This window comes from Momordica charantia, assembly GCF_013281855.1.
Source record: "Momordica charantia cultivar OHB3-1 chromosome 3 unlocalized genomic scaffold, Mcharantia_2.0 BLBB01000003.1, whole genome shotgun sequence".
Classification (NCBI taxonomy): domain Eukaryota; kingdom Viridiplantae; phylum Streptophyta; class Magnoliopsida; order Cucurbitales; family Cucurbitaceae; genus Momordica; species Momordica charantia.
In genome coordinates this window covers 14,447,233-14,519,321 of record NW_028275161.1, presented here as the reverse complement: position 1 = coordinate 14,519,321, position 72,089 = coordinate 14,447,233, and the positions used below count along the sequence as shown (strand labels likewise).

The 72,089-nt window shown below is 34.6% G+C and overlaps 6 protein-coding genes, 1 long non-coding RNA gene and 1 pseudogene across 9 annotated transcripts; 4 read left to right on the top strand and 4 right to left on the bottom strand.

Moving 5' to 3' along the window:
* The first annotated feature begins 2,244 nt into the window (after positions 1–2,244).
* Positions 2,245–4,146, top strand: LOC111020471 (protein NUCLEAR FUSION DEFECTIVE 4-like). Its single transcript, XM_088122230.1, has 2 exons — positions 2,245–2,787; positions 2,878–4,146. The coding sequence occupies exons 1-2, from the start codon at positions 2,245–2,247 to the stop codon at positions 3,976–3,978; spliced, it is 1,644 nt and encodes a 547-aa protein (XP_087978356.1). The 3' UTR covers positions 3,979–4,146.
* Positions 4,147–9,282: 5,136 nt separating this feature from the next.
* On the top strand, positions 9,283–16,867 carry LOC111020494 (uncharacterized). Of its 3 annotated transcripts, none has more exons than XR_015789912.1 (3): positions 9,283–9,796; positions 14,110–14,236; positions 14,424–16,705. It is a non-coding gene; the product is annotated as an uncharacterized LOC111020494 (long non-coding RNA). The 3 variants fall into 3 exon arrangements; XR_015789911.1 differs by adding an exon at positions 16,712–16,867 and having other exon boundaries at positions 9,286–9,796; positions 14,110–15,972; XR_002602678.2 differs by having other exon boundaries at positions 9,291–9,467; positions 9,599–9,796; positions 14,110–16,705.
* Positions 16,868–26,378: 9,511 nt separating this feature from the next.
* LOC111020470 (protein NUCLEAR FUSION DEFECTIVE 4-like) lies at positions 26,379–28,124 on the bottom strand. The gene has a single exon (XM_022297154.2). It carries the CDS (start codon positions 28,122–28,124, stop codon positions 26,379–26,381), a length of 1,746 nt encoding a protein of 581 aa, XP_022152846.2.
* Positions 28,125–33,847: 5,723 nt separating this feature from the next.
* LOC111020469 (protein NUCLEAR FUSION DEFECTIVE 4-like) lies at positions 33,848–38,954 on the bottom strand. The gene is made up of 4 exons (XM_022297153.1): positions 37,227–38,954; positions 34,426–35,197; positions 34,265–34,371; positions 33,848–34,216 (listed from the first exon to the last, which is right to left on the bottom strand). The coding sequence occupies exons 1-4, from the start codon at positions 38,952–38,954 to the stop codon at positions 33,848–33,850; spliced, it is 2,976 nt and encodes a 991-aa protein (XP_022152845.1).
* A 4,115-nt stretch (positions 38,955–43,069) lies between these two features.
* LOC148212444 (uncharacterized) lies at positions 43,070–43,456 on the top strand. Its single transcript, XM_088122229.1, has one exon. The coding sequence runs from the start codon at positions 43,070–43,072 to the stop codon at positions 43,454–43,456; it is 387 nt and encodes a 128-aa protein (XP_087978355.1).
* A 28-nt stretch (positions 43,457–43,484) lies between these two features.
* LOC148212443 (uncharacterized) lies at positions 43,485–45,202 on the top strand. Its single transcript, XM_088122228.1, has 5 exons — positions 43,485–43,666; positions 43,717–43,950; positions 44,090–44,579; positions 44,699–44,762; positions 44,940–45,202. The coding sequence occupies exons 1-5, from the start codon at positions 43,485–43,487 to the stop codon at positions 45,200–45,202; spliced, it is 1,233 nt and encodes a 410-aa protein (XP_087978354.1).
* A 5,159-nt stretch (positions 45,203–50,361) lies between these two features.
* On the bottom strand, positions 50,362–53,189 carry LOC111020467 (tetrahydroberberine oxidase-like). Its single transcript, XM_022297152.2, has 2 exons — positions 52,208–53,189; positions 50,362–51,282 (listed from the first exon to the last, which is right to left on the bottom strand). Exons 1-2 carry the CDS (start codon positions 53,082–53,084, stop codon positions 50,495–50,497), a joined length of 1,665 nt encoding a protein of 554 aa, XP_022152844.1. The 5' UTR covers positions 53,085–53,189; the 3' UTR covers positions 50,362–50,494.
* A 9,837-nt stretch (positions 53,190–63,026) lies between these two features.
* Positions 63,027–65,042, bottom strand: LOC111020466 (tetrahydroberberine oxidase pseudogene; annotated as a pseudogene).
* Positions 65,043–72,089: the final 7,047 nt, after the last annotated feature.

Genomic DNA, 72,089 nt, shown 5'->3' with positions numbered 1-72,089 from the left:
AGAAATGAGGGAACACGGATAGCTGGACGCCATACATAATTGTAGTGTGAGGCGGACGCCACCTATACGGCAGGCACGCCTCACAACTGCAGGCAACGGGTTCTGAGCTGTAGGAGGAGGTGCCGCCCAGCGATTGTCGGAAGCAGGCTCCCTGTACAGCATGGCGCGTCTCTGCCACCCCTAACTGTCATCCTTACTAGTCAACTGCCTGAAAAGGAAGGACCCTCATCCTCAAGGAGGGGGTAAAAGATCTGTCACTCACATATTTGATGTCTTTTTTTATTCTCATTCTGATTACTAACTTGATTGTCGGAGTATCTTAGGTGGGACACGAACCAACGTCGAGTCCTTTTGGTTTCAGGTTCTCTTGTTCTGTGGTTAGATTGCTCGTTCGAGGGACACGTGGCCTATAACCAAAATTCTCCGTCAACAAATATGAATTTAAACGAATATGAAAAGTTTTATCATTTATTTCTAAAATTTATCTTTAGTCATAATTAACTACAAAATTTTAATCAAGTGTGGATTTTAAAAAGCTCTATAACTCTCCCATTATCTCATTATAAAAAGGAGTTCTTCAACCATTTTCAAATTGACAATATGAGTTTCCAATTTATTTTATTTTTTCTTTTTTTTGGTCTACCTCATTTCCTTCATCTTTCAATTCAACATGTTGTGTGATATATTGAGGGAGCATGCATGAGTCAATCTATATTATGAATTATAAATTTGAGATGTTACAGTTCAATTTTGAAGCTAGGTGTTTATCTTCTAATTATCAAGTAAGAGGTAAATATATTATATATATATATAATATATATATACATATATATTATATATATTCTCTTTTTTTTTTCTCATTTTGAAAGTATCGACCTATACTATCGCGAAAGAGATGTTCTGAATCAATTTTTTTAAGCAATTTAGAATTATAAAGAAATGATCCATTTTGTCATTTATATGAATAAATTATTCTAATTAGTAAGAACTCAATGGGAACTACCCCTCTTTTTTTCTAATTGGAGGGGGATCCCTAACCACGGTTTCATTAGATATGTTACAACTGGAATCCCTCTTTTTCACAATCCAGTTCCTCCACCACGGTGAACCCCAAGTACTCTCTTTCGGATCCAGGAAACAGCTCTCACAGATCTTTTTCCTTTTGGATGATACAGATTATATATATATATATATATCTTGAAGAAGCTTTCGATACATTTTAATTTTCTTTTTTGTTTATTATTGTTTTTTTAATTATTAGTGTATTGCTTTTTTTCCTTTTTATTTTTGTTATTATAAAATTAATAAAATTAAAAATACTCCGTGCATTTGAACGTGATAACATACTAGTATAATATGTGAATTATGTAAGTAGATATGTAAAAGAAAAGAATATGATTTTGTTTCCTCTTTCTTTTTTATTTGTTCATACCGTATCTCCTCACATTCAATTAATACTTTATACATATATAAAAAGTAAAAATGTTCACCTACGATCCTATGATTGCCTTGAGTTGCCCCTATAATAGACTTAATAGATGTGATTAAACATTTTCACTACTAGAAATTGTCTATTAGCCAGTGATATATGCTTATCAATGTCTATCAGTGATATACGAGAGTAAAAACGATTGGGTAGAGTCAAAAACTTACAAGTGCGAGTATCACATCAACCGTTCTTTGTACTAAAGAAAAAAAAAACCTATTCATAATTTAAAAAAGGGTAATTAAGTTGGAAACAGAAAACAAATAAAGAATAAGAAGTTAAAAACAGAAAACAAATACGTATTAGGAAGACTTTGTATTTGATTAACGGAATCCATGAGAGTATTTAAACAAAAAAAAAAACAAAACAAAAATAAAACAAATCAATCAAATGAAAAAAAAAGTTAGAAAGAAAGCAAACCGAATCCATGAGAGTATTTCAAGAAAAAAAGAAAACAAAACAAAACAAATGAAAAAACAAGTTATAAAGATGAGGTTTTATCGGGTTTGAGGATTAGAAAGTAACTAAAAGGTAGGTAGCTGTTGTGGATGAAGTTTTGAAGAGTGTGGGTTTGTGGTAACACGTAGGACCATTTTCCATCATGAAATTTTACCGATGCCGCGTTGGGAAGGATGTTCAGTACATGAACTGTAGAACTGAAAGGCTTTTATAAGATAGCCAAATTGAAGAGCAATCTCATTCATTCATTCTTGTCCTCGCCCTGAATCCTAATAATTAACAATCAATTAATAGGGAGCATGGGCAAGATGTGTGCAGCAGAAGGTTGGCGATTCGCGAAACAAGTTGCCGATGGGCGATGGTTTTCGGTGTTCGCTTCGTTCGTGATCATGATCGGCGCCGGCTCACCCTACCTATTCGGAACATACTCCAAAGTCATAAAGACCCAATTCGATTACAGCCAAACCCAAGTTAACACCTTGGGATTCTCCAAAGATCTCGGCTCCAACCTCGGAGTCTTCGCCGGACTTCTCGCCGAGGTGGCTCCGCCGTGGGTTCTGTTCGTCGTCGGCTCCTCCCTCAACTTCTTCAGCTTCATCATGATTTGGCTCTCCGTCACTCACCGGATCGCCAAGCCCGAGTTCTGGCAGATGTTCCTCTACGTCGGCTTGGCTGCCAACGCACAAAACTTCGCCAACACTGCGGTTATGGTCATCAGCGTTAAAAACTTCCCGGACCGACGAGGGATTATTATTGGCCTTCTCAAGGGCTTCGTCGGCCTCGGAGGGGCCGTCTTGACTCAGATCTATCTAGCCATTTATGGCCACGAAGATCCATCTGATGTGCTTCTTCTGCTCTCATGGTTTCCGTCCGTTATATCCATTGTTCTTTTGTTTTCAATTAGAACAATCAGAGCTCGCTAACATCCGGAGGAGCTTAAAGTGTTTTACCACCTGCTGTACGCATCCATAATTCTAGCCATCTCTATCCTTATTATTACCTTGACCCAAAAACACATTGTTTTCTCCCATGCTGCCTATTTGGGAAGCGTCGCCGTGGTTGTGGCCTTACTGTGTCTGCCCCTTCTGATTGCCATTAAAGAAGAATTCTTGCTTTTCAAGCTCAACAACCAAGCCGTGGATCCATCTGTCACCCTTTCCATTCCAGAGGAGAAGCAATCTCTACCGTACTCCAATATCTTACTATCCACAGTACTTGAAAAAGATTCCCCTTCTAAGCCAGAAAGAGGGGAAGATTTCACCATCTTGCAAGCTCTCCTCAGCAAAGACATGGCTCTTGTTTTCTTGGCAACTGTTTCTGCATGTGGGTCCTCCATTGTCGCCATCGACAATCTTGGACAAATCGCAGAATCACTTGCCTATCCTGCTCAATCCATAAGCGTCTTCGTTTCTTGGATTTCCATATTCAATTTCTTCGGTCGGGTCTTCTCTGGCTTCATCTCCGAAACGCTAATGACCAAATACAAATTACCTCGTCCTCTCATGTTCGCCCTTGCCCATCTCCTCACCTGCATTGGCATACTCTTCATCGCCTTTCCATATCATGGTTCGGTCTACGTGGCTTCATTGATCATTGGGTCTGGATTTGGAGCCCAAGTTCCTTTGTTATTCGCTATTATCTCTGATCTATTTGGCCTCAAGCACTACTCAACGCTGCTCAATTGTGGGCAACTGGCGGTGCCGCTTGGATCTTATATACTAAATGTACTTCTAGTAGGTAGGATGTATGATATGGAAGCCAATCGAGCTGGTAATACAAAGCACGGCAAGGGCCTAACTTGCAATGGACCTCATTGCTTTGGCGGCTCGTTCACAATTTTGGCAGCAATAACATTGTTTGGAGCAATGAGTTCACTTGCACTGGCTTGTAGGACTCGAAACTTTTACAAAGGCGACATATATAAGAGATATAGAGATGACATGTGGATTACCGAATCCGACATGGAATTATATTCTTCAACCAACAAGAAGAAAATTGAACATAAGGAAACTACTTATGATGGAAGCAGTTGAAAGGAACTTCTCAACAAAAACATGCTTACTTTAGGAGCTTTTTAGGTTTCAATAACTTTTGTTTTTTTTTTCTTTTTCATAATATTCATTTTTTTATGAATAGGACTATTTGAAAACTCACAATACCAATCATAAGTTTTATTACCGCCTACCCAACAAGAATTATAAGTTTTTCCAACGTTATTTTTTCTGACGCATGAATAGCGTCGGAGAAAGATCTTTTTCCCGACAAAATGTAAATAATCAGGACTTTTGCCAACGATTTCTTAAAAGTTTTGGTAAAGGTATACCTCTCCTGGCATTATTTACCAAACGTTGGACAATGTAGATGTTCTCTCGACTATTTTAAGACACCGTGGGGATATATTGTTTTTTTTTTTTAAATAGTATAACTCCTTGACTATTTTTAAAGAGAGTCGGGACGAGTTAATATTCTCGATATTTTTAAATAAAAGTCGGGACAAGTTTACTTTACCCGACCATTTTAGTAAAAATTCAGGTAGTCGAGAGAAGTTAATATAACCTACTATTTTGAATAATAGTTGTTAAAGTAAAAAGTTTAATTTGATGACTCATAGAATATGATAACCTTATGTTATATATATCTTTCTTCTTGTTGATGCCTATGACTTGTGTATTAATCTTCAAGAAGCACATGACTTTACTTAGGATTATAGGTTGAGGAAGTGAACTACTTCCTTCCTAGCATTACCCTTATCTATACCATAGATTTATTTAAAAGTATTTTTTTTCCTTACCTATTTGTAGTTTACTTAGTAAGTTCCTCTTATTCATTTACGTAACTCGACAGTGTTTTCTTGGTTACGTCTTGCACGAACTTAAACAACTGAAGAACTATCATTAAAAGAAATAAGGTTTTTCCCGCTGCTTCAATAGTGCAACCATAATCCTTTATCAACTAAAGCCACCTTATTTGTCGTAGATTTGAACTCTTTTTGATAAAAGATAAACTTGAAACTCTTGCGATCTCTTTAAGTACTAAAGTACTTCTCTCCAAATAAGTAATACTGCAAAACTTTCAATACTATTACTACCACATCTAACTATAGATCATGAACTGGATATACACTACTCATGCTTCCTCAACTATCTTGACACATAAACTATCATTTTTCCATTCTGCATCAAAACACGCCCAAAACCTTGATAAGAAGCATCACGATAGACATCATACTCTACTCTAGGTGTTAAAAATGATAGTGTAAGGGCCTAAAATAATCTCTTCTTTAACTCCTGGAAGCTCTATTCACACTTTCCTATCCATATAGACTTTGAGTTCTTCTTGGTTAGATTAGTTAGAGAAAGTGCTATCTTCGAAAATCCTTCAACAAATTGGTGATAATATCCTTCTAGACCATAGGAATTACGAATCTTTATAACTTTAGTTGGCTGTCCTCCTCATCTCACTACTGCCTTGATTTTCTGTGGGTCAAAATATATACCTTTTGCATAAACTACCTGGCCCAAAAACATCACATCATCAACCCATGACTCACACTTGTTAAATTTGACATATATTTCCCTGTCACGTAATGTATGTAGCACGATTCTAAGATGCTCTACATGCTCGCCCTAGTTGCCAAAAAATACTAATATGTCATCAATTAAAACAATTACAAAGTGGTCCAACTACGGATGAGTAGTAGATGCATTATAATTGGTTTAGTGAACGTGTGATCATATGCATTACATTATAGGAAGTCATGCATCAAGGTGGCATAATGCACATCTATTAAGAATTTGAAACTTAAGATACTACTAGTGGGCAAAACATAAGGGAACAAGAAGAAGTTAGTAAGACTAGTCACCAGAATGGAGACAATGAGGTTGAGATAGATGTTGAGTAAGAGTAGTTTTATGGCTATAATGGCTCACTTATATTTTATAGAATTATGGAGACAATTGCAAGAGTTAGTTGAGAAAAGGTTATATCATACCTAGTGTGTCACCGTGGGGTGCACTAGTGTTATTTGTGAAAAGGAAAGATGGTACGTGTATCGATTATGGACAGTTGAGTTAATAATTCAATGATACAGAATATATAACCATTGTCTCATGTAGATGCTTTGTTTGGTCAACTTAAAGGTTCCTCAATATTCTAAAAAAAAATGATTTCATGTGACGTTCGAGTAGGTAGGAGGGGTACATGGATTAACAGGTATCACATCCAAATGAGAGGGATCTTGAGATCATGGAATCATGGTTAAGAAATGCCTAAAAGAATTGATAGTTACTATACCTATACTAATAAGTTACACTTTCCTTTTCAAAGGCTCAACCATAAGAACTGTAAAGCTAAGCGTGCTTAGTTTAGAGCAATCTTGGGTTGGGTGACCTCCTAAATAATTTTCTTAGGAAGCATGTGAGTGAGGGCAAAGCATGCTGAAAAGACTCGTGTTAGCTTAGATAAAGATAGTAGCGTAGCCAGGTCGTAGGGATGCAGGGCAATGTTGGGGCAATTAGGGCCAAATCCACCTTTCCCAGTATGATGTGGTTCAGGGATGAACCAAGCCAAAGCTGATGGGCATTTGATGTTGTGTGCTCACAACTGAGGTGAATACCAGTACAAGTGTACACTATATTTGTCAATTGTAGTACGAACTAGGTCGAATCCACAAAGACTTGGCACAATATTTTAAGATTATGCTTAAGAATACCAAACGTGCAAGAAAATAAAACAATAGTGATTTGTGCTGAAAATTGTAAAAGATATATCAATAACGAAGCGATAATAATATGAAAATATTTCAACTTCATCTCCACAGGGACTAGTTTTCTTTTAAAATAAAATTGCAAACTGTTTGAATGAGCAATCGAGTTTGGGATAAAAATTGGTGAAATTGTTGGAACACGATTTAAAAACACACAAAAATTATACTTTAACAAGCCAACCCTTCTACTACTGTTTAGTTCTTAAAAGATGAATTAAATCTACCAATTGTGCCTGCTATTCCACTCATTTTATGCAAACTGGTTCAACTCATATTCCATATCGCGTTTGGCTTGTTTAGAAACTTAGGCTAGCGTTTACATATATCTATGAAACCCTATAATCCTAAATAAATCAAACTTCAAGTTACATTTAACGGGTAAAAGAGACAATGTCTAGGATATTTTTTTAGTTCTTATTTCTAAGTAACTTCCCGTTTTACCTTGATGAAATTCGTTTGACTCTAACCTTTTCAGAATTAAATTCAAACTAATGTGATTTAAACAAGTGGCCAACAAGAAAATCAACTGGATACATCGACGATTTTATCATACCGTCGGGCGACGACCAGCCCCACTGCCACTCCAATCCCCCTTTCATTTTTTCTCTCCATCGCGATTTTTAAAGTAAATAGTTCCAAATTTTCAGTTGTATATATCTTTTTGTTTATGCATATGACTTGTGTATTAATCTTTAAGGAGGACAAGACTTTACTTAGGATTATATGTTTAGGAAGTGAACTACTTCCTTTACAGCATTATCCTTTGAACCACTTCCTTTATAACCTTATCCTTATCTATACCATAGATTTATTTAGAAGTCTTTTTTTATTTTCCTTATCTAATTGTAGTTTACTTGGTTAGTTTCTCTTATTTATGTACCTTACTAGATAGTGTTTTTTGGTTAGGTCTTTCATGAACTTAAAAGAAATCAAAGAACTATCACTACAAGAAATAAGACTTTTCTCGACGCTTCAAAATGTCAGAAAAAAGCTTAAAAACGTCGGGAGTAACTTTTTTCGAAGAAATAAATGCGTCGGAAAAAATGTCGGGCAAAGTCCATCGGGAAAGGTCACTCTAAATGTTTTTTTCAAAAAAGGTTGGGAAATGTTTAGTTTTCTCAACTTTTCCCAACCTATTGAACAAGTGTATGGTAGTGACCTTTCCTAAAAAATTTGAGAAAAGTCACTTTGTCCAACCTTTTTTCAAAAAATATCGAGTAAGTTTTCATCTATTTTTTTCGATAAATCCATGTTAATTTGAATCCTATCCTTGTCAGAGACTTAATTTAGGGCATTTTAATTCACGTTAAATTTATATATCTAAATATCAAATAATATGATATTTTTATTAAACAAAATAACCTTCTTACAATATGCTTACAAAAGTTACAAAAGAAATCTAGTTAAAGCTTCATGTCCTCTACTTAATAAATTACAAAAGAAATCTAGTTAAAGCTTCATGTCCTCTACTTAATTAAATTTATTGTAACGCACTAGGCCAAAATTTGGACCAGGATTTGGAATATGAATTTAGCCCTAATTGTCCCAGCATTATTCCACTGCATTCCTTACGACCTAGCTATGCTACCTTCTTTATCTTAGCTACTTAGAAGAGCGAAGACTATCCTAACAGACCAACACAAGTTGTCCTTTCAGAATGCTTTGTCCTTGCTCACAATGCTTCATAAAAAGAACCTCTTAGGAAGTTACCCGATCCAAGATTGCTCCAAGCTAAGCACACTTAACTTTGGAGTTCTTATGGTTGAGACACTAAAAGAAGTGCACCTTATTAGTATGGGTAGTAACTATCAATTCTTTTAAGTCTTTCTTAATCATGCTTTCATGATCTTTCTTAATCATGCTTCTATGATCTAAGGATCCCTCTCATTTGGACATACTACCAGTTCATCCAATAACCACTCCACTCTACTCGAACGTTTGATAGCTCTATAAAAGAGAGTTATTATGGCTATTGTTTGGGTAGTTTTGTGGTAATTATTGCGGTTGTGTGTCTAATTTAGCTCTCGGAAATCATGAATGGATATAGAAACTAAATCTTGAGCTTAATTCCCTTGTATTTGATGCTTTGACATAAGTTATGGCTGATTTCTTCTATTATTGGCTCTTTTGTGCAGAGTTGAAATCTGAAGACTAAGTCATGAGAAAAGCGCAGAGCCCAGCAACAATTAATGAAGCATTGTTAAGTCGAAAGCTTGAGAAGCTGAAGTAATCTAATGCTGAAGTATGGATTCGAGGAACATCAGAAGAAGAAGAGAGCTCTGAAGGCTACTTAGTTTGACCGCAAAAAGGAAGTTCCTTTCTTTTTTGCTCTGAAAAAAATGACCCCACAGTTGTTGTTACTTTTTAGTTTCTTTGATTTAATTTTAATTTTTGAAATTTTAATTTTGGTCTTAGCATGTTTTTCCGTTTCTTTATTTTAGTTCAATGTGTTAATTTCCCCTTGCAAATTAATGAAGAAAAAAAAAAGGAGAGGTTTAGTTAATCTTGTGTTCCCACATCTGCGTATGCATTCATCTTTATAATTAATCTCAATGCTAGAGCATGCATAACAGAGTCTTTTATGTCTGAGCTAGAGCATTTAAATGTGTGAGGACTTAGCTTTTTTTGACCTCTGTATTAGGCTTGACTGCCCTACCCCCACCTTCTTTCTCGTAGTACTACCCACAAACAACTCTAACCTTAGGGAGGATTTTCAGTGGTTACCTATTCAAAGTCACCTTTATCTTTGTATATCTAGTATGGACCTCTTGTAGTTCCCCTTAGAAACATACCGCAAGATCTCTTCATCCTTATTAATTCAATTCAGTTGCAGTATTGTGTTTTCGCTATTTCTTCTTTAATTTTTGCGCTCTTTTGCAATGGACCAGTTGACGAACACTGAAGGTGAATCTACCGGCAACGATGAATTGCAATCCAATCTAGTGGTAAATCCGAGCAACAAGATCTCTACCTTGAAGTTAACTGATGATAATTTTCTTTTGTGGAAATTTCAAATTCTCACTGCCCTAGAAGGTCATGGTTTGGAATCACATTTGGAAGATGGTCCGCCTTCTAAATTCCTTCAGGTTAGTGACCAATCTTCTACTGCTCTGAAATTAAATCCGGTTTTTACTAAGTGGAAGCGTCAGGATAAATTGATATCCTCGTGGTTACTTGGTTCTATGATCGAGATATTACTTCAACAATCACTACATTGTACATCGGCTAGGGAGATACGAAATTGTCTTGTACAAATTTTCACATCTAGAAATTTAGCACAAGTGATGAAGATTAAATCAAAATTACAAACTCTACAAAAGGGAAATTCTACACTGAAACACTATTTTTCTCAAGTTAAAAAGTGTATTGATGATGTAGCAGCCGTCAGTAAACCAGTTTCTATGAAGGATCATATTGTTTATCTATTATCTGGTTTAGGATCTGAGTTTGAGTCAATGATTTCTGTTATTCTTGCGAAATCTAGTCCTCAAATAGTACAAGATGTCATGGCTCTATTATTTACACAAGAAAATAGAATATTCTGATGGCAGTATTCCTTCAACCAATCTTACACATGCTACTGCTATGGGCAAAGAGAATGATGCTCCCAGAAATGATGCTCAATTTGCGAATAGCCATGGGGCAACTAATTGATTTCAAGGTCGGAACAATATAGGCGGCTGGTAGTGGAACAATAGAGGTCGAATTCAGTGCCAACTGTGTGGCAAATTTGGCCATACTACTTCGAAGTGTTACTCTCGTTTTGATCTAGAGTTCAAGGACCTCCTTCCTCTGGTTCCAGTTTTTATTCTCCTCAGTACCAAACGGCCAATTTCTCCTCAAATGGTTCTCCTCAAATGTATGCACTGCTTTACTGCTCCAGATTTGAATCATGATACCAACTGATATCCTGATTCGGGTGCGTGCCTTTCAGATAACGGAGAATCCGTTTAACAGTCTGCCAATGAGTGATTGATGGAGTATGCATAAACTGACATACTCGATTCACAGCATAAGAGATTTCCGGTCTCGTGACAGTGACATACTGTAAAGAGCCAACAACACTTCGATACAAGGATGGATCAGAAAATAATTCACCACCTCTGGAGGATAGAACTGAGCTGCTGACCATTGGGGTTGCTATGGGATTAGCATTAGCCATGTTTGATCTCTGAAGAACATCAGAGATGTATTTTGATTGGGATAAAAACATTCCACCAGATTTGGTATATGACACCTCAATTCCAAGGAAGTAGCTAAGAACACCGAGATCTTTAAGAGCAAAAGCAGTATGTAGAGAGGATATCAGCTTGGAAATAGCAGTAGCAGAGGAACCCGTGATGATAATATCATCCACATATATTAAAACATAGCAACAATCAGCAGATGTAGGTCGCATGAAAAGAGCGTGTCAGCTTTGGAATTAGTAAAACCAACAGAGAATAAAAAATCCTTCAACCTATCAGACCAAGCTCTTGGAGCTTGTTTAAGACCATAAAGTGTTTTCTTCAATTTACACACTAAGGGAGCAGTGGTGGATTGAGAAACACAAAAGTCGCATGGTTGTTCCATAAGTACTTCTTTAGTTAATAGTCCATGGAGGAAAGCATTGTTGATATCCAGCTGACGAATAACCCAATTATTAGCCAAAGCTAAGGTCAAAAGAACTCTAATAGTCACCGGTTTGATCACAGGGCTAAATGTTTCAGAATAATCAATGTCAGCAACTTGATGGAAACCTTTGGCTACTAAACGAGCCTTATAGCGAGAAATGGATCCATCCGAGTTCCTTTTGATCTTGAAGACCCATTTACAGCCTATAACCTTCTTGTCTTTGGGCATAGAAATAAGATCCCATGTTTTATTTGTTATAAGAGCATCATATTCTTGTTGCATAGCTTTTCTCCAATGAGCACAACGCAAAGAATCTTTAACAGTTGATGGTTCAGAATCAAGAAATTCAGACAGATAGGTTTTAGGTTTCCATATACCATTTTTGGATCGTGTGACCATTGCATGAGTATTAGAAGGTGCAGTAGAATTCGTAGAATGAGGAACAATAGCATTAGATGTAGTATTAGTAGAATAGGGATTAGGAAGAATGGGAGAGACAGCAACTGGAGGTGTATTAGACATAGAGGAAGCAGTAGGAGAAACTGATATATTTGGAGCTGCAGATTCAATAGAAGATGGAATATGAGAAGTTGTAGAAGATAAAGGGGGATCATTATGATGTAAATGAGAAGACGGTATAGAATAGGGTGATTCTAAAGGGGGAATAGGAATGACAAGTAAAGTAGAAAAGTCATGAGAATAGCGAGAGGAAGTGGTCAATTGTGAAGTTGTGGCATAGGGAAATGTAAGTTCATTAAAGAGAACATGTCGGGAAATAATAATCGACCAGAAGAATCAAGACATTTATATCCTTTGTGCAGATTACTATAACCAAGGAATAAGCAAGGAGAAGAACGAAGACTCAATTTATGATTATTGTAAGGTCTAAGATAAGGAAAGCACAAACATCCAAAAACATTCAGAAAAGGATAATGAGGTTTAGTTTGGAAAAGACTTTCCATTGGACATTTTCCACGAAGGACATTTGTAGGAAGTCTATTAATAAGATAGACCGAAGTAGAGAAAGCATCATCCTAGAAAGTCATAGGTAAAGAAGCATGAGAAAGTAGGGTTAGACCGGTATCAACAATGTGACGGTGCTTTCTTTCAACAAGTCCATTTTGTTTAGAGGTGTGAGGGCAAGTGAGGTGATGAATAATTCCATTAGCCTTAAGAAAAGAGGTAAAGGGTCGAAACTCACCTCCCCAATCAGTTTGAAGCATTTTAATAGAACAATTAAGAAGTTTTTCAACTTGTGTTTTAAAGGATATGAAAGTTTGTAGAGCTTCAGACTTGGAATGAAGAAAAAATATCCAAGTATATCGGGAAAAGGCATCAATAAAGCTCATATAGTATCGAAAGCCATTACAAGAGGTAGTGGCAGTAGGGCCCCATAAACAAACAATGCAATAAAAATAAAGAAGACCACTAAAGGTTACATGAGAAGAAGGGTGACTACACACCACAATCAGAATCCACTATCTTAAGTATAGAGAAATGATTCAGCTTGAATGTTCGAAAGCCTAGGGAACATTAACAAATTTTAGCCCACTGAACACCTTTTCCAGCTTCGTCGCCGCCCACCTTTTGCTCTGTCATCCTTTCCCGTGGACCATGCCTGATAACTCTTCAAAACTGTCACCCAAAAGGCCTCATACCAATGGAGATAATTGTCCTCTCTTATATACCCATGATCATTCCCTTCCCTAGCCAATGTGGGACTTTGTTTACAATCACCTTACAAACCCAACAAAGAACTCGTTCTATTCCACAATGATGTATGATCACAAGTTTCTCTCGACAAAAGAACAAAATTATAAAGGAGAACAAAACTGAAATTTTATAAGCTGAGATTTCAAAAGTACAAAAAATTAAAATTACGCTAGAAACTTGCTTCCAAACGAGAACAAAAGTTGAAAATAAAAGCTAAAGCAAAAGTAACTTAAAAGAACTAATGAACCATAAATTGTGCTAGAATAGAACTCTAAGGAAGCTTGCAAATGATCAAGGAAAAGAGTGAAGCTTGATGTAAATGAAGAAGTGAAAGCTGGTTTTTATAGGAGTCCAAGGTTCGTTAGGACACGGTTGAGAAATTCATGCTCCACCATTGACTTTTAACTTGTTTGACTACTATTTTACAACCAAATATTCAACCTTCCTTGCATGGATGACACGTGGCACATAGATGTAGCTTTCTACACAAAAACTTGGGTTTTTGTTACTTTTTTCCACTCTAAATCATGTTAAACTTTAGTTTATACATAAATAGGTAATGATTAAACATAATGCATGAATATATCATCAATTGGGCACTTAAAAAAATTTAAACATTATAACTTTAATCTATTTTTCCCCTGTAAACAAGTGATAGAACATTTTGTAATAATAATTTAGGATAAAGGAAAATTATAATAGAATTAAAATGAAAATTCTAATATATTTATGTCAATCCAAACATAGCTATAACACCCTCTTCTATCTTTTAGTACTTGGAAAAAATAGTAATGTCATGAAAAAAGCAACTTGAGAAAATTAAATTCAAAAGCACTTCTTATCGACACCACGAAATTTCGATAGAATTCTCAAAAAGAAGGTAATATTTTGCAACATCATTTTAAATTTCTAAGAGACATTCTATTCTTCGTTATTTGGACATTAGCAATCATTTTGTCATAATGCTTGATAGCACACTACATGAACTACATTTCATGACATTTATATTGGAATTATGTGTTAGTTTTTGTTTCTTTATGATAGATTTACACGCATAAGATATATTTTGTAGGAATAAATAATCATGAGGAATGAAACATAAATGGATCGAATTGAGAGGAAAATCATAGTCTGCGGAGTGAGTAAAGAAGACATGACGACACTTATTGGAGTCCAAATACATGAGGGAACATCACTAGGTGATAACTCTCCATAAGATAGTATTTTGTGGCTTAATTTAGGGAATATTGGTGTGTAAATTGCAAGAGTCCTTGATAAAATAGCAAGAAAAGAATGAATTTTAGTGAACCAAGGGCCTAAGCTGTTAAAGTTATTGATATCCTGCTTTTAAATGAAGTTGAGTTTATTTTATGATATTTTGGATAGGAATTAAAGAATTTAGAATGAGTAAGCCGAGAGCTGCTCAGACTGATGATTGCTGCTGGAGCTTGAGTTAAAAAGATCTAATGCTGGAGCCTGTTGGGATCAGCTGGATGCTCTAGCGAATGTGACTTTGTAGTAACTTGTTGTCCCAGTTTTTACCACGTCCGTATAGCTTTTAGGCGTTACCATAAATTTAAAGGCCAAGTATAAAAAGAGAATTGTGTCCATCTACAAAAGGGGTGACACGACATAAATCAATTTCGGGCATCGAAATCAGAGACATTCCTTGTCCATTTCGAGGTAGAAATTAACGTAAGAGGAGCATTTTCTGGCATCATTGTTGAGCTCGGAGATAATCCACCATTACCGAAGCTTCTTTACTTTATGAGCTCCATTTCTTTTTCACCAATTCTTTTATTTTCCTCTAGCATGAACTAAACCTCACTTTCGGGGGGGGGGGGGGGGGGGATGAACTTGATGTAGTATGTTGTTAACCATTAACCGTGTTTTAGTAGCTTTTAATGCTGATTTAATAAAGGTGTTAAAATTCTTCCATCTTACTAATTCTGTTTTGCCAACACTTTTAGTTTGATTACTCACATTGGAGCCTTGGGAAAGCCCTTGTGATGTTGGTTTGCTTAGATTCTTCTCTTTGTAGTTGGATGGTGAGTACTTAGGCATGAGGCTCACCCTTTTGTGCCTATAAACTATTTATATTGTGTGTTTAAGCTACAGCAGGAGTTGAGTTTAAAGATATTTGGGCATCTCGATAGAGAGCTATGTCTGTTTGGGCATTATCATTTTAGGTTTGCTAAAGCATGAGTTAATCGTATGTGAAAGCATTTGAGTGAATCCCCCACGATTTACCTCTATATTGCATTATATTGGCATTTCTGTCGGTCTTCTGTTTCGGATGCTCCTACACAAATATTGCATAATATCTCTGTTCTTGTCTTTCTACCATTTGTAGCATTTTCAATCACAATGCTTAAATTACCATAATTGATTTTTTTTCTTTATTTCTCTTTTGATATTTTGTTTTACTATTGGAAAGTATCGCTCTAGTCCGTGAGGAAACGACCTTGTTTTATACTATAATTGCTTATTATGATGTACACTTGCACCGGTTTTCATGTAAGTTGTGGCAAGCGAATACCAAGACAGTCACCTAAAAATGCACCACGACACCTGTAGCCGAAGAAATAGAAAGTGGAATTTTGGCTCGAGAGGTCAGTGCCTAAGCGCTACCTCACGATGCCTAGGTGCCAGCCACAAAGCCTCGATGCTCAGAATTTTTTTCGTTCGTCTCTTTTTCCCGTAGCGGCATGGTGCTCACTTTATGGTGTTGTGCCGCTGTAGAGACTGCTTCTTTATAAATTATGGTTTTACAGCCATCGTGAGGGAGATTGGAGAACCTTTTACACACTTTTGGGAGAGAGACATGATATAACTTGAAAATAGAGAGAAAAAGAGCATCAAGGAGCTTAGAGAAGAGATTTTCAAGGCTCGGATCATAGAGATTGGCTTGGAGACTATCAATCGACACATGAAAGTTAGTTTTTCTCCTTTCTCTTGAATTTTCTTGTTTTGTAATGGAACTTTCTTTGGATTTTATTGTTTTGCATTGAATATGAGTAGCTAAGTTCTTTTGTCTTATGGATGCCATTTAACTTTATGCATGGATTGTTTAATTGTCTTGGTTGAATGATTATGAATGTTTTATTTATGTATCTCTATGCTTAATGTCTTTAATCTAAGGCCATATATTGATTGATTTTAGACTTGAAATCTATTTTAGACTTGAAGTCTTACGCTCAAAAGAGATGATTTAGAGCTAGAACTGGGATGCGTAGTTTTAAGATCGGGATATTTAGAAGTCCTTTATACGTTGTTAAAAGACTTATTCAATAAAGCCTTTACTTATTATAGAAACTAGATAGATATATTGGTTTTTTAATTAGTAAGAAGAATTAGCTTTCACTCGAGAGAGACAATTGAGATTTGAGAGTTCTTAACCTATAGAATCAGTAGTTCATTCATCTTTTGCGTAATTAAGTAATTGGTTCATCGATTCAATAGGTGAAACAAATTCCCTAAGACCTTTCTCCTCATTGATTTTATCTTTATTGTCGTATATTTAATTGGTTTGATATATTCTTTCATTCAGATGAGATTCTCTGAAAATTGAGCGATTGTATCTGTGGTGCTTGAGTGAGTTAGAAATAGAAACTAGAGAATGATATTGGTATTCACTTACCATCTATATTAAAACTTGACTCGTTCACTTGCAGGAAGCAATTTATGCTACAATGATTCCTTATTGACTATAGTATTTCATCAAAATATTGTAGTTTTTTGTAGAGTTGCCCTGAACTCAAAAGATTGTTATTCATATATTTTGCACATAATAAACATTATAGATATACTCATACTTCTCATTCTTTAAATTGATAAAAATCTTGCAATTTTCTTTTACTGTAATTTTTGTAGCATCACCAAATATGATTGTTCGTAAAGTTATCGTGAGACATAGCGTTGACGTCCTCCCTTAAAGGGTTTCTTAAAAGAGAAAAGGTCTAGAGTCACCACCAACCATCTATGAGATGTGATTGATTACCCAATTAAAAAACATGGTCTGCGAAAACAAATATTGGTTATGGACTCGATTGAGTATAAGGAAGATGTAACACCCTACATTCATTTGTTTCTTCCTCGTCGACCACGACGCGAAAAATCCAAACCCGGAAAGGAGAAGGGCCGGTGGTGGGCATTTGGGAAAGTCGGGCTAATAAAACATTATCATATGTTATCTTAAATTATCCTATTATTTTATTTGTCCAAAATGTAAAATATTTTTTGTTTTGTTTTCCTGTGTTTAAAAAATTTATAATCCCTCAGGAATATTGGAAAATTATCATTTTGTAATCATCATTGATTTTTTTTTTAAAATTTGTTTATAAGAAAGAATGATCAACTGACAAGCTTAGTGCGAGTAGTAGAAGTTTATAAGAAAATAGTGTTAAAACAATCATTAATTTTATGGAGATGTTACAAATAAGTTGATAGATAAAGAACTTAAAATACTTGTAAATACATCTGCAAGTAACTTGAACCTTGAATGGTAGGGATTCGTTACATTCCAATAAACATATATGTGTTTGTTGTTTGGTAACAGAGATTTGGAAATTAAATCTCAAAATTAATTAAAAAGTTATTCAAGGTATTTAGTAGTATATTTGTAAATAGTAGTAGTTATCAATTAAATATTTATTTAAATTTGAAATAATATTAATTAATTTATTAACATATATATTATAAAGTTTGTAAAACAATTATTTTATAGTATATTATATTTTACGTTTTCTTTTTTTACTTTAACAAAAATGAAAAGAATTTATAACATGATATAATATATTTATCAAAGTCTTTAGTAATTCAAATTCCGAATCTAAAAATACTAAAAACATAAAAATGTTGTTTTCACAATTTCTACTATACGGATCACATACACAAGACTTCACTCTAATACCATGTTAAGGATGAATAAACTACCACTCAATCCAAAAACTTAAGTTAATGGGTTGGGTAAATTTAATTAATATATTGGATATCTAAAGTTGTACAAAATCTAGTAATTTGAAAATAATTTCTAAAGTCGTATTCAAATGATACCAACATCATTCATCATTCTAAATAGATTGTCTTACAAACTTTAAATCATAATACCATAGTCCTACTATCACGACCAAAGACATCAGCATCTATGGATTGGTGTTATAATTCATATAAGTGAATTAAATTTACCCAATCCATCAGCTTAAGCTTTTGAGTTTAGTGGTAGTTTATTCATTTTTAGGATAGTATCAGAGTGGAAGGTCATGTGTTTGAACCCCATCAACTTAAGCTTTTGGGTTGAGTGGTAGTTTATTCATTCTTAGAAATTGGAAATAATTTGTAATGGTCAACTCTATATCTCATAAACCTCAGCCCAATAACACCAACCACTTTAATCAAATTCCTTGTAGCCTTTTTCTTTTTGAAAGAGAAATACAATTTCATTAAAAAAGTATTTGAGAAACATATAAAAGAAATAAGCTACAAGAAAGTATTCCAATTCAGCCAAATGATAGATATCATTCAAATTCCTATTTAAGCCATGTTAGCGCCAACTCATACCAACACAACAACCGTGACATCAACTTATTAGTTTATTTATTTAAAATTAACGGTAGGAAAAAGGTACATTTTTAGAAGTATTAAAAATCAAAATAAACCATATTATAAGAACTAAACTAAAATTTTTACTCAACTTTTTTACTCAATACCGCGCCGCGAAAATAAGTTTTGGCTCAACCTCATGCAACTTACGTCGAAAATTAAACCTCATTGAATTGTAAATTATTTGCAGTCGAAAAAACTCTAATTATGCAACGAATTTCATTTACAATCTACTTTTGAAGACTCTGATACCATGTTAAGTTTTAGGAGATGAGAGAAAATAGAGACGGTGGACAAATAGAATTTCATTAAATTGAATTAAAAAAAATACAAACCTAATAACCTATTTGTACTAAAATAATATCAAATCAATAGAAACCTAATTCATATAATATAATCTAAGTTATCTATCCATAATCTAATAATATATAACCTATTTATATTAAAATAATCTCAAATCAGAAGACCTAATTTATTATAATATAATCTAAGCTATATATACATAAACTAATAATATAATCTAATCGTCGATATTTCAAAAATTTATTCTTTGGGTGTAAATATTAAACTATGAAAAAGGAGTCATAATTTGAAATTTTGAAAATTCTTCCTTCTTTGATGATAAAAAAGAATTAAAAACAAAATATTTAGTCCTACTAAAATTAGAATTTAAAATTTCTTTCAATATTTCCAAAATATCCAAACACTAAAAAAATCGTAAAACACGTGTAACTCACATAAAAGTTACAACTACACAAAAATTACGAACCTGTGTTCATTTACATTTGGAAAAAATAGAATCATGAGTGGGTTTGGTCGGAAAAGTGATTTATGACCCACTAACCCACAATTTACTTTTAGTATTAAAAAAAATAGATTGGATTATTTGCGGAGTCTGCTGCCATGTGTGCAGTCTAGAATTGGAAACCAACAGCCGTTGATTTATTTTTAAATCTTTTAATTATCTTTATTTTTTACTTTTATTTATTTTCCTGATCTCCCCCGTTCTCTCACTTTCTTTCTCCTCTCCCCTCCTCTCCTTTATTTTCTGTTGAGAATGGAGCCAAATTAAAAGAAAGAATCAAGCTGGCTTAATGGGCTTAAATAAAAAAAAAGGCCCATTATATTATTTCTTCTTCATTAAGTTGGCAATTTTCTTTTGTTAAAAAGTAAGTGTCTGCCGCCCACGATTTTAACAACCCCTAGAGAGAGAATCAAGTGAGAGAAATTTACAGAGAGACGGTTTGGCGAGAGTTTCTTGGTGAGGCTTCACAGAGAAGAAAAACGTGAGTTCTGTAAGTTTTTGTTTCCATTGAAGAATTTTAGAAGCTTATAAGAGTGATTCGTGAGCATTTTTCTTTGAGAGAAAAGTGAGAGAAATCATTATAGAGCGTTGTAAACTCTTGAAGATTCTCCTGACATTTAGTGGAACCTGCAACGGTAGCATAGAACTGGACGTATCCCACATTGGGTGAACCAGTATAAATTCGGTGTCGATTTCTCTTCCCTATATTTTATTGTTCTTGTTGCTTGAGGTTTAGGTTGATTTATCTACTCTTTGAGCATAGTTCTGATTTGATTTATTTCTGTTATAATTGGAACCGGAACCTGATCTGGGATTAGTTAGCATATATTGTCTGGAATTGTGATTGAGATAATATTTGTTAGCTTGTTTTATTCCTATCAAGTGGTATCAGAGCGAGGTTGAAGAACAATGGCAGGGGACGACAAATTGGTCACTTTTAATGGATCGGATTTTTCGTTTTGGAAAAATCAGGTATTAGATTATTTGCACTCGAAAGAGTTGGAATTGCCATTAGAAGGAAAGCCGGATGATATGGGAGAAAAAGAATGGAAGAAGTTGGACAGGAAAGTGTTGGGTACGATTCGTCTGACATTAACTAAAAATTTTCAGAGCAGCGTGGCAAAGGAAACGACCACAATGGGGTTGATGAATGCCCTGACCAACATGTATGAAAAACCCTCGGTAAATAATAAGGTGTATCTTGCAACTAAATTTTTTAATTTGAAAATGGTTGAAGGTACACCTATTACTACCCATTTAAATGAGTTTGATGCATTGATTAACAAACTGGTAGCTGTTGATTTAGAATTCAGTGATGAAGTTTATGCTATTTTGTTATTAAGATCTTTGCCTGATAGTTGGGAACCCATGCGAGCTGCTATTTCGAATTCTTGTGGGAAAGAGAAATTGAAATTTGAATATGTTAGAGATGCAGCTCTTGCAGAAGAAATTCACAGGAAGGACACTGGTATCGCTTCTACTTCTGGTTCAGTTTTGAATGTGGACAGAGGAAGAAATAATAACAGAGGTTATGGGAATCGAGGCAAGTCGAAAAACTACAGAAGCACGTCGAAAAACAGCAGGTTTGAGTGTTGGAATTGTGGTAAGACTGGACACTTGAAGAGGAATTGCAAGGCCCCAAAGAAAAATGATGGGAACGACGTCGGTGCCAATGTTGCTGAGGAGATACATGATGCTCTGGTTCTTGCAGTTGAGAGTGCTCATGACACATGGGTGATGGATTCAGGTGCGTCTTTTCATACTACAGGACAACGTGACATTCTTGAAAATTATATTGCAGGAAATCATGGAAAGGTTTATCTTGCCGATGGAGAGCCTTTGGATATCATTGGTATCGGTGACGTGAATTTAAAAATGGCGAATGGTTCATTTTGGAAAATTCGCAAGGTACGTCACGTTCAGAATATGATGAAAAACTTAATTTCTGTGGGGCAGTTGGATAATAAAGGATGTGAAATATCCTTTGGTCAAGGAAATTGGAAAGTTAAAAGGGTGCCATGGTGATTGCTCGAGGAAGCAAGTCAGGAACTTTGTATGTCAACAGCAATGATAAAGACATGGTGGCTGTTGTAGATCATTCGAGCTATACTCAATTATGGCATAATAGACTGGGACATATGAGTGAAAAAGGTATGAAAATTCTTCACTCTGCAGGGAAGTTACAGGGACTTAAGGCGGTTGACCACAAGCTATGTGAAGGTTGTGTATTTGGGAAGCAGAAGCGTGTCAGTTTCTCAAAAACAGGTGCAGCGCCAAAACCTACGAAATTGGAGCTGGTTCACACTGATGTGTGGGGGCCTTCTGAAGTTTCTTCTCTCGGAGGTTCCAGATACTATGTGACCTTTATAGATGACTCAAGCAGGACGGTATGGACTTATTTTCTCAAACATAAGTCTGATGTATTTTCTGTTTTCAAAACTTGGAAGGCTATGGTTGAGAATGAGACAGGTCTAAAAATTAAAAGCTTGAGGTCAGACAATGGTGGTGAGTATGTTGATGGGGAATTTAAAAAGTATTGTGCAGACAGTGGAATTGTGATGGTAAAGACTATTCCAGGGACACCACAGTAGAACGGTGTGGCAGAGAGAATGAACAGGACGTTGAATGAGCGTGCCAGGAGCATGAGATTACATGCGGGATTGCCTAAGATGTTCTGGGTAGAGGCAATCAACACTGCGACCTGTCTGATCAATTGGAGTCCGACCACATAACTAGACTTCAAATTGCCTGAAGAAGTTTGGAGCGGTAAACAGCTAAACCTTTCTCATTTAAAGGTTTTTGGTTGTGTATCTTACCTTCACATTGATGCTGCAGACAGGAGTAAACTGGATGCTAAATCCAAGAAGTGTTATTTTCTTAGTTATGGCGGAGCTGAGATGGGCTATAGGTTTTGGGATTACCAAAACAAGAAAATTATTAGAAGCAAGAACGTGATCTTCAATGAGGATGTTCTGTACAAGGACAGAGCAAATGATAAACTTGAAAAGTCAGAGTCAGATGAAAGTATAGAAGAGAAGACTAGGTACATAAGTCTTCCCAGAGTTGAGACCAAGACAACAAGAATTGAAGATCATAGTACAACCACTCCTGAGGAACCAGTTGTGGAATCTGAGGAACAGGTTATTGAACCTGATGGACCAGTTGCTGAAACTGAAGAAGTTCAGAGAACACCACCTACAGCAGTTAGGAGATCTAGCAGAACTATCAGACCACCACAGAGGTATTCCCCTACTTTGAATTATATATTATTGATTGACAAAGGTGAACCTGAATGTTATGAAGAAACAGTTCAGTTAGAAGATTCTGTCAAGTGGGAGTTAGCCATGAAGGATGAAATGAATTCTCTTCTGATAAACCAGACATGGCAACTTACTGAGTTACCAAGAGGTAAGAAAGCTTTGCAGAACAAATGGGTGTATAGAATCAAACAGGAGCCCGATGGCAGCAAAAGATATAAAGCAAGGCTTGTAGTCAAAGGATTTCAACAAAAGTAAGGTATTGACTTTCATGAAATTTTTTCTCCAGTAGTTAAACTAACTACTATTAGAACTGTATTATCGATAGTGGCAGAAGAAGATTTGTTTCTGGAACAAATGGATGTAAAAACAGCTTTTCTTCACGGTGATTTGGAGGAAGAAATTTACATGAAGCAGCCACAGGGATTTACAGTACAGGGACAGGAGAAAATGGTTTGTAAACTTCAGAGAAGCCTGTATGGTCTCAAACAGGCTCCCAGACAGTGGTACAAGAAGTTTGACAGTTTTATGTGCAATAATGGATTTCAGAGGTGTTAGGCAGATCATTGTTGCTACATAAGAACTCAGGGTAACTCTTCTATTATTTTATTGCTATATGTTGATGATGTGTTAATAGCAGAACCAAACAAACAGGAAATTCTAAAGATAAAGGTTGAATTATCTGGAGAATTTGATATGAAAGATTTGGGAGCTGCCAAACAAATCCTAGGGATGAGGATCGAGAGAAAAGATGGTACGTTAACATTGTCACAGGAAGAATATGTAAAAAAGGTGCTAAACAGATTTTACATGGGAGATGCAAAACCTGTGAGTACTCCTTTTAGCGTGTCATTTTAAATTATCTAAGGAGCACTCACCCACTACTGAGCAAGAAAGAGATTATATGGCTAGAATTCCGTACACTTCAGCTATAGGTAGCCTGATGTATGCCATGGTTTGCACAAGACCAGATATTGCGCATGCAGTGGGAGTTGTTAGCAGGTATATGAATAATCCAGGGAAGCAGCACTGGGAGGCTGTGAAGTGGATCTTCAAATACTTGAGAGGAACGACTGATTATGCTTTACATTTTAAATGGTCAGATTTTAAATTGCAGGGCTATGTTGATGCAGATATGGCAAGTGATACAGATGACAGAAAATGTACTACCGGGTAGGTATTTACTTTGGGTAATACTGCTATTAGTTGGGTCTCTAGATTGCAGAAGACAGTAGCACTTTCTACTACAGAAGCCGAGTATGTTGCAGTTACTGAGGCAAGTAAAGAGATGATATGACTTCAGTCCTTTTTAAAAGAACTTGGTTTGAAATTGGGAAAAGAGACTTATTGTGACAGTCAGAGCGCTATTCATTTACAAAAGAATCCTGTATTTCATTCGAGAACGAAACATATACAGATAAGGTACCATTTTATCAGATCAACTTTGGAAGATGGGATGCTGGTGCTTGAAAAGATTCCAAGAACTGAGAATCCAGCCGATATGTTTACGAAGGCCGTCCCTGTTGATAAACTGAAGTTGTGCGCAACTTCAGTTGGACTTCTCCATGAGTAGAGAGGAGCCGCTACCATTGCAGAAGAGACGTGATGCTTGTTTTGTCTCCAAGTGGGAGATTTTTTAGAATGGAGCCAAATTAAAAGAAAGAATGAAGGTGGCTTAATGGGCTTAAATAAAAAAAAGGCCCATTACATTATTTCTTCTTGATTAAGTTGGCAATTTTCTTTTGTTAAAAAGTAAGTGTCTGCCGCCCACGATTTTAACAACCCCTAGAGAGAGAATCAAGTGAGAGAAATTTACAGAGAGAGGGTTTGGTGAGAGTTTGTTGGTGAGGCTTCACAGAGAAGAAAAACGTGAGCTCTGTAAGTTTTTGTTTCCATTGAAGAATTTTAGAAGCTTATAAGAGTGATTCGTGAGCATTTTTCTTTGAGAGAAAAGTGAGAGAAATCATTATAGAACGTTGTAAACTCTTGAAGATTCTCTTGACATTTAGTGGAACCTGCAACGGTAGCAGAGAACTGGACGTAGCCCACATTGGGTGAACCAGTATAAATCCGGTGTCGATTTCTCTTCCCTATATTTTATTGTTCTTGTTACTTGAGGTTTAGGTTGATTTATCTACTCTTTGAGCATAGTTCTGATTTGATTTATTTCCGTTATAATCGGAACCAGAACCTGATCTGGGATTAGTTAGCATATATTGTCTGGAATTGTGATTGAGATAATATTTGTTAGCTTGTTTTATTCCTATCATTTTCTTCTCCTCATCTCTCTCCTCCATTTTTTTCTTTTCTTCTTCCTCCTCCTAGCGGTGCTGCTTACTCCACGGCATCCTTCTTCTTCGTCTTCCCACTTCTTAGCTCCATCGATGCATCCCACTCTCACTATTATCTTCTTCTTCGTTTTGTAGCGCCATAGCCCTGCACCCCCACCTCCTTCCGATTCTTTATAAAATATTTAAGTATCGGGTTTCACTGATAAAAACTTACTGATCGAATCGATGCTGGATCAGTCGGTACAAACATAATTAAAAAAAAAATCGTTGGTTTTTTATGTCAAGGTAAGCCAAAAATTGACTCCGACCGACTAATGCTCACCCCTACTCAAGACACATAGTAGGAGTACACTAATCATACTATACATCGGATAAACTCATGATACACAGCGTAAACAAGCCTAATCACATATACACTGCAGAAATATATTCGAGTGAGTGTATAGGAAAAGTCACTGTGAGTACGAAATCATATTGTGATCTGAAAGTAATTTCTAAATAATAGTCTAATTTCTCAAATGATGCTAACATCATTATTCTCAATCAAAGTCTTATAGAGATTAAATCATAATGCCATAATCCCAATATCGAGGCCAAGGACACTATGAATGATTGAAAATAATTTGTAATTCTCAACACTATAGCTCATAAACCATAGCTCAATAAACACCAACCACTTTAATCAAATTCCTTGTAGCTTCACGACTCGATACCTAAGTACCTGAAGTGTTTGTTTAGCATTCTATTTAAGCCATGTTATGGCCAACCCATACCAACACAACAACCGTGTCCAGCTTGTTAGTTTATTTATAGAAATTTTACTGTAGGGTTCATTTTTTGGAAGTTAAGAAATTTAAATAGACATTTCACCCAAGAAAAATGAAATTTATACTCAACTTTTTTGTTTTTATTAGAAATTTAAGAGCTTTCTATAAATGTTGAAAGTTCACAATTTTCTTCTTCTATAATATATGGAATGGATAATTAAACTCACTGTCTCTTGGTTGGAGATATATGCTGTTGAAGTATACTCGCTTTGGCTAAAAATTTTCTTCTTTTTGTGGATATTACGAACTATAACAAAGAGTGATAATTTGAAATTTTGAAAGTTCTCCTTTTTTTCTACAATAAAAAGAATTAAAAACAAAATATTTAGTCTATTAAAATGAGAATTTAAAATTTCTTTCAGCATTTTCAAAATGTCCAAAATCTAAAAATATCATAAAGCACGTGTAACTCACATAAAAGTTACAACTACAACATATAAAAAATACATCAATAAGATATGGGTATATATAAGCATATCAAACAATTTTGTAAAATGGTAAAGTCCTATTTGTCGCTCCCTCTCTCTTTCTCTCCTCTTCTCTCCTTACAAATGTTTACTTCAATCATCAATGTTCTTCTTGTTATCTAACCTATAGAATTCCATTTCCGATTGTGGAATCCACATGTCCTCTCTGTATTTCTTATATACGTCGCCTTTGTAAAACTCTCGAGTCCTATAAGCCAGCACAAGCGCAACTAGAGCTCCAAACAATGTCACTGATGCCAAAATTGTGAAAGACCAGCCGAAGCAATGAGCCCCGGTGCAAGTTAGCCCCTTGCCAGTCTTCTTACTACCTTCTTTTATGGCTTCAATATCGTACAACTTCCCCACTATATCCACGTTTAGTATATAGGATCCAAACGGGACCACCAGTTGTCCACAGTTAAAGAGCGTTGAGTAGCGTTTGAGACCAAAGAGCTCGGAGATTATGGCGAACAACAGGGGAACTTGGGCTCCGAACCCGAACCCAATGATCAAGGAAGCGACGTAGACCGAGCCAGGAGATGGGAAGGCGATGAAGAGCTGGCCGATGCAAGTGAGGAGAAAGGAAAAAGCAAACATGAGAGGGCGAGGTAATTTGTATTTGGTCATGAGGGTTTCGGAGATGAAGCCGGAGAAGACGCGGCCGAAGAAATTGAAAACGGAAACCCAAGAGACGAAAATGGCTATGGATTGAGTTGGGTAGTGAAGAGACTCACCAATTTGGCCTATGTTGTCAATGGAAGCAAGGGAGGAGCCACAGCCAGTAAAGGTGGCGAGATAGACAAGAGCCATGTCTACGCTGAAGATGGCTTGCAAGATGGTGAAATCCTCCCCTCTTTCAGGCTTGTTGCATATGTTTTCGAGGCAGGACGGCGAGATTTCGGTAATTTCTTGCAGCGTGGACGTCGGCGGCGTGTTCTGGGGCACGGTTACCATCGGGAGCTTCTGCTCGCCAACGATGGAAACGATGACGGATGGGTCATTGTTTTGTTTGTTGAGTTTGTAGAGCATGAGCTCTTCTCTAACAGTGATCAAAAGGGGGAGAGCCAACAAGGCCAAAATGGCGAAAGCGCCACTCGCATATCCAGTGTGAGAGAAAACCACTTGTTTTTGCATTAAGGTCAAGAACAAGATAAACAAAGCCAGAAGTATGGAGACGTAAAGCAAGTGGTAAAGCACTTTTAGCTCATCGGGATGTTTGCGGATTTTGATTGGTCGAATTGCGAGCAAAAGCAAAAGAGATATGAATGAGGGGAACCACGAAAGAAGGAGAATAAGATTCGATGGGTCTTCATGGCCGTACACGGCTAAATACAACTGGGTCAAGATGGCTCCTCCGATGCCAACGAAGCCCTTGAGAAGCCCCAGAATGATCCCTCTTCGGTCGGGGAAGTTTCTGACGCTGGTGACCAAAACCGCGGTGTTGGCGAAATTCTGTGAGTTGGTAGCCAAGCAAATGTAGATGAACATGTGCCAGAATTCGGGCTTGGCAATGCGGCGGGTGACGGAGAGCCAAATCATGAAGTAGCTGAAGAAGTTGAGGGCTGAGCCGACGATGAAGAGGACCCACAGCGGAGCCACCTCGGCGAGAAGACCGGCGAAAACTCCGACGTTCGAGCCGAGGTCCTTGGCGAATCCCAATGTGTTAACTTCGGTTTGGCTGTAATTGAATTCGGTCTTTATGGCTTTGGAGTAAGTCCCGAACATGTAAGTTGAGCCGGCGCCGATCATGATCATGAAGGACGCGAACACCGAGAACCACCGTCCCCGCGCAACTTGTCTGATAAAAATCCATGCTTCGGCGGCTCCGTCGTTGGCCATGGCGGCGGATGTCGGAATTAAGGGAATGGAGAATTGATTTTGATTTTGATTTTGATTTTAATTACTGGATGTGGAATTATGCGTAGCTTATATAAGGAATTCAGTTCAGAAGTTGGCGTACTATGCGTCTCTCTAACGCGCATTGCTAAAATTCAATGATGGACAAAGAACAAAGTGAAACTTCCTTCCCATGGTTAGACAACAGCTAATTCTTTACTTAGCTAATTAATTTAACAAACCTATTTAGATGGTAAATATCAATTTGTTTCTATCAAATATAACAATTTTTTTAAGGGATAAATCAATGATTAACATAAAACAAAATACTAATTTCTAATTAATCTTATTATATAACCAATTGAACTTGATCATAATCTGAGTAAACAATTTTTTTTAATACCAAGGGAAACCTCTTAATTAAAGATAGGTAAATTAATTGAGTCGATCTAAGGTTAATTCTTAGTATATCAGTGATATGTTATCTCAGTAAATTATTGATTAAGTTTTTATATAATGCCAATAACATAGATACTAGAAAATGGAATTCGAGATTGTTGCCTTTGCTAATTACATGGGTATATATAGATTTTAATTTTGCAATATCTGCAATTATGCTTTTTGGTGATATTTTTTGCAATATTTTATGTAACCTATACTAGAATTCAATAACTCCACTTTTTATTTTATTTATACGATAGCTTATTGATAAATATAAATCGGAATGAATATAAATGTTGAATTATTAGTTTTTCCTTATATTAACTCGATTTGATGCTTGATTAACTCGAAAAAGTTGATCTCCCTCACTTCTTGAATCTCTCTCGTTGACTCGATTAGTCTCTCAACATCTCAAATTTGGGAAATTTTGTTATCAGATTAGAATAATATGACTAATTAACGGTTTTATGTTGTTAAATGTAGGAAAGAATTTTTAAAATGTGTTCATAGAATAATCTTTCATCCATCTATCTGTTAAGGGTGAGCATCGGCCGGGGTCAGTTTTTGTTCAAAATCGACCAGTCGGTTTCAATTTTCGAAAACCGATTTTTCTGCGAAGCTCTCTTGCGCCGATTGAAACAATGTAGATTCGGTCGGTCAATTTAGTTGATTTCCACTGTAAGCCTCTGCGAACAACGAAGGAGAGGGAGCTGCTACGTTGTCCATAGAAGAAAAGTGAGGGAGAAGGGTCGCAGTGCTACGAACTGAAGAGAAGGGAGGAAACCTATAATACTGCTCATGCCTGTTGCGAAGTCGAGATTTACAAACACAAATAGGGAGGGGCTGGGCTATCTGTAATTTGCGAAGGCAAAAAATGGAAATGAAAAAAAAAATGGCGATTTGCAAAGAAGAGGAATAAGAAATGAAAAAGATGGCAATTTGCAAGGAAGAAGAACTAAAGAATCACAAGGAAAAAAAAAAGAGGAAGAAAATATTAAATGAACAAACACATTGAGAAATTAAAATATTGGGAAGCTAAAAAAGAAACGTAAAAGTATAAAAAGTACAAATAAAATTTAAAACAAACAAAAATACAAAATACAGAAAGTGATTTTCTCACCATTCCGATCAACGACATATCGGTTTTGCATTATGCAAAACCGACTCCGACCATCTTATCCTCTAAACCAACTGACCAATATTGGTTTTGTTAGTTTCAATGGTTCGGATTAGTTTTTCGGATACATTTGCTCACCCAACTATCTTTTAACCTTTCTCTATATATTTTTTCTTTTGAGAAATGTTACTCTATTTTTAATTGATTGTTTCAAATGCCAAAAAATAACCAATTGGGGTTAAATTAAAATAACCATACATACATGAGAAAAGCTCATGCCCCCTCAACCTCTTCAAAAGAAAATAAATATTTTCATCTATTTTTGCATATTGATTTTATATAAAATAAACAGATGGATGATAAGTGTGTTTTTCCAAAATTTGGAGTGATTTCAAATAAATTTTGTTATTTGTTATCACATAAATATAAAATATCGTGTTTCTTTCCTAACTATAAAATTTGAATTTTTTCAGGATTTCAGATAAATTTTTTTGCAAAGGATTTCAGATAAATTTCGAGTAAATTAATTTAACTTTGTCATATTTAATTTTCAATTAAAAATCAAAATTAACGGGTAAACGGGTGTGCGGACACTCACAGATATAAAAAAAAATTAAAAAGCAGATATTAATAAAAAAAATATTTCACTTTCCTTTCCTACCAACCTCTAAACCCAAAAATATCAAAAATATCAAAAATCAAAAAATTAAAATTTAAAATTTAAAATATTTTTTAGATTTTAAATCACATGATTTAAAATTATTTAGGAACCTTATTTATTGGTGGTGGACAATATTATATAGTCACCCTGTACTTAAAATGTCACTTCATCACCCTTAATTAAAAATGTCACTTCATCATTCTGTTGGGTTAAATAACGATGAACTTAACTCATTGATCAATTAACTAGAAACCAAATTCAAACACCACTAATTAAAACAAAATTCAATCTTCACAACCCAATATTGTCATTCTTTAAACTTCAAGAATCAAATTGAAACTAAATTCACATCTCACGGACCAAAAGTGATGATTTTAAAAATAACTAATTAGAACCTAATTCCAAATTCCAAGAAAAAAAATGTTCTTTACTCATAATTACTCTTAATTTTTCTTATGCATTCTAAACACTGGCAGCTCACTTAACAATTTAATGAAAAACCTAGACCCTTCTTGCCATAACAATTCAAGCTACTGAATTAGAAAGGCGATTTTAAAAATTTAAAACATATTTTATAAACAAAGTTGTAAATAATGTTAACGTTTATTGAAATATTGAGGTATCGATTTTATGGAAATATAGACAAAAATATAGATAAAATATCGATATTAATAGATACGTCTAAAAAATAGTTAATAAAAAAAATCACAACAAACCTTTAAATTAACAAATCAACACTCTCATCATTTTTAAATATTCTTCCATCTTTTAATAATATTTATATTTAGTTTATGTAGAACGGGTATTTTCTTTTCCATATGGAGTTAGCTAATTACAATCATACTACCAGTTTAATTCCTAATTTTACTATTTTTTTAATTATTTTTTGTTACTTCAATATATTTTTATCACTCTTGTAGAATGGTGTCACGCTTCAAATTCTTCCTCCTATTTCTTACTTTAGTTTGTTCTTAAATATTTTAATTTTGGGCACTTGCAAAATAGCAAAAAATTAATAAAAAAATTTGTAAAAATAGCAACCGTTGGGAAAAAAAATACATATCACCTGCGACTATGTGCACCACAAAGCTAACAGTCCAAACACATGCTAGCAACATATCATCTGACAAAATGTTTGTAGTGACTTCTTTTGCCTCATCTTCCTTAAGCTTCCTATAGTGTCTCTTGAAATGATCCTTCTTAGGGTAGTGAAAACATTCAATATCGTCACTCCCACTCCTTTGACTATGCCTACTGCCAAAGTTGACTCCATAGAATTCTTCATACCAGAAGTAGATCCAGACTTCTTTCTACTTCTTGTGAATCTCCTAAACAATTACAGTATCATAGACTTTTGAAACTTCAGATTTCCAACCGAATGTGACACAGCCATCTTCATCGTTTCCGAGCTCTTAAAATGTCATTTCTTCACCTGCCATATCTGCATCAACATAGCCCTGCAATTTAAAATCTGACCTTTTAAAATGTAAAGCATAATCAGTTGTTCCTCTCAAATATCTGAAGATCCACTTCACAGCCTCCCAGTGCTGCTTCCCTGGATTATTCATATACCTGCTAACAACTCCCACGACATGTGCAATATCTGGTCTTGTGCAAACCATGACATACATCAAGCTACCTATAGCTGAAGTGTATAGAATTCTAGCCATATAATCTCTTTCTTGCTTAGTGGGTGAATGCTCCTTAGATAATTTAAAATGACAAGTTAAAGGAGTACTAGTACTCCCAGGTTTTTCATCTCCCATGTAAAATCTGTTTATCACCTTTTTTACATATTCTTCCTGTGACAATGTTAACGTACCATCTTTTCTCTCGATCCTCATCCCTAGGATTTGTTTGACAGCTCCCAAATCTTTCATATCAAATTCTCCAGATAATTCAACCTTTATCTTTAGAATTTCTTGTTTGTTTGGTCCTGTTATTAACACATCATCAACATATAGCAATAAAATAATAGAAGAGTTACCGTGAGTTCTTATGTAGCAACAATGATCTGCCTGATACCTCTGAAATCCATTATTGCACATAAAACTGTCAAACTTCTTGTACCACCGTCTGGGAGCCTGTTTGAGACCATACAGGCTTCTCTGAAGTTTACAAACCATTTTCTCCTGTCCCTGTACTGTAAATCCCTGTGGCTGCTTCATGTAAATTTCTTCCTCCAAATTACCGTGAAGAAAAGCTGTTTTTACATCCATTTGTTCCAGAAACAAATCTTCTTCTGCCACTATCGATAATACAGTTCTAATAGTAGTTAGTTTAACTACTGGAGAAAAAATTTCATGAAAGTCAATACATTCCTTTTGTTAAAAGCCTTTGACTACAAGCCTTGCTTTATATCTTTTGCTGCCATCGGGCTCCTATTTGATTCTATACACTCATTTGTTCTGCAAAACTTTCTTACCTCTTGGTAACTCAGTAAGTTGCCATGTCTGGTTTGTCAGAAGAGAATTCATTTCATCCTTCAAGGCTAACTCCCACCTGACAGAATCTTCTAACTGAACTGCTTCTTCATAACATTCAGGTTCACCTCTGTTAGTCAATAATATATAATTCAAAGTAGGGGAATACCTTTGTGGTGGTCTGATAGTTTTGCTAGATCTCCTAATTACTGTAGGTGGTGTTCTCTGAACTTCTTCAGTTTCAACAACTGGTCCATCAGGTTCAATAACCTGTTCCTCAGATTCCACAACTGGTTCCTCAGGAGTAGTTGTACTATGATCTTCAATTCCTATTGTATTGGTCTTAACTCTAGGAAGACTTATGTACCTAGTCTTCTCTTCTGTACTTTCATCTGACTCTGACTTTTCAGATTTATCATTTGCTCTGTCCTTGTACAGAACATCTTCATTGAAGATCACGTTATTGCTTCTGATAATTTTCCTATTTTGGTCGTCCCAAAACCTATAGCCCATCTCAGCTCCACTATAACCAAGAAGATAACACTTCTTGGATTTAGCATTCAGTTGACTCCTGTCTACATAATCAATGTGAAGGTAAGATACACAGCCAAAAACCTTTAAATGAGAAAGATTTACCTGTTTACCGCTCCAGACTTCTTCAAGCAATTTGAAGTCTAGTGATGTGGTCGGGCTCCTATTGATCAGATAGGTTGCAATGTTGATTGCCTCTGCCCAGAACATCTTATGCAATCCCGCATGTAATCTCATGCTCTTGGCACGCTCATTCAGCGTCCTGTTCATTCTCTCTGCCACACCGTTCTACTGTGGTGTCTCTGGAATAGTCTTTACCATCACAATTCCACTGTCTGCACAATACTTTTTAAATTCCCCATCAACATACTCACCACCATTGTCTGACCTCAAGCTTTTAATTTTCAGACCTGTCTCATTTTCAACCATAACTTTCCAAGTTTTGAAAACAGAAAATACATCAGACTTATGTTTGATAAAATAAGTCTATACCTTCCTGCTTGAGTCATTTATAAAGGTCACATAGTATCTGGAACCTCCAAGAGAAAAAACTTCAGAAGGCCCCATACATCAGTGTGAACCAGCTCCAATTTCGTAGGTTTGGCGCTGCACCTGTTTTTGAGAAACTGACACGCTTCTGCTTCCCAAATACACAACCTTCACACAGCTTGTGGTCAACTGCCTTAAGTCCCTGTAACTTCCCTGCAGAGTGAAGAATTTTCATACCTTTTTCACTCATATGTCCCAGTACGTTATGCCATAATTGAGTATAGCTCGAATGATCTACAACAGCCACCATGTCTTTATCATTGTTGTTGACATACAAAGTTCCTGACTTGCTTCCTCGAGCAATCACCATGGCACCCTTTGTAACTTTCCAGTTTCCTTGACCAAAGGATATTTCACATCCTTCATTATCCAACTGCCCCACAGAAATCAAGTTTTTCATCATATTCTAAACATGATGTACCTTGCGAATTTTCCAAACTGAACCATTCGCCATTTTTAAATTCACTTCACCGATACCAATGATATCCAAAGGCTCTCCATCGGCAAGATATACTTTTCCATGATTTCCTGCAATATAATTTTCAAGAATGTCACATTGTCCTATAGTATGAAAAGACGCACCTGAATCCATCACCCATGTGTCATGAGCGCTCTCAACTGCAATAACCAAAGCATCATGTATCTGCTCAGCAACATTAGCATCGGCTTCGTTCCCTTCATTTTTCTTCGGGGCCTTGCAATTGCTCTTCAAGTGTCCAATCTTACCACAATTCCAACACTCAAACCTGCTGTTTCTCGACCTGCTTCTGTTGTTTTTCGACTTGCCTCGATTCCCATAACCTCTGTTATTATTTCTTCCTCTGTCCACATTCAATACTGAACCAGAAGTAGGAGCGATACCAGAGTCCTTCCTGCGAATTTCTTCTGCAAGAGCTGCATCTCTAACATCTTCAAATTTCAATTTCTCTTTCTCACAAGAATTTGAAATAGCAGCTCGCATGGGTTCCCAACTATCAGGCAAAGATCTTAATAACAAAATAGCATAAACTTCATGACTGAATTCTAAATCAACAGCTACCAATTTGTTAATCAACACATCAAACTCATTTAAATGGGCAGTAATAGGTGTACTTTCAGCCATTTTCAAATTAAAAAATTTAGTTGCAAGATACACCTTATTATTTACCGAGGCTTTTTCATACATGTTGGCTAGGGCATTCATCAACCCCATTGTGGTCGTTTTCGCCACGCTGCTCTGAACATTTTTAGTTAATGTCAAGCGAATCGTACCCAACACTTTCCTGTCCAACTTCTTCCATTCTTTTTCTCCCATATCATCCGGCTTTCCTTCTAATGGAAATTCCAACTCTTTCGAGTGCAAATAATCTAATACCTGATTTTTCCAAAACGAAAAATCCACCCATTAAAAGTGACCAATTTGTCGTCCCCTGCCATTGTTCTTCAACCTCGCTCTGATACCAGTTGTTAGGAATAAAACAAGCTAACAAATATTATCTCAATCACAATTCCAGACAATATATGCTAACAAATCCCAGATCAGGTTCTGGTTCCAATTATAACAGAAATAAATCAAATCGGAACTATGCTCAAAGAGTAGATAAACCAACCTAAACCACAAGCAACAAGAACAATAAAATATAGGGAAGAGAAATCGACACCGGATTTATACTGGTTCACCCAATGTGAGCTACGTCCAGTTCTCTGCTACCGTTGTAGGTTCCACTAAATATCAGGAGAATCTTCAAGAGTTTACAAACGCTCTACAATGATTTCTCTCACTTTTCTCTCAAAGAAAAATGATCACGATCACTCTTACAAGCTTCTAAAACTCTTCAATGGAAACAAAACTTACAGAACTCACGTTTTTTCTTCTCTGTGAAGCCTCACAAAGAACCTCTCGCCAAAGAACTCTCTCTGTAAATTTTTCTCACACTTAATTCTCTCTCTAGGGGTTGTTGAATTAGTGGGCGGCAAGATAATAATTTTTACATAAAAATATTTTCACACTTAATGAGGAAGCAATTTGGTGATGTTTTGGGCTATGGCATGACTAGGCCCAATGAACCATTATTTCTTCAATTTGTTTTGGCTCCATTCTTAACATAGCTCAATTTTGCCTTTCATCTAATTGTGTTTCTGCCTGATCTATCTTAGTCCAAGGGAGCTGTTGGTATTTCGCTTTGTCTATACTCCCCAATCTGTTCATGTATCATCGGTAGGCATGCTCTCTGATCTCTTTATGCATTTTGATTTATAACCCGACGACCCAACCTGAAAATATAAGGGTTGGGTTGGGTTAGGTGATTGAATCGGGTTCATCGGGTTGGATAATCAACCAACCCGAAATTTCGGGTTGGTCCGAAAAAATACAATTAACCTGACCCAACCCAATCTGTGTACACCCCTAGTTTAAACCAATTTCATTTTGATTTACCTCTTTTCATTTTCTTCTTCTTCGTAAATCCTATAGCTCTTTTACTTACCCTGATGTATTTCATACATTAACTACATTAACTGATATACCTTGATGTATTCCATATTAGGTACATCAGTACTGATACACTTTGGTATAATTCATATTAAATATATCAACTATATCACTAATATACTTGATTCAAAATATTTCACTTACCTTGATATATTTGATATGCTTTATGTAAAGTATATGAAAATTACGGTATATAATTGATATATCGTATTTTAAGTATATCAACGACTTTATCTTATGTATATTAGTTATCATTGACCTACATACCTTGATATATTATATACTAAATACATTTATTATAACTGATATACCTTAATGTACTAAGTACAATAGGTATATCATAATATATTCAAATTATATTACAATGTAGTTCTAGTTTTTCGAGTCTTTTAATGCATAATACTAACATATAAATTATTTATAAACAAATATTCATAGGTCCCCCTCTTTGAGCACGATATACAATTATTTTACAGCCACCAAAGGGTTTTTCTAATAGATATGTGGAAGTAAAATTAGAACTTAGGCCTAATTTACTCATGGTTATAATAGTTAGATAATTAAGTTAGAGTATTTGTTTGATCCTTAGGAAAAAATAGTTGATAATATTTTATAGATATTAGTAAATCACACCTCAAGTAACTTTTTCTCGCTTTTATTATTACTTATTTTAATTTTTGTAGTTTTAAAATTTATACCAATTTAAATGATTTTTCTAAATAATACTAGGAGCTAATCATGGATTAGAATACATAATTAGATTACTAGACGACACGAATTATTGTTTTTTTTCAATATCTGTGAGTGTCCAGTTTTGTTGAGAAAACTAACCGGCAGAATATTAAATCTTAATGGCCAACACAGATGATTGTCTCATCATCTAATATTAAAAGAAACCATATTTTTTGTGCACCACAATATTGGGATGATTGTCGTTGCTTTTTTTCTTGTTATCTAAGCAATAGAATTCCATATCCGATTCAGGCATCCACATGTCCTCTCTATATTTATTATATACGTCGCCTTTGTAAAAGTCTCGAGTCCTAAAAGCCAGCACAAGCGAAGTCAAAGCCCCAAACAATGTTACTGTTGCCAAAATTGTGAAAGAGGTGCTGAAGCACTCATGGCCCGTGCAAGTTAAACCCTTGCCGTTCTTCGTAGTACCCTGTTTTCTTGCTTCCATGTCGTACAACTTCCCTATTATATCCACGTTTAGTATATAAGATCCGATCGGGACCGAGAGTTGTCCAAAGTTGAAGAGGGTTGCGTAGCGTTTGAGACCGAAGAGCTCAGAGATAATGGCGAATACCATCGGAACTTGGGCTCCAAACCCGAACCCAACGACGACCGAAGCGATGTAGATCGAACCATGAAATGGAAAGGCGACGAAGAGGAGGCCAATGCAGGTGAGGAGATGGGCGAGGGCGAACATGAGAGGACGGGGTAATTTGTGTTTGGTCATAAGCGTTTCGGAGATGAAGCCTGAGCAGACCCGGCCGAAGAAATTGAATATGGAAATCAAGGAAATGAAGATGGTTATGGACTGAGCGGGATAGTAAAGTGACTCTCCGATTTGGCCTAGATTGTCAATGGCGGCAATGGACGAGCCGCATCCGCAGAGCGCCCCGACGAAAATAAGAGCCATGTCTTTGCTGAAGAGAGCTTGCAAGATGGTGTAATCATCCCCTCTTTGGGGCTTGTTAAACACACTTGACATACATGAGGGTTCAGCTTCTACAATTTCGTCCAACATCGGTGCAGGTCTCTGCTGATCAAGAATCGAAACCGTGACCGACGGGTTTGTGGTTTCCTTGTTGAGCTTGAACAGCAAGAATTCTTCCCTAACAGCGATCAAAAGAGGGATAGATAGCAAGGAGGCAATAACCGCAGCCCCACTCATGTAGCCCTCTTGAGAGAAAACAGCTTGCTTTTGGGTTATGGTCAAGAACAAGAGAAACAAAGCCAGAATTATGGACACATAGAGCAAGTGGTACATCACCCTGAGCTCGTCCGGATGTTTCCGAACTTTGATTGGTCGAATTGTGAGCAAAAACACAAGAGATATAATGGTGGGAAACCACGAAAGAAGAAGCACCAAATTGACTTGATTTTCATGGCCATAAATGGCCAAATACATCTGTGTTAAGATGGCCCCTCCAACTCCAACGAAGCCCTTGAGCAGCCCCAGAATAATCCCTCTTCGCTCGGGGAAATTCTTCACGCTCGTGACCAAAACCGCTGTGTTGGCGAAATTCTGGGAATTGGCAGCCAAGCAAATGTAAGTGCACATGTGCCAAAACTCAGGCTTGGCGATCCGGTGAGTGAGGGAGAGCCAAATCATGAAGTAGCTGACGAAGTTGAGCGACGAGCCGACGACGAAGAGAACCCATGGCGGTGCCACCTCGGCGAGGAGGCCGGCGAAAACGCCAAGGTTGGAGCCCAAATCTTTGAAGAATCCCAAGGTGTTAACTTGGGTTTGGCTGTAATCGAATTGAGCCTTCATGACTTTGGAGTATGTTCCGAAAACGTACGTCGAGCCCGCACCGATCATGATCAGAAACGACGCGAACACCGAAAACCATCGTCCTTCTACAACTTGTCTCACGAAATACAAACTTTGTTCTGCACGGTTGCCGGCCATGGCTTGGAAATGGTCCAAGGTTTTTGGTTTCGGAAGAGGGGTGCAGTGGCTGAGGAATGGAAATGAGAATGGTCTCCAATTTGGTGCCTTATTAAAAGGGTTTCGGTTCTACAGTTTGCGACATCGGTAAAATTTAGTGATGGAGAAAAATGGTTGTTTTGAAGCTCAAACAAAGTGAAAAAAACTTCCCAATCTGTCAACAATAGCTTTTAGTTTGTTAATCCCGAACCCGATAAGGATAAATTATCAGGCAGGCTCTCATCACGTGAAATATGTATTTCATAATAAATTTAATTTCAGTTTTTTTTCTTCCTGTTTTTATTATGAAAGCTATTAAAAAATAAAGGATTTTGAAAACTATTGACACAGCTTATGCTGTTTTTTTCTTTTGTTATTTAATTTTATGTATAAAAAAAGTTTTTTAGATTTTAAAGATACTTTTGGAATCTTATAAAATTTCAAAAACATAAATTTAAAACTAATAAATCCTAACTTTTAATTGTTAGTTGCGTGTAATGTGCTAAGGAGAAGAATAAACTACTTTGCCATATTTACAATCAAGAGTATTTCTAATAGGTGGCGTCAGAAATTTGGCCTTTGCTATTTTGTCAAATTCGCACCAATCTTCTAAAATAAAATAGATGAACAAAACCTACAAAATAGAAGAGCAATAAAGATCGGTGTGACTCTTGCTACACATGCTCCGATATTTAAGTCAGAATCGGAGTAGTCGGGAGAGTAGGGTATTTTCGTGTACCTTTAGAGTTTGGTTTAACCTCCTGATTATAAAAGTCAAATTCTAATCCCTTTAGTAATTATAGAAGTCGAATCCTAGTGTACCCAAGAGATCATGACTTCTGAACCCGTGCATTTCATCGTGGGCCTAATGTCGGATTGAGGGTTGAGACAAGGTAGAATTGGATCAGGCTCCACAAAGGTTGAGGAGAACCACCGACGTTCCCGACCGGTGGTCGAGAACATCTCGACGCCGACCCCGGGCCGGCGTCGCTGGTTCCAGCCTCCTTACCTAGTTTCGTGAGCTCGCTCCTCTCTCGATCAAACTTTCGTCCTCCGTTGTTTAGTCTGATCTCATTTTACGTCCCCATCACAGGTGGCATGGCAAATAAAGTAATGAATATTTAGAAAATTGTTAGGAGGAGACAAATGTCAGCAAATATGAAACTTTTATTTGTTGATTTGTAAGATTCATTGTGTTTCCATTTTTTACTCTTAGATTTATTTTTTACTTTTTGTATTTTCTTCTCCTCCTTGTTTCCTCATCTTGGTTCCTCATCTTGGAGGATGATGGAACAATGGGATTAGTAATTTTGTGTATGGGAGAGAAATACATATAAAATGTATTTCAAACCCATATATCTGTGGTTACAAATTTTAAATTTGTATTCAACGATATTAGATAGGACTATTACTACATTGTCGTAGCCTTCGTTCGATAATTCTTCTCTTACGTGTTTTAGTGAATCACTTATTCATTATGAGTAGCAAGAAAAAGAGTTATTCAATTACATGTATACTCTTGAGAGTACAACTAGATAGAAAATAATTGTTCCGATCCATTGTTCTCCAAAAGTGCACACATATATACGTGGAGTGTAAAAAGTAACAAAAACAAACTTAACAAAACAGTAACTGAGCCATTTAAATTAACACAACAGGTTAATTTCAGAACTGAACAATAACTTCTCCCCCAATCAAGATAGAAGGTGTATATCTATAACGACAACAAAGAAATAGAACAGAAGCAGGTAGAAACTTTATAGTGCCATCAACAAGCATCTCGTGAATAAAATGGAAAATCAAGTTAATATGGCGGTTAGGAATCACCGAGCAAAATAAGTAATATCCTTTTATTATTGCTTATATTTTAATTAGTTAATTAATTTTTTTAACATTTTAATTAATTAATTCAATTAAAACGTTTTTATGTTATTTATTTTTAAAACTAGATCTGTTGATCAGCATGTTCTTTGATTCCCGTCTGCTTTGGTGAGGGAGAGCAAATGGCGAGTACACCACCAATTGATTGGTCACCTAACAATAAAGACAAGGACTTGGGTCATGTACATTAAAAAACGAACATCTTACCACTTTGCCAACATCTTAAGATGTAAACATCATATTCTTTTATACAAACAAAAGTTTTGATTTATTTTTTTAAACTAAAAAAAACTACAAATTTTGTTAAATTAAAACAAAAAAATATCTTTTTTATTTATTTCAAAATTAACAAAATTATTTAAAAGAAAAAAAAAATTATTTAAAAACAAAGTCAAATTTACTTTAACAAAACTTATTAAAAAAAAACTAATTTTTTTTTGTTAAGATTTTTTCAAAACCATAACTACGAAACCATTAAAAGAAATTTAAATGAGTATTTTATTCTAAAATACTCTGTTTTTATCTCCCCTTTTTAAAATCATGCAGCAGAAGATTCTTTTTTAATAAAAAAATAAAACAAAGGTAACACAAAAAATATAAACCTTGTAAAAAAAATCATTTTAAATAAAAACTAAATTTTAAATAAAAATAATCCAAATGTAAAAGAATCTAAATTTTTTTAAACAAGATTTATTTTATAAAACTCCTATTTTTTTCAACTTATTTTAACCAAAATTTTAAAGTAAAATATTTTATTGAAATAAAATTAAGTTTATATTTATTTCGTTTAAAAAACTCTTCTTTATTAGAAAAAGAAAACCTTTTATTTTAAAACAAATTTTAAAATATCAAAATCCTTATTTTATTTTCAAAAACTTATTTAAAATTAATTTAGAAGATTTTTTTTCCTTACTAAAAACGTTTTCCTTTTTAAAAAAAAGTAAAAAAAAAACTTTTTCTTAAAAAAAAACATTTTTTTCTTAAAAAAAACAAAAAAAAATCTTTTGATTCTTTCCCTTTCCAACGTATTTGATACTTAGTTAAAATGCACGGAGATCGTCGGAGTGCCAGCGGGCTTGGAAGAAACTATGAAGAAGAAGGTTGTTGCTGCTGTCGTTCGCGTCATTCCCTTGCGTCGTCGGAGGTCGTGGGTATGCAAGAGAAAAGTGGTGATGGTGGGATAAGAGAGATGGAGAGAATAAAATATGGTGATGAGGTGATGGGGTTCTAACTCTCTGCACTGTATGCTTTTTTGTCTCTCCCCTCTGTGTGTTGTGTGCCCCTTTAAATATACCAAAAAAAAAATAACAGTAACATGTGTGAGTCGAGTAAAACCAGAGAAAAAGAGGGAAGGGAAAGCCTTCGGTTTTGACGAAGGAAAAACGGGAGGAGAAACCAAATGTTTATTTTTAACCAAAACAAAATCTAAATTTTTTTAATTAAAAAAACCTTTATTTAAAACAAAATTATATAAATAAAATAAAATCTTTTTATTTCTTTTATTTTAATTTTAAATCAAATTCTTTAAAACAAAATCTATTTTTTTAATTTAATTTAAACTTTAGCTTATAACCAATAATAAAGTAATCCTATAGAATTTAATAAAATAAAAATTAAATAATTAAAAATAAAACTAAAATGAAGCCGGACCAAATACGGTGTCTACAGTATTTATAGGTTCATAGGATGTTTATGGATCTAGATTCTTCCATGGAGTCCTATAAATAGGATGTTCATTTGTTGTATGTCAAGCAAGTGTGTAGACAAGAAAAACAAGAGAGTTTGAGAGAGTTTGTGAACTGAATGTGTATTTTGTGAGAAATTTTTCAATACAAGAAAAGTTGTTTATTCTCAAACGATTCTTGTCGATCCTAAATTAACAAGTGTCCATCACACGCTTCCAACAAAGTGGTATCAGAGCTTGAGTTTGAAAACAGTTGTTTTTGCAAATGGCAAACAACAATTTGGTTTATTTCCAAGTGTCTCGTCTTACTAAAGAAAATTATAGTAGTTGTTGTATTCGTATGAAGAGATGCATGAGAGATTGTTGATAGACGCTATGAAGAACCAACAGAGGATGTGGTTTTGAATCAAGCTCAACGAGAGACTTTGCAAAATACCAGAAAGAAAGACCAAAAGGCTCTCACCATTATTCATCAAGCCATTGACGATACAAATTTTGAGAAGATTTCTGGAGCAACCACCGCAATGCAAGCATGGTAATTTTGGAGAATACTTATAAAGGAGTTAATAGGGTCAAGAAGGTCCGACTTAAAAAATTGAGAGGTGATTATGAAGCATTACATATGAAGGAGTCTGAATCAATTTCATATTACACTTCAAGGTTGCTAGCCGTGGTAAATGAAATGAAGAGGTATGGTGAGACCATAAATGATGAGCAAGTATTTGAAAAGATACTTCGCTCATTGGATGAAAAATTTAATTTCATCGTGGTAGTAATTGAAGAATCAAAGGATTTGAGTACAGTGTCCGTCGATCAACTTATGGGTACTTTGCAAGCCCATGAAGAGAAGCTTTTCAAGAAGAGCAAACAGACAACCGAACAACTATTTCAATCAAAGTTGCAGTTGAAAGATAAATAAGATAGCCAAAAAAGAAGTTATCGAGGTCATGGTCGTGGTAGAAGTCGTGGACGTGGTGACTTCAGAAGTCGTGGACGTGGTGACTTTGGTCAAAGAAAGTTTGATGGGAGTAATTTCAACTCCAGTTCGTCAAGAGGTCATGGCAGACAAAATTATTCGAGGTTGTATGGAGGAAAGTCAAATGATGACAGGAGGTATGACAAAAGCCAAGTTGAATGTTATAATTGTCATAAATTTGGTCATTATTCATGGGAGTGCAGAAATAAAGTAGAAGAAAATGTCAATTACGCTGAAGAAGATGTTAAAAGCAGTGAGCTATCATTGCTTTTAACATGCAGAGATGAAGAAACATGTGAGAACAGTTCGTGGTATCTTGATAGTGGTGCAAGCAACCACATGTGTGGAAGTAAATCCATGTTCGTGGAATTGGATGAATCTGTTGGTGGTAATATCATATTTGGTGATGCTACAAAAATTCCTGTAAAGGGAAAAAGGTAAGATTTTGATCAATTTGAAGAATGAGAAGCATGAGTTTATCTCTAATGTCTATTATATGCCAAATATGAAGAACAATATTTTGAGTTCGGGACAACTCTTAGAGAAAAGCTACAATATTTTAATCAAAGATTATAGTCTTTCAATATGGGATCATCGTGACAATATGATTGCTAAAGTCAAAATGACGAAGAATAGAATGTTTCCATTAAACATTCAAACTGATGTTGCAAAATGTTTGAAGTCGTGTTTGAAAGATTCATCCTGGATTTGGCACTTAAGACTTGGGCATTTGAACTTTGATGACTTGAGATTATTAGCCAGGAAGGACATGGTGAAAGGATTGCCATATGTTAAGCATCTAAGACAACTTTGTGAAGGATGTCTGCTTGACAAGCAATCAAGAAATAGTTTTCCACAAGAATCTTCTTCGAGAGCAAAGAGACCGCTAGAGCTTGTTTGCACTGATCTTTGTGGACCTATCAAGCCATGTTCTTTCGATAAGAATAATTATTTCTTATTATTCATTGATGATTTCAGCAGAAAAACTTGGGTTTATTTTGTCAAGGAGAAATCAGAAGTATTTGGCATGTTCAAGAGATTCAAAGCTCTTGCTGAAAAGAAAGTGGTATTTATATAAAAGCCTTGAGATCTGATAGGGGAAGAGAATTCACTTCGAATGAATTCAAAGATTTTTGTGCAGAAAATGGAATTCGTTGGCCTATGACAGTTCCATGGACTCCACAGCAAAATGGTGTTGTCGAGAGGAAGAATAGAACTATACTTAACACGGCTCGAAGCATGTTGAAGAGTAAAAAGATGCCAGAAGAGTTTTAGGCACAAACTGTTGAATGTGCTGTTTATTTGTCCAATCGTTCTCCCATTAGAAGTGTATGGAATAAAACTCTGCAAGAAGCATGAACCGGAAGAAAGCCATCTATTTCTCATTTGAGAGTTTTTGGAAGTATTGCCTATACTCATGTACCAGATCAGAAGCGCAGTAAGCTCGATGATAAAAGTGAGAAACATATTTTTGTTGGATACGATGCAAGCTCCAAAGGCTACAAGCTTTATAATCCTGCTACAGAGAAGATGGTGGTAAGCAGAGATGTCGTGTTTGATGAAGAAGCTGCATGGAATTGGAATGATAAACCAAAAGACTACAAGTATCTATTTTTTTCCCAGAAGATAGTGATGAAACTAGTGATATTGCTTCTCCATCAACCCCACCTCCATCACCAGTCACGCTAGTACAAACCACGCCTTCATCATCTACATCAATTTCAAGTGAAGGGACTTATCGCATTAGAAGTTTGCGGGACATATATGATGAAACTGAAGAGTTAAATGAAGGTTTTAATGATCTAACTCTCTTTTGTCTATTTGGTGACAGTGAATCTTTAAATTTTGAAGAAGCTATACAAGATGAAAAATGGAAGATCGCAATGGATGATGAGATAAAGGCTATAAAGAAGAACGACACATGGGAGCTTTCTACTCTTCCAAGTGGAAAGGAAGCAGTAGGTGCAAATGGATGTACAAGACAAAGAGAAACGAAAGAGGAGAAGTGGAAAGATAGAAAGCGAGATTAGTTGTGAAATGCTACTCTCAGAGAAAAAGCGTTGATTACGATGAAGTATTTGCTCCTGTTGCTCGCTTGGAGACCATAAGATTGATGATTGCACTTGCGGCTCAAAATATATGGAAGATTTTTCAGATGGATGTCAAATCGGCATTTCTGAATGGATATCTTGAAGAAGAAGTATATTTAGAACAACCTCTTGGTTATGTGATGAAAGGACAAGAGGATAAAGTTCTAAAGTTGAAGAAGACAGTGTATAGGTTGAAACAGGCTCCAAGGACGTGGAATAGCAGAATTGACAAATATTTCCATGACAATGGGTATTTAAGATGCCCACATGAACATTATCTTTATACAAAGATTAACGATCATGGAGATATTTTGTTGGTTTGTCTATATGTTGATGACTTGATTTTTACAGGAAATTGTCCAAACATGTTTGACAAATTTAAGAAGGCAATGATCCAAGAATTTGAGATGACAGACATTGACGTTATGTCATATTATCTTGGCATTGAGGTGAATCAATTGGAGGAAGGAATTTTTATGTCTCAAGAACGATACACGAGAGAAATTCTTGAGAAATTCAAGATGTTCAATTCGAAACCAGTTGTTACTCCGATCGAAACTGGAATGAAATTGTCAAAATATTAAGATGGAGATGTTGTTGATCATTTATATTTTAAAAGCTTAATTGGGAGCTTGAGATATCTGACATGCACAAGGCCTGATATTTTTTTTCAATGTTGGATTGGTGAGTCGGTTTATGGAATCTCCTACAACTACTCATTTGAAACTAGTGAAGAGAATTCTTCGTTATCTCAAAGGTACGCTGGATTATGGTTTATTTTATTCTTCATCTGGAGAATTCAAACTTGAAGGTTATTGTGATAGTGATTGGGCTGGAGATCTCAATGATCGAAAAAGCACAAGTGGATTTGTGTTCTTTATTGGCAATACTGCTTTTACATGGAGTTATAAAAAGGAGGCTATTGTGACACTATCTACTTGTGAGGCTGCATATGTTGCTGCATCATCATGTGTGTGTCATGCAGTTTGGTTGATGAATTTTGTTGAAGGCAGTTGGAATTGTGCAAGAAGATGCAACTGTGATCCATGTGGAGAATAAGTCAGCAATTGCTCTAGCAAAGAATCCAGTGTTCCATGATCGAAGTAAGCACATTGATACAAGATTTCATTTCATCAGGGAATGCATTTCAAGAAAGGAGATTCAGGTTGATTATGTGAAGACTGAAGATCAAATTGCGGATATCTTCACAAAGCCACTCAAAGTTGATGTCTTTAACAAGTTGAAGAATTTACTTGGAGTTACGAGGAAGACATGTTTAAGGGAGGATGTTGAAAATTAAACATGTTAATACATATTCTAGATACATTATGCATGTACATTCCTAAGTACATGCATGATACATGTACATGAACAAGTACATTAATGTATTTTGTTTTTTAAGATGGGTTAATTGTGTGTTCATGTATGTATTGGTTCATAGGATGTTTATGGATCTAGATTCTTTCATGGAGTCCTATTAATAGGATATGATGTTCATTTGTTATATTTCAAGCAAGTGTGTAGAGAAGAAAAATAACAGAGTTTGAGAGAGTTTGTGAACCAAGTGTGTATTTTGTAAGAAATTTTTCAATACAAGAAAAGTTGTTTATTCTCAAACGAGTCTTGTGGATCCTAAATTAGCAAGTGTCCATCACACACTTCCAACATAGGTCGCTTATCCACGATACAATGAGTTGGTGAGAAATGAAGGCTAGAAGCGATATGAACTGCAACTTGATTATCACACAACAAGAGGGCAATAGCAGTAAAGCAACTTGCAAATCATACAAAAGGCCAGTCAACCGTATAATCTCACAAGCAGTCACCTCCAAACCACGATACTCCAATTAGGGTAAAGAACAAGAAACAGTATTTTTTTTTCTTGGATTTTAAGGATACCAATGAGTTTCATAGTAAAACAGAGCATCTAGTTAGGGAACTTTGACGTGTCTAAAACCAGCTTTCCAATCAGAATCGGGAAAGACTCGCATTTTGAAATATTGGACACAACTGCCTGAAATTGCCCAAGTGAGCTTCAAATTGTGACTTACACGATTTGGACATAAACTAACTAAGTTTAGGTTGGGAAATCAAGGTTTTGACAATTTCCCTTTTCACGGTTATATCCAGTAAATGAAAAATAATCACAGACAATAAGAGATTAAAGGGAAAGTAGAAACGGCATAAAAATTTATATTGTCCACCCAACAATGAATATGTCTTCTGCTTAGATGCGGTTCCACTATATGAGATTTGATACCAGCACTCAAATATCCCTCCAGATATTCACCATCTAGAGATCCCAACAAAAGCCCTCTATGTTCTAAGTATTATAACACAATGTACTTTAGGTACATGAATGAAAATTAAAACTCACAAGAATCAGGATCTAATTACTCTGAATACGACGATCTTGATCTACCTCAACGTTGCTGCCAATACCCTGAGCTTCAGCCCCAAAATTGCAACAAAATGCTCTAAAAAATAACTCAATTCAGCTCTAAGAAATCCTAAAACACGAAACTACCACATTTATAACATCGTTACAGCCATGGTGCTATGGAAGGAAAGTCGTACGCGCGCTCCCCATCATGACAGCATCACGACGACCCTACCTCCTCGGCCTCCATGACCTACAGTTCTGCTTCTTCGACTGTTTTCATCACTGCTTCGTCCCGACTAGATCTTGACTCGTTCAAACATCGATTTGGCTCCACCAATCCCAACAGTTTATGTATGGCTTCTTCTAAAATTGCCCTTATGAAACGTGGAGTTCGCTCATTTTGAAGCATTCTCCTCAACCCCACGTGTCATAAGAAGGATGGTTAGTAAGCCGAAAAAGTCAGTCAAAGGTGTTACAAAACATTAGTTGTCCTTAGTTCAAGCTTTTAAGTATTCTTTTTATCAGTTTTTATTTAAGGTTTCACTTAGTTTTCAGCTTAATTATTTTCTTATTTCATACTTTTTAACCAGTTTACTCAAATCAAATTCAGAATTATTTTATTATCTTCATCTCTCGCATCTTCATCTTCTTTGCCATATAAAGATCTTGGAATCGCACATTTTTATATAATTGAATGAGTTCTATTCTCCTAGCTCAAAAGAAAAGGGTAAAGTTAATTCATATTGCAATTCATCGGAGGTTTCATGAGTTAGATTCAAACTCATGACCTTTTGGTCAAAGATAGATACCTTAACCACTTGAACTATGCTCGATTTGGCTTAACAATTTATTGATTAAAACTGAGAGGAAGAATTTAGACAGAAATATTCCGCTTAATTAAGTAACCTAACATATGACCTTTAATCCTTGGTTGCAATTGGTTTTTGTTCAAACTAAGTCTTTTTATTAATAGACATATTAGTAAAGGACTTTAATCTTCAAGATTACTTGGACATAAGTAAGCTTAAGAAGTAGAGTCAGGCTGGATTTCGATTTCTAAGTAATTCCAAACCGAAACTAAAATCATTTCCGTTATTTTTATCCTAAAATCAATTATACTTGCCAAGGTAAGTATAGCTTAGCGGTAATTGACATATATCTCCAATCATGAGGTTGTGAGTTCGATCTCCGACCCCCACATGTTATAAAAAAAAAATTACACTTCACTCATCACCATTAGTTTTAAGAGATACTTACACCAATATAAAGCTAAGGATACATTATGATTAGTAACACAATATATATTATTTAATATTAGACCGAGAAATGGAAATGAGAAAAATAAAACTATTTCTGCAGTTTCCAAAATTTAATTATTTTTTTATAACGTTTCTAGAAGTTTAGAAATGAGAAACGAGATGGGTTACTGATGAACATGAACGAGAAAAGAAAGAAAAAAAAAACAGAAAGCCATATATTCCAAAAATAACCATTTGTGTGCAGTGGGAATCCAGAGCTTTATTTTCGGGCTTATATTTGTACAAGGATAATTTAGATAATGCATTTGATATATACATCACTAATATTAGTTTATAATTTGACGTTAGTTTCTTGAATAGAATTGATTTCTCTGTTTAAACATACCAGAAAGATACGATGAAAAACTTGAAATGATTTTTTAATTTTCTTCGGTAAGAATTATGATTTTGTTTATGTAATTAATTTTTTTAAGTACAATTTACTTAAAATTTAAATTATTTTAATTCACTTTCAATTATATATATCAAGATTTTTTTTTTTTGAAAATATTGCTTTTAATAAAAAGTTACAAGATATAAAAGTCTAAACTATTACTTTAAATGAAGAAAAAAAGATTTATATTCTTATTACGAAAAATAGTTCGTTCTGGGTATAATATAAAACTCACAACTTTCAATTTTTTTAGGTTAAAAATAGATATATAGTAAATAAATAATATTAAAATAACAATTTATTTATTTATTTTGGTAAGAAGTATAAATAGTAAAACACAATATTAACAAATGTGTCATGTCCCAGACTCAAATCGAAGTTATCACATACTTTTCAAGAGAGACGAGGAAGCAAAGCAAGGTAATTAAAGGATTTCTCCGACTAAAAATTATGTGTTCGATCCTCCACTGCTGTCATGGGTCGTACTAAAAATAAAAAAGCACCACCGCCCCAAACACCACATAGTCAAAATTAATTCCTTAACCTTAGTTCCCACCGCCTTCTCCACTGTATGTCTTCTAAAATTGTAATTTTGAATTCTTCTTTATCTAATAAGTTGAATCTATTCACAAGAATCAATACTTTAGACCTTTAAACACAATTTATTAATAAAATATCAAGTGTATTTTGCATCTAATTCAATTATTTTTATTTATTTTTTGAGAGAGTTTTTATTTTATTTTATTTTGTGTATTGAAGATGCAAAAGAAAAACTAAGTGAAATTACATTATTGTCCCAAGGCAATTTATTTTTGTCTAGAGATCAAACACATCCGGGCATAAAGATACCTTTGCTTGGATTCCTCTACGTGCTGCTGGTGGTATGCTTTGCTCATGGAAGAAGAAGTTTAAGGGATCCACCTTAGTCTTCACTTCTACCAACTTTTCAAAATTATTCCCAAAATATTTCAACCCCCAAACGCTTGCTTCCTCATAGCTCGTTGAAATTCCCTCCTCGTTATTTCTTCCGATGTCGAGATCTCTACAATTTGCATACACCGCTCTCGGTGATTTTGACACAAAAGGAGTCATATAATTGTAAAGCTCTCGTGTCCATCCCAAATGTCTTGCATCAGCATCCGGTTGTTCCCATAAAACGTAGTAGAAGATTTTGATGGGATACCCAGCTCGATATGGGGAGGGAGTTTTTGTTTCAGAAATCTCGTTCATTTTCCCTCCGTGAGGGTTCAGTATGAGTTTCACTGTTTCTATTCCTCCAATAATTTTGAACCTTTCCCATATGCCTTCCATGGCAGTTTCTGGGATGGGTTCTGTTGCAAAATCGGACTTCACTTTGTATCGTCTGCTGTTAAGTGGGGGTTTTTTGACCAAAACTTCCGAAAGTTCTCCAGAAACAAACCCACTTGCAATTGATAAAATTGCAGTTGATTCAATCCAACTCGTTTCGATACAATCTTCCTTTTTCAACCCCAATTCAGGGAAGCTCTTCTCCATGATGTAAAGAAGCTCCTCGGCCTTTCCCAGAAACAAGGAGAAGAATAAAGCTCTCATCATTCTTCCGCCTCCTTCGCTTGAATTCCGTGCTGTTAATTACCATGAAAGGTTGTAAATAACCTCAACAATTCTTTTTTATTTTCATTTTCTTTTAAGATACAGCATCAATGTATGATTTTAATGACCTAAAATAAATATGTATTATTAAATATAGAAAAAAAGAAATCAATTGTAAAAAGATAGTATAACCCAAATCCAACTCAAATTCAAATGATAAAAATAATACAAGTAATATACTAAAGGAAAATCATTATTTTCTCCTACTTGCCTCATTCAAAAAATTGACAGCTAGTCATGGTTTTTTCTTCATGCATTCATCTCTCTTAGTGATCAATTTTTTCGGAGCTTGATTCCTACTTCCAGTAGTTTTTTCAGTAATTCATTTGGAAGGGTGATAAATAAAAGATAACTACCTATTGGTAAGCACCTAAATTTTATTATTTTTTAAATATATTATAATTATGCGAGGGAGTAAAATATTTTACTTTCTTAGTATGTCATACGAGCATTATCTCACTCCTGTCCATTTCTAATGTTAAAGAAAGTGTCAAAACGAACATAGTTCAGTTGTAATTGACATACATCTTCGACGAATATGTTGTGAGTTCGATCCCCATCCCACATGGTGTATTAAAAAAAAAAGGCAAGGAAGGAGGGAAAAGTAATGCTACTTTTTACATTAAATGTTATTTTGGATACTATGTAAAGATCTTAAATATTGTGTCACGTTTGAAAATACATTTATTTTAGGACATTAATGGAGCTGACTCGTCAAATTTTTACAAATATTTAGGTGCGCAGCACCTCCGACAACTAAATAAAAATATTTTGCCTTTATATATATATTTATTTCTCCCACCCCCGCCAACTTTGCTTGCTTGTTGTTGTTGTGTAAGACAAAAAACAAAAAAACCAAAAAAAAAAAGAAATGGAATTGAAGTTAAATTAGGATACCTGTCACTGTGACGCTTATGAACAGATTTTCATCTGCCTCTGGTGCAACGTATTGCCATTGATGGACTAACTTGGCCACGCTTTGGTCCCAAGTTTTGTTAATAGCAATGCACGTAACAATGGCAGGAACTGGAACCAACTTTAACTTCCACGCCAAAACGATCCCAAAGCTCCCTCCTCCACCGCCTCTAATGGCCCAAAACAAATCATCCCCCATGGATTTTCTATCGTGAAGCTTTCCATTTGCATCCACAAAGTAAGCATCCACCACATTATCTGCCGCAAGACCATATTTTCTAACCATTGGCCCGAACCCGCCGCCGCTTAAGAACCCACCAACTCCCACATTTGGCACCACCGCACCAGGAAAACCAAGAGTTTTGGTTTTCTCGCCGATTCTGTAATAGAGTTCGCCGATGGTTGCTCCGGATTGAACCCAGGCAGTACTGTCTTTGGTGTCGACGGTAACTGAGTTAAGATTGATCAAATCAATCAACACAAATGGGACACTGGAAACGTAAGAAAGACCCTCGAAGTCGTGGCCGCCGCTGCGTGTTCGGATTTGGAAGCCGTGATTTTTGCAGCAAATAACTGATGCTTGGACGTGGGAGGCTTGTGATGGGGTGATGATGGCGACTGGTTTATGGGTATCGGATCCCCAGAATCTGGGGTTGCGAATGTTGAAATTTAGAATAGAAGAGTAGGAGGGGGAGGATGGGGTGTGAATAAGGATCGAATTTGAGTCATTGGTTGAAGAATGAAGAGAAATACAGTGAAGAAAATCTTCAAGATTATTGCCATCTGATGATGAACTCAATATTGCATATGCCAAAAGAAGAAGAGAGATGAAACTAGAATAGCTCCCAACAAAATTCATTTCTATTCTGCTTGCAGATCTTATGCAAACAAGTGGTTTATTATTTATAGAAAAATTATTTGCATGTTTATTAAATTTTTGACAACAAATATATAGGAGGTTATTCATAAAAAAAGAGAAAATAAAATGAAGAGCTGTGTTAAATTATTAGTTGGGAAGAGATGAGTGTTGTTGAGAAAGGACCTTAGTAAATATTATTCCTTAAATATTGTTGTGTATTTATATGTATGGTAAACTGGATCCAAAAATTTTGTCCTAAGGGCTTGGTATTAATTTATTAATTTATGTGTAACTTCACTAATTCATAAAAGTATGATTTTTAGACAGCAAGGTCTGTTTTTAAATATATTCTACTAACTTTATCTCAAAATTATCATTGTAATAAAAAATTCTAGTTCTAGATCATAAACCAGTATCTACTGCTAATTTTTCTAAATTTTATTTACTTTTCTTCAAAGAAGAAGATGATGGTCTAGTCGATTTTACGTGTCCATTTTGATTTCAAATTAAATCTACATGAACATTAATATAAATAAAATAAAAAGCTAAAACAAAAATTAAAATAATATAACGATAATGATTTCATGTATAAAAGTAGCTGAAACATGATAGTTTTGTATTATATTCCAAGTTTTTACCTACTATTATATTTAAAATAACCTCAAATAGTCACATTTATAATATATATTAGGTAAAGTTTAATGAAAATGTATCTTAACAATTAAAAATTGACGTCAATAATTAGACCAAGTAGACCACAAACAATATTATAATATAGTTATTTAGTCTATGTACTTTGTGGGAGGCTATTTACCACCGGCCACATGTCAACATCATGGTTAATGTTAAACCTACATCTTTCGAATAAGTGCAAGTGTCACTAGCTAGCTCAGCATGTCCGATCGAGCCAATCTACATTTCGTCTGTCGGCTGACTTACACTCTAGGTATGAGCTGACCGTGAAGAACACCTGCAAGCGTGAAGACAATAAGGATGTTCTCCGACAACATGCCGCGTTTCCTAAAATATCGAAGAGCCGTTAGAGTGCTACCAGAAGTTCTGTCGAAGTTCATCTCTATAAATAGAGACCCCCGCCTCCCATGCAAAGATACGCGAGACTATTATCTCTATGAACAATAGATCAGATTATGTACTAACTTGCTCGTCGGAGTGCTAACCCTGTCTTGTAGATACTTCTTCGGACTTCAGTACACTTCATCTGAACTTCGCATATTTCAAACTCGGTCGATTTTACGATCAAACATACTTTAAAAAGATTCTAATATATCCTTCAACTTTCAATATTTCTAACTCTGGTTTTTAACTCAGATCAAAAAATCAATTTACTATTTACACCGCGAAATGAATTATCCTAGCACATAAATGTTAATAGACTGATGAGTTAATGGCATAGATTCTTCGCAACTTATATATATTATCTTCTTTTTCTTTTTTAAAAAAATTACATATTTGTACGGAAAGTTTGAAATTTCTTTTGTTTTTTTAATTGACATAATCTATGATCTTTTCCTTCTTTGAAAATAAAATTAACGATTTCTTTTTTCCATTCAATAAAACTAATGGAAATTTATTAGAAAAAAATTATGGAAAAATCAGGAATCAATAAAAAGTTATACGAATTAATAGAAAAAAATCTAGGAAGTTTCTTGAACTCAATCTCTTGAAGCTACTTTGCATTTTTCCAAGGCCCTAATACCATGGGAAGTTCCTTTTTTTCTTCTTTCTTTTTTATTTTTTAAGTACAATACAATGCTTAAATTATATGGCTTTTGTTGGGTTTGTAAATGGTGCAAACAAAGTCCCACGTTGGTTAGGGAAGAGAATGATCATAGGTATATAAAAGAGACAATTATCTCCATTGGTATGAAGTCTTTTGGGTGAAACCAAAAACAAAGCCGTGAGGGCTATGCCCAAAAAAGAACGCATAACTATGAAAAATTTTATCTATCTTTATTAAAATCTTATGGGTTTCAAAATGATTTATCCTTTCCATATATAATGAACTATTTATAAAACCAAAGTTAATGTCATAAATAATGGCACTAATCATCTTTAATTGTTTCGTTGCCATCAATTTGTTGGGGACAGAAAACAGCATTGCTTCATGGAAAATAGAAGAAAGTAGGTAGATGACATGGAGGAGCAACTGACCTTCACACCTCCACCCTTAAACTGACAGCTGTGTGATCATTTTAGGGACGTATTAGAAAATTTTTAAAGATGCAATCTTATCAAACGAGAAGATTAAAAATATTTTATCTAACTCCATAGTTCATCAATTGAAAACTTTAATGTTTATTGTTTAATTAAATAAGGGTACTTTAACAAGCAAGTTAATGATGGAAGTATAACTCATATTTTATAATCACGACCATAATTTTCATAATGATGAAGATGATGAAAGTAATACTTTCATTTGGTTTTCCTTTTTTTTTCCCTTTCATCTGGTTTTTTTCCCTTATTGATTGATAAAGGATGGGTGATGTGTACATATCTATAACAATTTTTAAAAAATAAATAATTATGTAGAATTATTTTTTTGTACAACGACATCGTGGAGTGGAAATTGGAACATACAACCTGGATAGATACCTCTTAACAAGTTGAAATAGATCCAAGTTACCACTCCAATAAAATGTGATTCATTCAAAGATATTAGTTCCAAGTTACCAATTCAATAAAATGTTATTCATTATTCAAGATATTAGTTGCAAATTAATTTGTTTAGTTAATGTGCAATTACACTAATTAATGATAATAAATAAAAGTTTAAATTGTCTTTTTATTAGAAGTTGAAATGTTCTCAAGCTTTGTTTGGGATTGTTGTGGTTGTTATAAAACCAATTGTTGTAAATTGTAAAACTGTAATTAAAGTACATTAATGGTTTTCTGGATTGCCACGGTTGTTTTGTGGGGAATTTATGATACCCGGGCATCTCAAGATGTCCAGGTATCCTAGGATGCCCGTACGGGAGGTAAAACTGTAATTAAAGTACATTAATGGGCATCTGGATTCCCACGGTTGTTTTGCGGGGAATTTATGATACCCGGGCATCTCAAGATGTCCAGGTATCCTAGGATGCCCGTACGGTAGGCATCTAACGAGTTTTTTATGCCCTTTTGAAACGTGGGTATCCAAGATTCCCGTGTTGAGGGCATCCGCTTTTCACACTTTTGCTCTTCATTTTTTTCCATATATTTTCTTTCCTCAATTTTTTTATTTTTCCCCAATTTTTTTTATTTTTATTTTTAAATTTATAATTTAAATAAATTAATGAACTCATGGTCTAATAAGCAATTTTATGCAATTAAGTATATTTGTACATTACATTTACATATAAAATAAACTGCAATTAAATTATACAATATCTGGATTTATTTTTAATATTTCGAAGGGATTATATTATTAATAATATTTATTATCATAAATATATATTTTAAAGCAACAATTTTTTTTAAAAACCTCTTAAAAAAATATAATATATATGATGGTAAGATAAATAAATTTTACTGAAGATAATACCAATTATATGATTGTCTTTTTGGAAAAATATTCAAGTTGAAAATGAAATATATATTGAATTAATAGGAATTAATTTGTTCTACAAAACAACATATAAAAAACAAAATATTAAATTAATTCAAATAAATCTATTATATTAAATAAATTTATAAATTATATGAGTATTCGTGAGGGCATTTTTGGAACATCGTATAAATTTAACACATTCTCAAGAACAAATCTTGTAAAACAAACGTGACTATCCAAATATTGTCGGACATCATTGATAAATTTTCGTACGAAACAAACATGACTATTTGAAGATGCCGGACATCTAAAATTTCAGGCATTTGAAATTTCAGGCATCGATAGATACCGGACATCTACGTTCTTGAAAAGCAAACGGCCCCTAATGTTAATTTTAATTTTAAACATGAAAATACAGTATTTGGTAAATTAATACCAACTTGTTTCAATTTAACAATAATGAGCAAAGTATTTCGAAATAATAATAATAATGAGCAAAGTGGACGTCTTATTATAATTATGTATTTTTTTTATAATTTTCAATTTTTCAATAGAATTATTTAAAATTTTATATCTCAATTTCATTTTTAAGTTTTATTTACTCTGAATTATTTGTAAAACTATTATGAGAAATAATTGTCACAAGAAAGTGTATAGAAAATGTATTCTAGTATTGAAAACCTAAGTACAACACGGTTGGTTTATGCTCTAATTAAAAGTTTTGAAATTTCAAAATAGGGTTCTAGAAACGAAAGATCATATGAGAAAAACAGGGGCCGAGAAGATGTGTGGCTGTGTGATAAGAAAGATAGGCAGGACACATGAATGAATAGTATGTTTGGGATGGTTTTGTGTAAAAGTACTTTTATTCAAAGCACTTTTTCTTTACATAACTCTCGAATAATTACTAATTTGGAGTGTGTTTAGCATAGATTCCTAAATTTTTTTAGATTGCTATTTTTTCAAGAGAAAAGGGATCATATTTAAAGAAAAAAATTGTTATAATTGTAAAAGAAAACAACAGATACGAACTCACCAAGCAATAATAGTCACATCAACAGTACCACCGTAATTTCTAGGTCAATAATTAGGCAATATTTATTCCACCATTAGTAGGCCAATTTTATTGGATCTCAACTGAAGATATGACCACACAAGCTGGAGAATAATCTCCTCAAATCAGCCTTCAGGCCAACTATTGCCTAGCCAAACTTTCCTTATTATATGAAATCCTTTCCTTTATTTTACCATTGCTATTATTTTCTTGATGAGAAAATCATGAAGGTCAATATGTGAAATTACATTATTTTATTCTCTTTGGTTTCTATTTAACAACTGTATTGGTTTAGTTTCTGTACACAAGAAATTAAATCAATTAAATTATAGTATAATTGTACAGTTCTTTCTTCTTGTGCATTTCATGCTAAATATTTTATGGCATCAAAGCATTATACATGAAAAGAGAACTCGATTGTGCTTCAATTGACCTTCATTCTAAACTTCTTGGCCTCATCTATCACACACATTCTTCCTCTCTGCTTTCATTTTTTTCTCATGGCAGAAAAATAAATCTCATTGGCTATACAATCATTCCATCAATGTGCAAGTCTCATCTCTATCAAGTTAAATTTCTCAAATTATCTATTGTGGAAGTCACAGGTGTTGCCACTCATACGAACGCTTGGCCTAGAGCATCACCTTATCAAAAAGGCTCCCACAGTAGATTTAATCAAAGACAAGAATGACAATGCTGTGACCAACCCCTCAACTCAACATAGGGACCAACAATGACAGCCTCTTAACATATTGGCTACATCTTGGCTACTAAGAATCATTGCTGAAGATGTGTTAGCATTGATTGAAGGTACCAAAACTCAAAAAAGGTATTTTCTTATAGATCAACTATTAACTCTAAAGAGAATGAAATATACATTAACGGAGTCTTTCCCACTTTGAAAAATGAACCTTGTCTCTTGATGAGTATATCGGGAAATTTAAGAGTCTATGTGATAAGCTTGCTGCTATGAAAAGGAATTTAGAAGATGCGTCAAAAGTCTTTCACTTAGCTAGAGGATTGGAGAGCAAATATAAGGATTTTAGGACAGCTGTGTTGTTAAAACTCCATATCCTTCTTACAATTAATTTGTTATTGCCTTAGAAATACATGATCAACTTATTTCTATTGAAGAGGAAGAAGAAAAGGCTAGTCAAATTCAAGTTAATCAAGCTTTCTACTCAAACTGAGGAAGAAGAAATAAGGGGAAAGGACCACCATTCTCCTCTCGAGGAAGAGGATTCCATCGTAGTAGGCAACCAAAGGATCACAACAATTTTCAACTAGGTACTCACTCTCCTTTGAAAAACAATATCTCGTCAGTAACATGATAGATTTCAAGCAAGACAGAGGAATAATATGCCAAATATGTCGTAAAAATTACCACAAAACTGTTAAATGTTTGAATCGCTTCGATCATGCTTAGCAATCTGAGGATATCCCAAAAGCACTTGCTGCACTCACGTTAAATAAAGTTGAGGATAACAAGATCTATGCTGATTCTGGAGCAACGTCACACATAGTGAATGATCCAGGTAAAATACAATTTGCTCGTTCCTTTTATGGTCCTAACAAACTATTTGTTGGTGATGGCATAGGTTTGAATATCACACACAGGTCAAACTTTATTTAAAACTCCAAAGGTCAGCTAGTTCTTAAAAATGTACTCATTGTGCTTGAAATAAGAAAGAACCTCTTATCTATCAGCAAAGATAATAAGTGTTCAATTACCTTCTTTGCTAATAAATTTCGTATTAAGGACCAACAAAGACAAGTGCTTGCTGAAGGCTACAAAAAAAAAGGGCTATATCATTTGAGAGAATTACAGACCAAGCATAAACATAATCTAGTTGCCTACCTTCCTTCATCTACTGATTTTTTAAAATCTTATATAGTTTCTTACAACAATGCACCAATTAATTGATTCTGTTAAAACTGCTTTGATTGCTAATAAAGCTTCAAGTTCTTGTTCTATTCGACATAAATGATTAGGTCATTTAAATGATAATTTCTTAAAATTTCATTAATGTGACAAGTTGGAAAAAGGAACAACAAGTATGTACTAGTTGTCATCGGGGAAAAAATTTTAAGCTTCCTTTTAAATCTACTGAAAATCGTTGTTTGAAACGTAGAGATAAAATACATTGTGATATTTGGAGACCCGCTCCTGTAGCTTCTTGTCAGTTTCATTGATGATTATTCAGGATTTGTGTGGCTTTATCCCTTGAGAAAGAAGTCTGATTTCGTTACTTGTTTTGTTAAATTTAACTCTTTAGTAGAAAATCAATTTAAAGGAAAAATAATAATATAGGTTTTTCAAAGTGACGGTGGTGGAGAATTTCAATCTATCCTTTAAAAATATCTTGCAACAAAATGGGATCCATCAACCATACTCTTGCCCTTACACTCCTCAACATAATGGAGTACTAGAAAGAAAATATAGACACATTGTGGAAATAGGTCTATCTCTTATTTTTCAAGCTCATATGTCTTTAAAGTATTGAGTTGATTCCTTTCTAACTGCAGTTTACCTCATAAATTGTATGCCTACACAGAATTCTCCTTTCCAAAAATTATATTGTAAAAAACCTAACTATGACAATATAAGAATTGTTGGATGTAGTTGGGCTTTTCCATATCTAAGAGATAATCCTTACAAAAACAAATTTTCGAAACAAACATATCCTTGCATCTTTGTTGGATAATATAGCATGGAACACAAATGATATAGGTGTCTTGATCCGGTGAACAATAGAATGTATATTTCAAGGCATGTTGTGTTTGATGAAAGAATGTTTTCCTTTCAATAACAAAACTCCTAATAACACCAATAGGAGTGTTTTCCCTCTTTTTGTTACTGATTTTGCAGGTACATTAGACAAAAGTGAGGTATCAACACAAAAAGAAATAAATAATGTGTCGGCCAACAATGTCATAATTAATATATCTCTTGAAGAACTTGAAACTCCCAACCCAGTTACTGATCCAAGAAGCAAAGACACGATTGAAACACATAAAGACAATTCAAATACAACGAATGAGGATCATCCCTATCCTATATATAGGGCAAACTTCAAAAGTCCATTTATGGTTTAAAACAAGTACCAAGAGCTTGGTTTGATAGGATTTCTAATTTTTTTTTTCTCCATATTGGGTTTACATGTACTAGATTTGATCCTTCTCTATTTATCCTTAAAATTGACTCATTATTAATGCTCACACTAATATATGTAGATGACATCATTCTTACATGAAATAGTACAAATAGTACAGCTCCTATCCAACAACTTATACAAACTTTAGGGTCAGAATTTGCATTGAAAGATTGGAGTCTTGCACTACTTTTTTGGGATTAACGTAAAGAAATATCCTTTTCTCTTTAGGACATCCTCTTGTTTTCATATAGTTGAGCGTTATGGAACTTTTTCCTTAGTTCTGTTGGGCTATGGCATTCTATACCGAAATAAAGATGACAATCGAACTGAGCTGATAAGTTGCTCGACCTCGACCTAACACCAAGGTGCAAAGCCTAAGTGCTAGGGCGCTCGAGACATGGTCTTGGTCGAGCCGACCAACATCAAGTTGGTTGGGTTTTTGGCTAGCCAAGCCAACCAGCCAGCCAAGGCTGATCAACATCCACATTAGCCCAGTCGACCAGCTGACCAAGGTTGATGGGTTACAAGGCCTGGCCGAGCTAACGAAAGTTGGTCCGCTGCAAGATATAGCCAAGCCGACTAGCCGATTTACTATTTGGCCTAGCCTTTGGTTTTTAGGCCAGACCTTTTTATTCGATCTAAGCCATTGAGTTCTCGAATGCCAATTTGATGTCTTGGCTTGGTTCGTCAGGGTTTAATCGTTCTTAGTCTTGCTTTACTCCACCCATAACAGTGGCCCCCACTCTCAATGTAGAAGTTTATATGAAACGTCGAACTTATGCATTATTGAGAGTATTCTTTCATGAATTGTCTTGAAAAATGTGTTACTTGCTGATTGACTATTTTTGGTTCGTCATTGTTGGTTCGTTATTCGTTGTTGGCCATTTTTGATAGACCATTTTTTTCGTCTGCCATTCTTAGTTTGTTATCACTTGTTGATCATTGATCAAGTCTATTGGATTTGTTAACTCGCTCAATTTTTTGCCTGCATTCAATTTTAAAACCCTTGATGTTCGTTAATGAACTTGGTGGGCTACAATTAAGTCTATTGGACTCATTACTTGCTCTGCATTTTTTGCGCAATTAAGCCTTGGGAGTTCCTTAATTGGCCTAATATTAAGTAGTTGTGACTAAGTCGTCTTTAGTTTATTAGTTACTTGGAGTTAATTAGTTGGAATTTCTTGTGGTGTTATTACTTACCTGGCCCTGGCCCCACTTGAGGTGGTTTTCTTTCAGGAGTCAAAGAAAAATAGACTCAAGTAATAAAGAAAAGAATAACAGAAGAAATTTATTCAAATTACAAGGAAACAAATGAAAAATAGCGTCTACATAACATAATATAAATGTGATGCCTAAAAAAATTATGTGTAGCAAGACGATAAAATAACATCCTCAAATTTAAACATCAGTCCTAGCTTTGTCGTTAAAAATCCTAACCAATCTCTTCTATTTGTAGGTTGTTTTACTTCCCTGATTCACCTCTTATAGGTCCTCCAAATATCATTTTGATTTTCCTACGAGGGATTTGTTACCTCTTTGTTCCCCTTCCACGAATTCTTTAAGGTAACCTTTTTGTATCAGGTTTTCCATCTTCTGTGAGGTCAATCGAATGACCGTGATCTCGATGAAAGAGGAGTACCTGTCTCAACTTTGTCTATGGAAATGCAGCCTTCATCTTTTTAGGCCATCTTATTAGATGTTTGTCTAATAAAATTTCGGGCCATTTCTTTATTAAAAAGCACCATAATTTGTCAAAAAATAACTAAAAAAATGTAATAACTCCCAATTTTCTACACAGGGAACTTCTTATTTTATAAATAGATAGTTGCTAAACTTGAAATTCCCACGTAGAGGGAAGCATCCAAGTGAGCCGTCAAGTGGTTGTAGTTATATAACAGGCCAGTGTCATTCATTCCAAAATCACGGAGCCGTGCATTGTCGGTGAGTACATATTCGCATTTCACTAGAATGTGATATTTGTAAATTATGGGCAACAATCGGAAGACATGTATTTGACATCGACGTGTTCACGACTATTGTCGATAAAGGGAAAAGCGATTTTTACAAGATATCTCAACTAAGTCGACACGTTTGACATCTTGATTAAAATGTGTTATTATTGTCCCAAAGCGCAAAAAAAAAAAAAAAAAAAAAAGGAAAAAAAGACACTCCTTGATTTTTTTCTAGAGATAAGACACATCCGGGCATGAAGAGATCTTTGTTTGGATTCTTCCACCTGATACGGGTGGTATGCTCTGTTGGTGTCGGAGGAAGTTTAAGGGATCCACTTTTAGTCTTCACTTCCACCAACCTTTTAAAATTATTTCCAAAATATTTCAACCCCCAAACGCTTGCTTCCTCATAGCTTGTTCGAATCCCATCCTCGTTGTTTCTCCCGATGTCGAGATCTCTGCAATTTGTATATACAGCTCTCAGTGATTTTGACACAAAAGGAGTCATGTAACTATAAAGCTCTCGGGACCATTCCAAGTGCCTTGCATCGGCATCCGGTTGTTCCCATGCAACGTAGTAGAAGATTTTGATGGGATATCCAGCTCGATGAGGGGAGGGAGTTTCTGTTTCTGAAATCTCGTTCAGTTTTCCCCCATATGGGTTCAAAATGAGTTGTACTGTTCCTATTCCTCCAGTACTTTTGAACCTTTCCCATATTCCTTCCATGGCAGTTTCTGAGATGGGTTCTGTTGCAAAATCAGACTTCGCTTTATATCTTCTGTTGTTAAGTGGGAATTTTTCAACTAAAACTTCCAAATGTTCTCCAGAAACAAACCCACTTGCAATTGGCAAAATCGCAGTTGATTCAATCCAACTCGTTTCGATACAATCTTCCTTTTTTAATCTCAACTCTGGGAAGCTCTTCTCCATGATGGAAATAAGCTCCTCGGTCTTTCCAAGAAATAAGGAGAAGAATAAAGCTCTCATCATTCTACCGCCTCCTTCGCTTGAATTCCATGCTGTTAACATCAAATGTTGCTAAGTAACCATAACACTTTTCTATTTTTTTTTTTTCAGATACAGCATAAATGGGTGATTGAGATATTTCATAAATATAAAGTAAATATGTATTTTTAAATATAGAAAAAAATTAAAATAGTAAAAAATAGTATCGCTAAAATTTAAATGATAATTAAAACTAAGAAAAATCACTTCTGCCATACCACAATTTAAAAAATTGACATCTGTTTATTATATTTTCCTTTCTGTCTTCCATTCTTTTATTCAGTTGTCGAAAATTGAACTGCTATAGGCAAAAGATGGATGCTATCATCACTTGTTAAAAAAAGATTGGAAGTTAAATTTTCAGACCTGTAACTATGACACTGATGAACAGATTTTCATCTGCCTCTGGTGCAACATATTGCCATCGATGGACTAACTTGGCCACGTTTTGGTCCCAAGTTTTGCTAATAGCAAATGACGTAACAATAAGAGGAACTGGAACCAACTTTAACTTCCAAGCCAAAACGATCCCAAAAGCTCCCTCCTCCACCACCTCTAATCGCCGAAAACAAATCCTCCCCCATTGATTTTCTGTCATGAAGCTTCCCATTTGCATCCACAAGGTAAGCATCCACCACATTATCCGCCGCAAGACCATACTTTCTAACCATCGCCCCGATCCCGCCGCCGCTTAAGAACCCATCAACTCCCACGTTTGGCACCACCGCACCAGGAAAACCAAGAGTTTTGGTTTTCTCGCCAATTCTGTAATAGAGTTCGCCGATGGTTGCCCCGGATTGAACCTATGTAGTACTGTTTTCGGTGTCGACGGTAACTGAATTAAGATTGATCAAATCAACTAACACAAATGGGACGTTGGAAACATAAGAAAGACCTTCGGAGTCGTGGCCTCCGCTGCGGGTTCGGATTTGGAGGTCGTGATTTCTGCAGCAAATGACTGATGCTTGGACGTGGGAGGCTTTTGATGGGGTGATGATGGCGACTGGTTTTGGGGTATCGAATCCTGAGAATCTGAGGTTTCCAATATTGAAATTTAGAATAGAAGAGTAGGAGGGAGAGGATGGGGTGTGAATAAGGATTGGATTTGAGTCATTGGTTGAAGAATGAAGAGAAATACAGTGAAGAAAATCTTCAAGATTATTGCCATCTGACGATGAACCCAATATTGCAAATGCCAAAAGAAGAGAGATGAAACTAAAATATCTCCCAACAAAATTCATTTCTATTCTGCTTGCAGATTCTTATGTAAACAAGTGGTTTGATTATTTATTGAAACATAATTTACATGTTTATTAAATGTTTGACAAATATAAGGAGGATGACACTAAAGAAGGCACCTAAATATTATTCCCAAGTATTGTTCTTATTTATGTATAGTGCACTCTAAAACTACATCGCAATTTAGTCTCTTTTCTTCCTTAAGGAAAAAAAAAAAAAACCATAGTCTCTCGTAAAAGAGAAATTTGAAACTTTATTTCGAGCCAACATGATCTCATGCTTATTGCGAATAGGGGTGTTAGATGGTTTGAGTTGGGTTGGTATGGCTCGAGGTATTTTTTTAGACTCAATCTAATGGTTCGTATTGTAAATATATTCAACCCAAACACACTCTTAATAAATAATAAATTCATCACAACCCAATCGTGAAATTAATATTTGAGTTGTATAAAAAAATAATAATAATGATAATATATTGTCTAATATCGAAACAAGATATATACTTAAAGTCTGAAATTTATTTATACCGTGAACAAGTAGATATTTAAAAAAAAAAAGATATTGTTTAAAAAAGTTGGTGTAGGATAAATAATCCATAACAAATCATTGAATGAAATAAAACTAAAATAAATGAAACTATATATAGTTTTTATGGTGAATAGAGAAAATAAATTTTAAAATTAATAAAAAGTTTGCTTTTATTCAGTTTAACTCAAATTTGATTCAGGTGAATTCTTGAATTTAACTCAACTCGGTAAAATTTGTATGGTTAACCATACAGATTAGGTTGGATTAATTGGATTTCTCGAGTCATTGAATTTTTTTAACACCCTTAATTGGGAGGTATAACTACGCTGCAATATTAAATAATTCTCCTTCAAAACCCTCTCCCCCACTGCTATAAAGTTTCGTAAGTCAATCTAGCATAGCCCTCTTAAAGGTTGAAGTTTTGATGTCTACCCCAATATTTACTTAACTGAAATTAACAACTTTATTTCCTCAAATTTATATATATTTATTTCTAAAATATATTGAAATACATCTCATTGTAATGGATGTCTAATATAATACCGTACGATATATATTCTTGGGACAGTTACAAATATGGCAAAAAAATTTAAGAAAATAACAAATTTAGCATCTATATTTTAGATTTGCAAATATAGCAAAATTTTTATAAAAAACGAGGGTCCAATAATAAAATGTCAAATTTACCATCGTATCATTGATAACCATTGATATAGCACTTTTATATATATATATATATATATATATATATCTGATATATGCTTGATATACATCTGATCTACTATTGATATACAATTGATATATCATTAATATAACTATGATATCTACTAATATAACTTCTTATATGATTATATTATTTACTATTTATTGATTTACCACTAATATATGTGTAATATATTATTGATATGTCTTTGATATACCACTGATATAATATTGATATACAACTTATTTACTTCTGATATATCTATGATATCTACCCTATAACTTCTAATATGGTTTACCACTGATATACATATGATATAACTATGATTTTTATTGATATAAGTTCTTATATGATTATATAATTTACCATTGATTTTACCATGCTAATATAACACTTATATATATATCTGTAATATATACTTCATATGTCTTTAATTTACCACTGATACAACTATGATATCTACTAATATAACTTCTCATATGATTATATGATTTACCACTAATATAACTTTGATGCATCTGTGATATATATTTAATATGCCTCTAATTTACCATTGATATAACCATGATATTTACTGATATCTAACATTGATGTATCTGTGATCTACTAATATCTTCTGATGTATATCAGATATCAGTTACAAATATATTTAGTATGTCACTGATATACATCAAATGTACATTAGAGATACATCAGATATATATCAGATAAGATATACATAGGTACATCATTACAAATATATTTAGTATATCATAAATTAGAGATACATCATATGTATATTAGATTTATAATATGTACATACATCTAATGTATATCAGAGGTACATTGGATGTACATCAGATGTAGATCAAAAGTATATCAGAGATATATCGGACGTATATCAGATATATATCTATCGAGCGTATATCAGATATACATCCATCGGAAGTATATAATATATATATATACATCATGTATATCAGATATCATAAGGGTAAAACTGGAATAATAAAATTTTTGAAAATAAAAATTCAAATATTTTGCCATATTTGCAAAATACAAAAGAGGTTGACATTTTTGTATATATAGATAAAAGTTTAGCTACCCAATACAATTTCCCTTATTTTATTGGCATAAATTAAAGGAAAATTAGAGTGGGGATAAAAAATCTCTTATGTATTTCAAAATATGTCACCTGATTTTTAAAACTTTCAAATATAACACAAATTTTCACTTATATTAGTATATTAGATACTCATATCAATTTCCCAATATATAACAAATTCATTCTGAAACCTAGAATATAATTGACAGCTCGCAACACCAATTCGGTCCCTCTATGAGTCTTCAAACAGACATCTCCAATTCTTCTAACCTTGGAGATACTCTCATTCTCCATCCTGATCACCTCACCATGCTGACTAGTGAAAGATGCAAACCATTTTTTGTCTGAAGATACATGTACTGATGTTGTAATGTCCACAACCTACTCTAATGATCATCTACTTTGTTGTTCTCAATACAGGGCAGAAACTCTTCTACTTCTTTTGCAACATTAACAGAATCACCCTTCTGATGATCCTCCTTTAGCTTCCTGCAAAAACGCTCGATGTGTCCTTTCTTGTGGCAGTAAAAACAACTCCACATCTCTACTGCATCCCACTTCTCTAACTTCTATCCTACTGCTTTCTCTTATAAGTCATCTTCCATTTGCCTCTACTCTAAGCAACTAATGCTGATTCCAAACCGTTCTCCCCTCTAGAAGTGGGTGCAGAAATTTTCCCACTCCCTTTTCTACGAACCTCTTCAGCTATTCCAGCGTCACAAATATCTGAAAATTTAAGACTCTTGTCCACTAACGAATTTGACACCCCCGTCTTCATCGTCTCTCAACTGTCAGGCAAATAGGATAACGGTTTTTTTATAGCTTCCACCTCTAAAGAAATAATCTCCATCGATTGCAACTTATTCATCATATCAGTGACTTCATTAATGTGGGAGTTCACCGCCTCCTCCATGTGGATGTTGAAATATCTCATGATAAGATACACCTTACTGTTAGCAGAAGGTTTTTCATACCTGTTAGTCAAAGTCTTCATCAGTCCACTCGCCACGAGACTCATCACATTCAACGTCGAACACAGCCTAATGATTGATACCACTTGCTCATCCATCTCTATTCACTCTTTATCTAATATCCCAGCGGCCGATCGTTCTTTCATGGTTCTATGAATTTGCTTGTAGGTAAGAAGATTTGTCCCTTGCATCTTCCAAAACTCAAAGTTCTCCCCAACAAATCTCAACACCCCCTAAAAGGAGTGATGTGACTTCTGACTGGATCCCATGACACTGCAACCTTATAGCTCGGATATCACTTGTTGGGAAATCAAAATACTCCAAGCAATTTCCCCTTCCACAGTTATATCCAATAAATTACAATCATACAACACATATAAGAGATTAAAGGAAAGTAATAAAAGACACAAGAATTTAAATGTTCACCCCAATAGATTATGAGCTACGTCCAGTCTTCCGCTCAAATACGGGTTCCACTAATAAAGAGATTGGATACAAGCACTCACAATATCTCACCCTCTAGAGATTTCAACAAAAACTCCTTAGCTTCTAAGTATTTAACACTATACTTAGGTAGAGAAATGAAAGAACTCACAAATAATCAAGATACAATTACCCCAAACAATAATCTCGATCTGCCCTCTTTGTGTGATGCCATTACCCCGAGCCTCTACTTGCAATCTGCCACAAACGTTTTTCCGATGTATTCTGTAGAGACCAACCCTGCAGATGCTCTTAAATTCCAGATTTCATCAACCAGCCACCTAAAATTTCTGTGAGATTTTGTTGATTTCTTTGGAGGAGATGAGCTGCATCTCTCGAATCAGTCTCCAAATATAGTGGGTTTGAGTCGTATGTTCGGGGATTCCGATTCTAGGCCACGACGAATCGCCATAAGTTAGAGGTGCTTTAACTCTCTTCCTTCATAAATAACTTCACATACAGCTTTAAGAATGGCTCATTTCTCATCTCTGATGATCCACCCCAGTCCCCCTACCTTTCTTATTGGAAACCAAGTCGCATTAGTGTTTAGCTTCCAAGCGTGTGTCGAAGGGACCTTTAATTCTTAGTTGTTTGTGTTGTTATGTTGTTTCTCTGGCTTGAGATGTCGAAATTACTAAATATTGTCTGATCTGTATATCTATTCTTTGCTGGATTTCTGAAATATTTATCACCTTGTCTCTGAAAATTGATGAATTTCTTTCTTCCCAAATTTGCCATGCTATGATCAGAATGTTACCTCTATCCTCTACAGGTGTTCTTTCCAGCATCTATTCCAATAGTCTTTTCAATCCCTTACAAATCTGTTAATGCCAAAATAAATCATATCACAATTAGTGTAATTTTGCCAGATACTGTTCGTTACCTAACAACCCCATAGGATATGACTAGAACTCTCTTCGTTGTTCCTACAAAAAATACATAACATGTAAGCGATGATGCCCTTCGTTAGAAGATTTTCCTTACTTGGAAGGATATCTTGATAGGTTTTCCAACAACAGATTTGGGCTTTATGAGGTACTTTAATCTTCCAAAAAAAATTCCACCTCTATTTTTGGTGTGTGTTTAGGTAGAGAGTTGCACAACGTCAAACTTGGTCAGCTTGAACTCGGTCCCAGCTCCGACTTAGAGCACAGAGGGAAGACCTACATAAGACAACAAAAATTTCGACGCTCAAGTTAGGAGGCAACTCGGACTCAATATTAAGTTCGAGGAGAAATTCCCTACCTGATGGTAAAATAAGACCCTCTATTTATAGGTTTAGGTACCGACAAGGGATGGATAGGCGGTTACCTTGTTGGATTTGAGGTCGGACCTGTCGGATCGAGCAGATCGAACCCGAACAGTTTAGCTTAAGTATTGATGGTCTGATATTGGAAATAGCAACGAAGTTACCCACCGAGAATGTTGCCAAGGTGGAGCTGCTCAAAAGTTCATCTGGGGAATGCTTCTTTTGGCGAATCGCGGTCCTCCACGTGGCATCCGATTTCTTTTCCCAAATATTAGCCCCCTCTCTGACAGGTTCGAGCTCGATTTTGCAAAGAAGTTATTTTTCATGAAACTAACCAAAACTGGCACACAGTTACCATCTCTTGGGATCTATTCCAATAGTTATCGCATCTCCATTCCCGTTTCTCCATCATATTTGCGAAATTTGTCCCCTCCTAACCATTTTTCTAACTATTCAATTTTATTTTCCAACCAATAAAAATACCCTATGGTAAATATGACAAAATAGTTTATTCTAGGATAATTGTGGTGGGCAGCAAAAATATTTTATGTATTTTAAAAAATGTCACCAGCTTTTCAAATTTTCAAATATAGCAAAATATTTGAATTTTTATTTTCAAAATTTTTATTATTCCAATTTTACCCTTATGATATCTGATATATATCTATATCTGATATATATATATATATGATATAAATTTGTATATGATATACATCCAATCTATATCTAATATACATTCGATGTAACTCTAATATACTTCCGATATACATTCGATGTACTCTATAATATACAATATCAGATGTATCATGATATACATTATCAGATATATCACTGTTATACATCAAATGTACGTATTATACATATAATATATATATATCTGATGTACTTCTAATTTATGATATACTAAATATATTTCCAACTGGTATACTAAATATATTTGCAATTGATATACTAAATATAAGGTATATCAAATGTTTAATTTTTAGTGGTATATCAACGGTTTAAATTCTAGTTTTTATCATTTCAATTTGTTCATTAATATACTAATATTATCAATAATGTTGATTACTATATCACCTCTATTTATTCAATATTAATATTAATTAGATACTAAATATAAGGGATATAAACTATTTAAATTTTTGGTCCACATAAACCTTTTAAATAATAACTTTATATTTCAAAAATAATAAAAAATTTTGCACCATTGTTTTCATCTGAAAAAAATATTGGATATAATAGTATGATATCAACACATATATATCATAGTTATATTAGTAGATATAATGGTTATATCAGAGGTATATAAGTGGTAAATTAGAAGCATATTAAGTATATATCAAATACATATCAATGTTATATTAGTGGTAAATTATATAATCATATAAGAAGTTATATCAGTAGATACCATCGTTATATCAGTGGTATATCATTTGTATATCAATTGTAAATTAGAGACATATCAAATATATATCACATATATATGTATTGTATCAGCGTGGTAAATCAATGGTTATCATACGTATATCAGTGGTAAGACATGTTAGAAGTTGAGTAGATATCAAAAGTCAATCAATTGTATATCATTATTATATCAGTAGTATATCAGAAATATATATCAGTGGTTAGATATATTACAGATATATATGAAATATATTAAAGGGTGAATTTGTAATTTCATAATTGGACCTTCGTTTTTATGATAAAAAGTGCTATATTTGAAAAAACGAAATGTAGTTGCTATTTTGCTTTTTTTGCTAAATTTTTTTATCATATTTACAAGTGCCCATAAAATAACATATTTACAGAATCATAATATTGTTGCTATAGGGACAAATATAACCACATGTGAATTATATTGTCATCTATTAAAATTTCCTTTCTTACAAACAAAAAAATAAAACACAATTTTATTATAAACTACAAATATTACTTCCTAAACATATACTAATAGTTATAAAGTTAAAATTTTATATAACAACCTTACTACGATTGGTCAAGACATTGTGAACTCTAAAAAAATAGAAAAAA

Coding starts and splice junctions, on each gene's coding strand:
- LOC111020469 (XM_022297153.1), bottom strand. CDS start 38,954: ATGGCCGGCAACCGTGCAGAACAAAGTTTGTATTTCGTGAGACAAGTT. Junction 35,198..37,226: donor ACAATCATCCCAATATTGTG/GTGCACAAAAAA, acceptor TGGAAAAATCAG/GTATTAGATTATTTGCACTC. Junction 34,372..34,425: donor CACATGGGTGATGGATTCAG/GTGCGTCTTTTC, acceptor ATTATATTGCAG/GAAATCATGGAAAAGTATAT.
- LOC148212443 (XM_088122228.1), top strand. CDS start 43,485: ATGGTCGTGGTAGAAGTCGTGGACGTGGTGACTTCAGAAGTCGTGGAC. Junction 43,667..43,716: donor GGAGGTATGACAAAAGCCAA/GTTGAATGTTAT, acceptor ATGGGAGTGCAG/AAATAAAGTAGAAGAAAATG. Junction 44,763..44,939: donor GGCTCGAAGCATGTTGAAGA/GTAAAAAGATGC, acceptor CTCATGTACCAG/ATCAGAAGCGCAGTAAGCTC.
- LOC111020467 (XM_022297152.2), bottom strand. CDS start 53,084: ATGAATTTTGTTGGGAGCTATTCTAGTTTCATCTCTCTTCTTCTTTTG. Junction 51,283..52,207: donor CATAAGCGTCACAGTGACAG/GTATCCTAATTT, acceptor GGTAATTAACAG/CACGGAATTCAAGCGAAGGA.
- LOC111020470 (XM_022297154.2), bottom strand. CDS start 28,124: ATGGCCAACGACGGAGCCGCCGAAGCATGGATTTTTATCAGACAAGTT.
- LOC111020471 (XM_088122230.1), top strand. CDS start 2,245: ATGGGCAAGATGTGTGCAGCAGAAGGTTGGCGATTCGCGAAACAAGTT. Junction 2,788..2,877: donor GCCACGAAGATCCATCTGAT/GTGCTTCTTCTG, acceptor TAACATCCGGAG/GAGCTTAAAGTGTTTTACCA.
- LOC148212444 (XM_088122229.1), top strand. CDS start 43,070: ATGGTAATTTTGGAGAATACTTATAAAGGAGTTAATAGGGTCAAGAAG.